Source organism: Salminus brasiliensis, chromosome 16 (assembly GCF_030463535.1).
Source record: "Salminus brasiliensis chromosome 16, fSalBra1.hap2, whole genome shotgun sequence".
In the NCBI taxonomy this organism is placed as follows: domain Eukaryota; kingdom Metazoa; phylum Chordata; class Actinopteri; order Characiformes; family Bryconidae; genus Salminus; species Salminus brasiliensis.
The window spans coordinates 8665549-8737637 of NC_132893.1; the positions used below are offsets into that span (position 1 = coordinate 8665549).

The 72089-nt window shown below is 41.1% G+C and overlaps 4 protein-coding genes across 7 annotated transcripts in view; 1 reads left to right on the forward strand and 3 right to left on the reverse strand.

The window, feature by feature from the left end:
- Nucleotides 1-13806: 13806 nt before the first annotated feature.
- Nucleotides 13807-28259, reverse strand: mn1a (meningioma 1a). The gene is made up of 3 exons (XM_072659323.1): nt 24276-28259; nt 17507-17568; nt 13807-16592 (listed from the first exon to the last, which is right to left on the reverse strand). The coding sequence occupies exons 1-2, from the start codon at nt 27397-27399 to the stop codon at nt 17558-17560; spliced, it is 3135 nt and encodes a 1044-aa protein (XP_072515424.1). The 5' UTR covers nt 27400-28259; the 3' UTR covers nt 13807-16592; nt 17507-17557.
- Nucleotides 28260-30904: 2645 nt separating this feature from the next.
- pitpnb (phosphatidylinositol transfer protein, beta) lies at nt 30905-45554 on the reverse strand. The gene is made up of 12 exons (XM_072659238.1): nt 45522-45554; nt 42101-42131; nt 40771-40916; nt 40199-40290; nt 39890-39897; nt 39637-39711; nt 39430-39513; nt 37381-37458; nt 36797-36907; nt 36263-36385; nt 34143-34229; nt 30905-32960 (listed from the first exon to the last, which is right to left on the reverse strand). The coding sequence occupies exons 1-11, from the start codon at nt 45539-45541 to the stop codon at nt 34182-34184; spliced, it is 816 nt and encodes a 271-aa protein (XP_072515339.1). The 5' UTR covers nt 45542-45554; the 3' UTR covers nt 30905-32960; nt 34143-34181.
- Nucleotides 45555-46471: 917 nt separating this feature from the next.
- On the forward strand, nt 46472-49155 carry LOC140536892 (uncharacterized). The gene is made up of 2 exons (XM_072658958.1): nt 46472-46785; nt 47382-49155. The coding sequence occupies exons 1-2, from the start codon at nt 46545-46547 to the stop codon at nt 48779-48781; spliced, it is 1641 nt and encodes a 546-aa protein (XP_072515059.1). The 5' UTR covers nt 46472-46544; the 3' UTR covers nt 48782-49155.
- Nucleotides 49156-49771: 616 nt separating this feature from the next.
- ttc28 (tetratricopeptide repeat domain 28) overlaps nt 49772-72089 on the reverse strand; it is a 229645-nt gene continuing 207327 nt past the window's right edge. For 3 of the 4 annotated variants that reach the window (XM_072658502.1, XM_072658504.1, XM_072658505.1), the window contains 13 exons: nt 69875-70055; nt 64683-64823; nt 58784-58928; nt 57755-57934; nt 56751-57259; nt 55716-55963; nt 55439-55563; nt 54732-54963; nt 54509-54585; nt 53461-53484; nt 53133-53262; nt 52541-52648; nt 49772-52062 (listed from right to left, as the gene is read on the reverse strand). In XM_072658502.1, the coding sequence (XP_072514603.1) occupies nt 50480-52062; nt 52541-52648; nt 53133-53262; nt 53461-53484; nt 54509-54585; nt 54732-54963; nt 55439-55563; nt 55716-55963; nt 56751-57259; nt 57755-57934; nt 58784-58928; nt 64683-64823; nt 69875-70055 (3683 nt within the window). In that variant the 3' untranslated portion in view covers nt 49772-50479. The remainder of the gene's footprint in view (nt 52063-52540; nt 52649-53132; nt 53263-53460; nt 53485-54508; nt 54586-54731; nt 54964-55438; nt 55564-55715; nt 55964-56750; nt 57260-57754; nt 57935-58783; nt 58929-64682; nt 64824-69874; nt 70056-72089) is intronic. The other variant, XM_072658503.1, reaches the window with a different exon arrangement.

Sequence of the window (72089 nt, forward strand, 5' to 3'; positions counted from 1 at the left end):
TGCTTAACCTGAGGTTGATGAACTAACTGGTCTATCAGAATATCAAGCTCTTGGTCAATTGACCAGTACTGGGGGACCAAGGTGGTCAGGCTGGTCATGCGGCTAACCAGTGAGATCATGCAGGTTGACCGATGTGGTTATTCTGGTCGTCCAGCCTGGATCATGATGGTCATGCTGTTCAGGCTGGTCGGGTCCTAGTGGCTGGCTGTTCAAATGTATTTTTAATACTTTAAGTTTGAAAACTTCATAGTTCCCACATGACCATGAATACAGGCTTCTCAACCAATAGGAGAGCTTGCTTGTCTGTGTCTACTTAGACACCATAGGAGACAAAATCCTAAGACAGTTTTCATTTGCTGGTAACCCTTTTGTTGCCAGTCAACACTTAACAATGAAATACAACTAGTACTGAGTTTAAAAACAAGCGTGATTCTATTGAATGAAGATGAACTGTAAAAAAAAAAAAAAAAAAAGAAAAATCACAGACATGTATTTTCTGTTTTCCAGGAATTATTAGGTTTTCTCTGAAGGCCTACAAGGCCCCGAGGGTTCCCCATTTAACACTGCCAAAGCTTAACTGGAAAGAACCTCTCTCTCTCTCTCTCTTTCTCTCTCTCTCTCTGTGAGAATGGTCCTTTGTCTTGTTTGAATTTCTCTGCAGTGCAAGGCTTTCAGTATTTTACATTCAGTGGTCTAAATTGGGAGGATATATCAAATTGTGTGCAAGGATTATCTGTGGCTCTCTGTATTGCCCCTTGCTATCACACCAGCTTGACAAGCAGCCTCTCCTAAATACTGAATAATCAAGTAGCATTGTGGTGATCCTTGTTAAGATTCAAGCATTTGCCACAGATCCTCCCCAGCACACACACACATCTTTAGGACTTGGCGATATGACATGTATCACAATACAATGGTTACAATTCAATTTCTTAAGGTATGTTGTGATTCTGTAAGCAAGGCTATTCTGTTTTGTTTTTTTTATTTTTTGTAGGAAATACAAAAAAAACACACTGTCATACACCATCATCAAGTTCACTTTTTATGCAATCACAACAGTGGGATCTGAAGCCAGAGCATACCGCTGCTCTCTGTGGGTCAGGATTTAAACATAACACTAAATAAACCACTGTCTGCCACCAATCTTTGCACGTAGGCTATTCATTAAAAATCAATACTCAAATCGATACAGTATCATAAAACATAATATTGCAATACTTTGATATATCAATCTTTTTTTACACTCCTACACAGCTAGTCACAGAGCCTTGCATACTCACAACCTCTCTCTCTCCCTCACTCACACACAGACACATGGACCTACTCTCATACAGCCCCTGGCTAAACTCTAAATTAAAGACCTAATGTACAATCCTCCTGTGACGCTCACAGCTAATGAAATGGAGACACTAAGCCCCTGAGCAGTGGACACAGGAGAGAAGGACACCTGACTCCCTTTGTGTGGGTTTTTCTGTCTGCCTCTCATAACTACACTCTATAGTTCTGCAGTAAATGTGATACTCACTGTGTCTTATCTGTTGGTTAATGTAAAGCCCTTTTATAAGGCTTGACACTGGACCTTGTTCTCCTGTAGTGGATCTTACATTATTATTGTCTATCTCATGATATTACAGTAACTACAAAGCTTGCTAACAAGCAACTGAATAATTCCAACAACATGGCGGTGATAATAAGCCAATCAGGACTATATTTAGCCTCTGTTCAGCACACTTGCATTGCCATCTCAATTCCTGTCTCTTGCACAGGGGGTTCTGCCAGCTCGCCCCATTATTTCCTTCGGAGAGGTTCCACAGGCCTGCCTATAAATAGTCCAATTAGAGCTGTTTTTCAGCCACCGGTGTGTAGTTTCCTCTACTGGTTCAATCATCCAGGAGAAGCACACTATTAGGAGGGTGGCCTGGACCAGTCACCATAAGCAGCTGAGGTCACAGATCAAGCTCTTGTGTAAAGGAAGCCATCTTGCATATTTAAAGCAACATTATGTAGCATCCTTAAAAAAGCAGCTTCAAAACCATGTTGATGCTCCAGTGACCTGTTGATGCACCAGAGAGAGTAACGCTTCTATCGTTCCTACTCCAGGCTAACTGCACTATGTACCTTTGTTGAAGCAGGCAGGACACTGCTCACGAGAACCGCATATCATTGCGTAACCCTAATCATATCTGTGTAAAATCTTGTATTATTACTCTATCGCCCCAGACCTCATGCTTCTTTTACTTTCAGTGACAGTTGTGTTTCTCTCAGCTTGTCTAGAAATGCATGTGAAAAGTGTGTCTTTTAGGGGTCGCCTAAATACCAATTCTTGCTGCAACCAAGTCTGCCAAGTCTGCAAGTTTTGCACATGGTGTTTCCTTATTGAACATTAAGTTCACTATTTGTCAACAAACAACAAACAAACAACTTTTGTAATCTGTTTAGTGCCCTATATAGAGAGTTGGGAGCCATTTGGGATCCAATCAAACACAGCTAGAGAAAGCTTTAGCTAGAGAAAGCTTTAGCTAGAGAAGCTCGCTAGAGAAGCATTTTACAACTGGTCCTAGCGCACTGCTCTGCACATTATGGTGTTCCCCCTGCTTCGAGCACACTTGGTCTTACTAATCAGGTCATTAATAACCATTTACTAAGCTGATAAGGGTATTTACACAGGAAACACACTAAAATGTGCAAGGCTCTAGGAACATAGATGGGAAAAGATGAGCTAACAGCAATCCTGAAAGGGCCAGTGTCTAACACAGTTTAGTGATTTTCAACTGCTAAACTTGGCTAACCACCAAAACATGCATTACTCCAGCCCTCCAAGACTGGAGATTGCAACACTGGAGCTAAAGTGTTGTCGCATTGTGGTCCTGGTATTGCAGCGATACGTCCATTAGCTGCATTGCTGAACTATCATCCAGAGAACTATATGGTCTTTCTCTTATAGATAAAGCTGCCTAAATGACATCAGGTCAGGTACTCTGAATATCAAAATCATTATATATATTATATAATTTTATTCGCCATGTACACTTTTGTAACACTAAATAATAACAGTAAGCTAAAATTGTAAAGTGCACCCGTGGCAAATTGAATTAACCTGAAAAACATAAGAAAACATTAAACATTTTGAGTCAGCACATGCACAGGGCCGTGAAGTAGCACATATACTATTAATTATATCAATTACATGCCTCTGGAAAAAAAAACCTGCACCAATATTCTTCTCCAATTCTCGCTAAACTCTTCACAGACTCTAATAAAATAGCCGCTAAACCCTAGGCAGGAAGTGAAGGTGTCTGTATAACCTAAAGTAGAAATACATCACAGCTTCTTCTGGAATCAAGTAGCATCCTTAGTGTGAGAACTGCATTGTGTCGGTAAGGGCATTTCAGTCCATTCTTTTGTCAGCCACGGTTTTCACATGTTCCATTTCCTAACACACCTGTGCCAGGTAATCAGCATTCTACACACTTCTGTTGCCCAGCTGAGGGACGTCAAATAGAAATAGAACACATACAGGCTGAAGGTCCCTTTTGGCTGCACATAGATTTCTGAGGTATGTCAGATGTGCATTGCTTCAACTTCTAAAGAGTTTATTTTCTGCAGACTGTTGTTTTACTTTGCTATGAACAGTGGAAGTATGCTAATGCAATACTCAATGTGGATTTTTTTGTTCCTGCCAGTTTCTGTGGATCTTAAAATAATGACTTACAAAAGCAAAATAACTACCCTGCTGATAAAACAGCATCTAAGCTGGCTTATGCAGTTGTGGTACTGGCATTGTGCTGGTTGACCAGCATCCCAGTGTTCAAAACTCTACAAATATTTTATTTTATTCAGGCCAGGCTTCGTATTGTGGAGTGGGGGAGTTAGGATGATTTTAAGGGCCTGTGATTGACAGGGAGTGTTTTGGCAGAATTGTTAGAATTGTGTGGCCCGGTGTAATATGTTTTAATGGGGCCCAAAATCCCTGGCCACGCCCCTGGGTCTGGTGCTGGTACAGTGCACCAGTTGACCAGCATACCCATGTTCAAAACACAGCAAATTCTGTTTTCATCAGTGTATCAACTTCCTTTTTTAGTCACCAGGATACCAGCATTTTAAACACATGCTGGTGGTTTTACTAGCTATGCTGGACTTGTAAGCTATGATATGTTACTAGAATTACTTGCTGTATATACAGACCTATAGAATGTTAAGAAAGTATTTTTTTTAAATATCCAGAAAATAAGCATATTTTTCATTAAGAACATTTTTATGACATAACTCATGATTTGTAGAAAATATTAATTATGTCAAGACATTATTTTGAGATACTATGTGAAGAAAATGTATAATGGTGGTAGAAACAGGAGTCCATAATATCCCCAGAAAAGCCTGTTTTCTGAGAAGAAAAAATTGGCCTGACAACCCCCTTGGCAACGAGAAAAACTTTCTCCGACTGTGGTGTTTGGTTTTGCTCCTCGTGAAGCCTATCAGGTAGACTATTGGCTGATTAAATCGTAAGGCTTTGGCCGTGTATTGTTTCCTTGTTGCCAGTCAGTGATGGGTCCAAAAATCCCCGCCCTGGTTTGGCTAGAAGTATATTGCTTCTGCACTCTCAGTGACTAGTTGAACCTCATATGATAGACTTGTTCACCTCATACGATAGACTTGGCTAGTAGTTCATTGCTTGGGCATGCTGGTATTATGAAGTTGCAGCCAATCAGAGGGTAAGAGGCATTTGTCGGAATATGGGTGGGTAAAAAATATCACCGAATGAAAGAGAGAAACAGCACGGCGAGCCGCAGAGCCCCAGTGTTGGCTGTCAGCCGGCTGGCCGTCTGGGATTACTCCAGATTGGAGCTCATTAGCGTCCCACTGAGAATCCCGCTAAATGGTATCAAGCTGCTATTTTGGAGGAAGTAATCTCAAGATGGTAATTGTACTGCTTGAATTATTTCAGAGAGGTTGGCAAGTTCAGGGAGATACCTGCTGCTTGGCGAGAACAAAAATACTGTGAGGGCAATTCTTAGTACAATTTGCTCAATATCGGCCTCTGTGAGCAGTCCAAATTCAAGAAAGCCGGGGTGGAGGCACTAGATTTACTGCTGTCGCTAAGGCCCGTTTAAGTAGATTGCTAAACGGTGGGACAACAGATATACAAAAGGTGTTTTCCAACCCTACGTCTGGCACAGATCCAGCTGTAGCCGAGCTCAAGAGGATGGGCTTGCTCTTCAGCTCTTCAGAAAGGCCCGACCCTGAAAGATGAGCACCGCTAATAGTCTAATTACATGAGCCTCCTCAAGAGTGCACACATTGCAAATGCCACCACTCTCATCAGAAGGGGGGTGTGTTTTAAGGGAGGAAAAAAGGAAACCCAACACTAATCCTACTGTATTTTCCCCACATGAGTACTTTAAACTTGATAGAACATTAAACTCTTTCCACACCCTTATGACCCAGTGAGCATTTAAACAAGTCCCCCGAGAAGATGTAGGAACCAAAGGCTTATCACTTCCAAAACAATAAAAAAGTCCACATCTCTACACTGTATTTTGTTCTGCTCCTAGAGGTACTATAATGGCCGTCTCTCATGCTGGCAGTTCATGCACCCTGTTGCGGATAGGCTTTCTCTTTCTGCAGCAGCTCCTGTTTCAACACCATATCTCAAGCTTCCTTATCAGGTGACTTAACTGTCTAATATTGTTTATGAGAACAGAGCACCCAGCGCCTGCATGTACTGTCTGCTACTTTTGATAAGCTGAATCCATGGTTTCTGCTGAATCTCTATAGAGGGTAGACTGAGACCTTTGCATAAAGAAGAATCAACACAAACTCTTGATTGCATTCCATTTGTTGAGGGAATTCTTCAAAAAAAAATGCTAATGTTGCTAGCACGAATCCAAAAGGGGATTGGTGTTTGTTCTGCTAATGAGTCATGCTAATTAGTTGTGGGTGATGTATCCTTTAAAGGAACAGTTTGGGGGGAAATCAAAAACACATAATTTTCCACTTTTCCCAGAGTAGCTTATCAGCCAAGACATGAGGCTAATGCAGCTAACAAACATGACAAATCAATAGCCATCCATAGCATGTCTGAAAAGATGTATTCACTTCACAAACTGCATCCAGGTCTTGAGGTTGAGGTTGTGCAGGTGTCCGAATATTGCTTCATAAGTTTGAATAGTCGGAATAGGGTCTTCATTAAGGTTGCAGAGACAATGACAAGTCTGTCTGTCCCTAATGAAGACCTATAAGTGATTTGACAAGGTTGGGATAAGTGCATGAGCGTATATTTATGAAAAGGATTTGGGTGACTATTGACTTACATGATTTGTAAGCTACTTAGCCTTGTAGCTCTAGCACTAACATGTATTGTTGGATGGACTACATCTGGGGTACGTGAGCAGTTTAAGTTTGTGTAAGTTTGACTTGTTTTGCCAAACCATTCCTTAAAAGTATAGATCACCCACATCTGAAAGGTAATGAGGAGTCGTTAGCATGACTCATTAGCACAACAAACACCTGTCCCCATTTGAATTCAACGTTAGCATGGTGGAGTGAAGCCTTCCCTCAACAAATGGAAGGATTAAGAGTTTGAGCAGATTCTTTTAGAAAGTGAGAAAGAAGACACTGTTTATTTTCCTCCCTCGCTTTGGCCATCTAAATGATAGAGAGCCCCAGATCAGGTAACCTTACAGAAGAGCTGAGGGCACAGTGTTGCAGCAGGAATCTAATATGGAGATGCAGAAATTACAGACAGGACTCAGGATGAATAATTCAGTCAAGACTGCCAGTTCACTAATTAATTAATCATCAAGCACCTCTCTGGTGGGGTTATGTGAGAGCCAGACAAATGAACTGTTTGCATTCGGCTGTCTCTCCGAGTGCTGCTCGCTGTAAGTTTTAATCAACTCAACAGTCTTGTGCCATACATAAGTTTGTAAAGATTTGGTAAAAATGTTTTGTTTCCTTTTCCATTGATTCTTGCCTGCGTTTTTGGCCTCCAGTCCATGTGAGCAAAGCATTTTAAGTGACAAAAATGTTTTTGTTCAAAAATGCATTGTGGACAGGCAAACTGCAAATCTTTGAGAAATTTCATCAGAATGTTAATATGCGCATGGTTGTTGCCAAATAAACAACTGGGTTTATTCTCATTACATTATTACATTACATATTGTGCTGCATTTGAAAAAAGGGGACAGCCTGATCTGGAATAAGTACAGTTGTTTTGTTCCTGGTATAAATCAGGTGTTAAGGTATTTATAAGGCCTGCTATTAGTATAACACACATTTTTCTAGTATGGACCATGCCATGTAAGGGTGTTATGGGAAGGTGAACTCGGAAGACTTTGGGCTAGAATTTGGAATGGCTTCAAGGAAGGAGCATTGGGCGAAGAAGAAGTTGTTTGTCACAAAGGTGGAGGGTATATTCAGGGTGGAGAAGGAGGAGCTCAGGGCATGGTCCTTTGCTCACAATTTCATTATGTCATAACCCCACTTAAAAATGTGCTTCATCTTTGCACTGTATTTAGGTCTATTTTGGCCATTATGCTGCTTCTTGAGGAACTGAACATCAAACTTTGTCAGGCATTAGTGCCCTCTGTTGGACTGCTATGATCACATGAGTATTTCAGATATAGTTTTTTTAAAGAAATTTGTGAGATAGAAGAACACACTTTTTCAAAATCCTTTATAAATGACTCTTTAACGTACTCTTGTACTTTTGTAGAAAAAGGCTGTTACTGGCATAAAAGTAAAGGTTCTTTAAACCTTTAAAAATATTAGAGATCTGAGATCAGAAAGTGTAAAAAAGTACAGATCCATACATTAAAAATAATGCTTATACATTAGCTTAAATTTAGGGCATTAGCTTTTATCCCATCCATGCAGTGAACACACACACACACACAGTGAGCACACGTGCCCAGTTCGGTGGACAGCCATTGCTGCTGTGCCTAGGGAGCAGAGAAGGTGAAGGGCCCAACAGTGGCAGCTTGCCGAGCCCGGGTATCGAATCCACAACCCTGTCATCAACAGCCCGTAGCTCTAACTGCTAAGCCACCACTGCCCCTTATGCTAGCATTAAGGTATTGCCATATTGGATATTTTCTGACACACCTAATGTTTTACTGTATCAAAAAGACACAATATGGACAAAAGTGAAAAAGAGTTTAACTGTCTCTACTGTCCAAGGAAGACTTTCTGCTAGATTTTGGAGCATTGCTGTGAGAATTTGATTGCATTTAGCAACATGAGCATTAATGAGGTCAGGATGTTGGATGATCACCACCCTACCTTATCCCGAAAGTATTGGATGGAGTACTATTGTTACAGTGAACACTGTTCCACTGCTCCACAGTTTAATGATGGGGGCTTGATACCCCACTGGCCTACGCCTGGCATTAATGGTGCCAATAGGTTTATGTTATCTGTTCCAGAGAGTCTTATTCTACTGGTAGTACTTCTCTACAGGGACTAGACAAGCTATATGTATTTTTGCATTTGCTGTGTCAGCAATGGGTGCACTCTAAAGTAGCTGAATGCATTCATTAGAAGGGGTGTCCACAAACAATTGGACACATTGTACATCTAATCTGTACATCAGTGTACATCTAATCAAGACTTCACTGTATTATTGTGAATCAAATGACCAATTTTGCAAATTGTTAAACCTCTACTTTCTGGCATCTTTTATTTTTTTTCAGACCATATATGTCATTTAAATATTGGACTTTACATTTTGGGTATCATTCGCTGTTATTGGTTATTTGGCGGAATTCCAAAGCGGGATTTGCACCAACACCCATGTAAAATGGACTTGAGATCCTAAAAAGATGCTTAATGCACTTTTCTCTGAATCAGACACAACTTCTCCCTCAATCCATGGTGGATACTTGCAGCACTTTAGATGACTACTTCGTTTTTTCCACTGCTAATCAAGGGTGGGAGAGCTATGGCTGGTGTCAGGTTACAGTGAGCTTGTCTGGGAATGGACTACGGCCTGAGGTGAGTGGGGAATGCTCACGGAGAGAGTGGGGTCTTTGGGTTCTGACTGCTGGAATGCTGCTGCTTCGCGTACTTCTTCATGGCCAGCTCCCCTGTTAATGACCTCATGAAGCCCTCTCAGGAAGACCTGGAGAGGCCAGCCAGCTTGCGGGGGGATGCTTGAAGAATTGGACAGGGAAGAAGGGAAATGGGAGTTAAAAAGAAAAAGAGGTTGGGGTTTCCAACTCCCCATCCATGTTGAATCATAGGCAGTACTGCAGACCAAGGGCAATATGGCTTGGCATACAGGTCTGCGTGAATCATTAAAGGCTGTTTTGCTGGTCACGGGTTAAGCCTAGCTGTTGGTTTAAGTTATACTGTCAACAAGAACCTAACATGAAAATGTTTATTATTTTAGTACCATCCTCAACAGCATTGCTACACTGACAAGCAGCATGACTATAATGGAATAAGCCCTCCCATCTGGTGAAGAGGGAGCTTGTGTCAAATGCAAGTTGGTCGTCTTCTTCTAGCGGATCAAATATCTACACACAGATGTGACAAGGCAGGATTTACTGCCTTCTTCCGACGCGTTGTTGTGGTGAACACTCGCAGTCAGACTCGCTCCACAGAGAAACAACATCACGTCCAAATTAACTGCAAAGGTCACAACAGCTGAGGCTGTTGAGTCTAGTCTCGGACAAGGCCTAATTTGTGTCTATAACAGCACCTTTAGCAGTATTTAGGACATTTATATGTAGTGTTTGCAATTTTGGACATCTACGTCCATTATTTTCTCCATTTGCTACATTTACATAAACTCGGAGGTCCTTCGGAGCAAAGTGGTATAACACCACTTCTCAATCAAGTCCTTGGGTCCATTTAGGTGGGCCTTAAGTACTGGTTTGAGAAACCCTCCTATAGAGATACAGAATGATAGAATTGTAGAGAAACATCTACAGGTAAAAAATTCTAGTATTATATAATTCTAAGATGGTGGTCATTAAAATCATTTTATTTTACTATCTAAAACCACCAGCAGAGAACCTATATCTGTCTTCTAAGCTTTTTATATTTATATAATGTTGATGATATGAAGAGTCTTCTTCAAATAGTGGATTGTAATACCTTCATAATCCACCTTGTGGAGGTTATTGGAGATTCATTGGTCGTTTGGTCGCTCTCACAATGTTTTTTGTCATTAACTGCCACTGTTTTCCTTGGCTGACTTGTTCAATGTCTGGTTGCTAGTTCACCAATGGGGTTTCTTTCTTTTTCAGGACATTCCAAACTATTTTGGCTCTACCCAATGATTGTGCAGTGGCTATCAATTTTTTTTATCTCTTGGCTTGCTTTAATCTCTCTCTAGTCTTCATGTTGGTTTATCGTTTTTAACACCAAATATTCGTGACCATGGTTGCCCACCTCTACTCTATACTGCTACTTATAATTTGGTGCAGTACTTATTCTTTCACTTGTACTTTTCCCCACCCCAGTTAGGAAGTTCATTCATTCCTTCAGCCTATACATAAGCCTATAAGCCACAACTACTCTAGCCCCCAGTGTGCACTCCTTTCAGTTCCACTGCTGAGGGCCAAGAACCATTCATATGGTAAAGCTTCCCAGTTTTATTTTAGATGCACAAGGGATAAAAGAATCATTAAATGTATCCCAACCTCCTGAACTGGCCCTCAGCGTTCGCTTACTTGCCCCATACAAGCTGCACAAAGAGAAGTATTCCACAAACCTAGGCAAGCATCCCTCCCCCTACACTGCTGAAAAAGATGCAGCAGGCTTTCCCAAGCACAAGACAACTTGGAGCCCCACCGCTCCCCCCTCCGCACACACACACATACACACACACACTCTGCTCTTCCTCATTCTTTCTTTTTAAGAAAAAAAAAAGAGTTCCCCGCTTTTCATTAGCTTCCTTTTGGATGAGCAGATTGAGCTCTATTTAAAAAGATACTAAAATCTTTGTTTTGTTGTGCGGAGGGTGAATTTTGTTTGGGACCCCCCCCCCCCAAGCTGATTTCCATCGGTGCGGCCCAGCCATTTAAGCCTGCATTGTGTGGGTTGACCTATGAAAAATTCAGGGGACACAAGGAAGGGTCCAGCTCTATCACAGGCTGCCGGGCTTTTGGGCAGCCGCTGGCATTTGCACACCAATTGCCCAATCCCATTCGGGAAGGTGAGGAGGGGCTGAATTGGCCGGCCCTCCCTTCCTCTCTGCACCCCTCCAGCCAGCCAGCCATCGCGGCTGTTGCTCGGCTGGGCGTGAATAGAAGAGCCCGCTTAGGGGGCCAAGTGAATAGGCAGACTGTCAGGGGCTCTCAAAGGCCCGTAATGTCCAAGCCACTCGGCCTGCATATTAACATGTATGTAAGGAGCAGACCATGCGGGGCCCCCACTCTGGCAGACGCACACGCGCGGAAGAATGGAAAAACGATCCCCCGCCTAAAACAAACACGCATGAATATTACAGGCTTAAAGGCAAAGGGAAGGTCCAGAACTCTTCCCTAGTATATTTGTGCTCCAACGAACCGGTTTGTCTAAATATTGGAGCTCAAACAGGCCCAGCAAAGACAAACAGAGCAGCTAAATGAGATGATGCTAAAACTGCAAATATGAACTTTTTTTTTTGGCATTAAAAATGAATGATGGGATTGGCTAGGATTATATATGAAAACATAAACACATTAATTCCTCATGTGTGTGTGTTTTTTTACATGATAAATAATACAGTGTGTACAGCATCATAAAAGGCAAAAAAGGGTGAGAATTTTCTCGGTTTTTGGGCACCACTGAGAGCAAACGGAATTACAGCGAGTCGAAAATTAGTCCCCTGATGACCATATGAAACCAGTGTGAAAAAAAAAGAAAAATTTGCAGCCATCTCCAAATGGGAAAAGTGTCTCGCTGCAGCCCGGCAAATTGGAAAAACAAGTGCAAGAATGTCTGGCGGCAGCCAAGGAAAATGCACCTTCGGCCTAGCTGTGCTAGAACATTTTTCAGACTGCTTTTCCTGTTAAAATATTCCGTCTCTTAGACTGTGCGTCACCCTTGGGAGCCAGAGGACACCACGGCGTTATCCCTTTCCGCAGTCCCGATGCAGCTTGGCCCTTAATAAAGGAAGATCATATGATTATACACTCTTAGCAAAAAGGGTTCTTTGACAGTGCTGCTATGATGAACTACTTTTAAAAGGTTCTTTAAAGCAACAGTTAGTAGCATTATACCTGAAAATAACAGCTTCAAAATCATGAGAATAGTGTCTCGATCATTGCTGCTCCAGGTTCAGCATGCTGCTAACTGCACTATGCGACTTTAGAGAAGCAGACAAAACAAGACTCGCAAGAACAGAGTAACGCTGCATAACCCAAATCATATTTGTGTAAAATCCTGTAACACTACTCTACTCCCTCAGTCCACATACGTCTCTCACTTCTAATGCCTGTGTCTCTCAAAAGTCCATAAATGCATGTGTACAGCATGACCTTCTTGTCAAAGGCTCAAAGCTCAAATTACACCCCCACACTGTAGGGGGAGCCCAGTAGCAAGAAATACTGATTCTCACACAACGCTGCTTAAAAAACAAAACAAATAAAAACATGTGTAAGAATGTATTTACCAGAATCACTTTGAGAACTATGGCTTTAAAGAAACCAGAAGTGTGTAGAGATTGTTTATTCAAGTTTTCATGACTCTATATAAAACTATCTTTTTTTTTTTACTATCTATGGTATTCTACAAAACGTCCTTACAGTTTTTAAAACTATTCTAAAAATGGTTAAAAGTCATTCAGAGGGCTGTAGCTTTTCCATAATTAGGTGTTTATCTATGCGCAGATACAAGCAAACCATTCGGAGCTGAATCCCTATATAGCAACCTCACATAATCTCAGGCATCTCGCAAAATATCCCTTGACTTCACAGAATAACACAAACACATTCTCTCTCTCAAACTATTTTCCCACTGTTTAAGATTGGTCCAGGATAAGCATGAAGCCAGTATTTCTCAGGCTATATCACAACCCCACAGACCTTCAATCTAAAAGACACTGAACCTAAATAAGCAGCTGTTTTTTAAGGGCAGCTCTATGTTTTACAAATTCAGAATAATTAACTGGATGAGAAATAAATATCTGGTATGAAATGCAGTGAAACTGTTCTAGAAAACGTACTGAATTTTTACAGAGGTGGTAAATGGAACCAAATGTTGGAAGTATGTATTGTCTTTAAACAATACATACTACAATACTTTTTTTTTTTTTTTTTTAACTGGTGAAAACTTAAAGCAAGTAAAGTATTTTTTAAAGAAATAGATCTCTGACCTGGATGCAAATGTACTTCTAAGTGTGCTTCTTTAGTTTAGAACAGGAAATGCTAGGCTAACATTGCTAATAATACCTGGACTTAGGCCGGTCACCAATCTTCTTTGTGTAAACTACTCTCAACCCTTGGGGCGCGAGTGGTCCAGTAGACTAAGGTGGTCCCACTATGATCCAAGGATCACTGGTTTGAATCCTGGATCATGCTGCTTACCATCAGCAGACATCGCCGCAGTGCACCAGAGCACAATCAGCCTTGCTCTCTCAGGGGTTGGTTGATTTTACTTCCTCCTCACATCACGTCTAGAGTGATCATATATTGGAGCTGGCAATCCGACGTCCTGGGACTGTGCTACGTAGTGATGCTGCATCAGCAACAGGTTGAAAAAGAGGCGGTGGCTAAATTCACTGTGCTAGTCTTCACCCTCCAAGCGTATGGGTCACTGAATAGGAATTTGGGTAGAAAATGGTTACAAATGATTTATTATTTGAAAAAATAACTCCTCTCAACCCACATATCGCACCTTTTCTTGCAGACAAATTGATGTGGTTTAGAACTTGGCTGACATAACCTGATACTATGACTTACCCTATAAAAACAAAACCAGAGTATTCATTTAAAAAGAGCACAAATACTAACCCTTAATGACTATATTTGGATAAATAATTAGTCTGTATTTTATAAATGAGCAAAGACAAATGCTTAATACACAACTCATTTATATGATGAGTATCAGGTGCAGAAAAAAACAATGATTTACAACATATTTCTCATTAATTCATTCATAATGTACAGTCTCTATACAGTTTATTTACAATACCAGCAAATTCTAGAAGAAAACCATCTTCAGCGGTGTAAATATTGCAGTGAAAGCTCTTGGCTTCCAATGTCCCCAGGTTTTTATTTTAAAAGCCACTTTCACGTGAACAAAGTCTATTTAAAAGAATTCACATGGTAAAAATTCATGGGCCGAGTTGAAGAGCGAATGATGTGTCCCGATGTCAAGTAAATTTTACAAAACCGCATCTTAAAATCATGACCAGGGCAAGCGAGGTAGAGCGTGGAAAGTGTCAAACACCAATAAACTGGTTAAAGAGCTTTTTAATCGTCCGAAGGAAGCCCATTTTCTTAGAAGGGAAAAGTCTTTTGTCAGTGGCTATTGTCCCCGATTGAATGGGCTGCCAATTCTGGCCAAACATATTCAGGACCAGTTAGTTTAAAAAGCAGGGAAAAGCTCAGTGTGTGTCAATGAAGGCAGAGTGAAGGGGAAAACCCAAATAGAGAAGAGTATCGGCTTGAAACAATGGCATTCCGATGCTGGCCAGGCAGGCCACAAAGGGATGAGCTCAGCCTACATATCAGATTTCCAAAAGCAGTAGGGAGAGGAGAGAACCCCCACTGGCCTTTCAAAGTCAAAAGGTTGACCCACCACAGTCGAAAAAGCAGAGCGCTGAGAACCAAAGTGACGGCCTAGAGTATTTAACACAATACTGAAAGTGGTTCTTCTGGTGTGAATGGTTGCTCTCTTTATTCTGAAACACCTCAATGTGGGACAAGACAGAGTTTGAGTATGGGATATGAGGGTCAAGATTTCATCTGTTATGGGTGGTTGTGGTCTTAGGCAGTCATGGTTTAATGGTTTAATCTATTTATCTCAGCAGTGTTTTGCCTGAAGAAACACAGTATAGCATTAGAATAAACACAAATAAACATAAATACATTCCTAAAAAAGGAATTCTTTTAGGGTTCTTTAGTAAAAGCAATGAAACCATTTGAACATATTCTGTCTGTCTTTGATATACAACAAAATGACTAGACTAAGGTTCTTTACATAACCTTAAAAATAGTTACAATGATTCTATTATTATCAGTACTATAAAGAAACCTTTTTTGCTAGTCAAAAATGTGCTGTTGGTCAGTAAAGTTACTGAGGGTGCTGATCTTCTCTGTGAAGCTGCTGTTTGGTTTAACCACACTCTAAGTAACAATGGTAGAAGCCTTTTAGGTTCAAGGTTCAATACAGACATGTCTTCTAATAGACACATTTGGCTACTTTAAGTTGCACCCATTGCTCACACAGCTTGTCTAGTCTCTGTACAGAAGTATCGCCAATAGAAAAGGACTCTCTGGAGCAAATAAACATGAATCTATAGGCACCATGCCAGGTTTTGCCAGGTTCTCCCAGCATTGAACTATGCTCTCTGGAATGATGGATGGTGCTCCATCCGATACTTTTTGTGATGATTGTGGGATGAGGTTAGATGGTGATCATCCAACGTCCTGACCTCACAGAACGCTCATATAGCTGAATGCTATGATGTCCACAATCTTGTAGAAAGCTTTCCCAGGACAGTAAAAACGTTACTCTAAGGAAAGCAGGATACACTCTTTTTTAGGAAACAATGAATTAGAGGGTGTCCCAATATTTCTGTCTATGTAGTTTGTTTTATATCTAGGAGTTATTTTAGCCTATACTAAAGAACCCTTGAAGAAGGTGTAGATATTGGATGGTAATTTAGCTTCCTTGTGGAGATTAAATTGTCAAGCTTACACACATACATCAAATTACAATGCATTGTATTTATTCTAGGGCTAAACATCGGCAAGACTCTGAACTGATCAAAAAACAAGGAAGAAGCTTTGCTGAACGGTCAATGAGGTGAACTATTTGAAACTGTACACCAACGGCTCTACATTAAAAATGATCTGAAACAAAAAAGATAACGCAAAAAATCTCAAAATATTCGGATGAGGTAAAACAAAACTAGAAAAGAGGACCAATGGTGAATAAAGGATAAAAGAAATATTTGCAAAAAGCAATTCAACCATGCCGTCCAACATTCCAATCTGGTGTGCCTGTGTGTCTGTGTATGTGTGTGTGAGTGTTTCCCAGATCGCCCAGTCTCCGGTCTCTCCTCTGGTGGAGCTTCCAGTAGAGGTTGCAAGTGTGTGGCCTCCTAGCAGCATTGAATACACACAGTGAGATGGTGGCCTCACTGTTCCTGATGAAGGTGGTATCCGATTACCAGTGGAAAAAATCTGCCTGGGTTCTAACCATCGCCCGTCAGGTGGGAGCAGGCAGAGGGAGCAGGGGGTGTTCTTTCCCCCACCTCCCTTTAAATGCTTTGAGCTGGTCTTGGGTGTCTCTGAGTTTGTGGTGCCCCAGGACAGGAGTGGACCTTTCAGGGGGCTCCTCCATCCCCCCCATTCCCTCTGGGCAGAGAGGAGGCAGGCACTGCGGGTGGCCTCCTTCAGGTCCTCCCCCACTGCCACATTGAGCTTGAGCAGCACCTGCAGAGAAGATGTGCCTGTCAGCCATTTCACAGTTCCCAGTAGAACATCTTAGTATCCTTCAGCACCCACAGTTTGGTACATCCTTATTAAAGGATTCTTCATGAGTTAAGTCATATGGACCATATGGAGAGCCAAGTATAATTGTATGGAATGAATATGTAATAAAAAAAAACAATTATATATATATATATATATGAACAAAAGTACTGGGACACCTGGTAATTCCCTGTTTCTCAAAAGTTTATCTTGCTTTTGCTGCAGTAACTGTCTCCATTGTCCAGGAAAGACTTTCTACATTTCTACATTTCTACATTTTGGAGCATTACTGTAAGGATTTGGTTGCATTTAGCGACAAGCGCATGAATACAGTCTGAATGTTGCATAAATCACCACCCCACCTCCTCCCAATTTTCAACTTGTCTCAAAAGTATTGGATAGAGTGCCGCCATTCCAGAGAACACAGTTCTTCCACTGCTCCACTGCTCAATGCTGGGGGGCTTTATACCCCTCTAGTCCACGCCTGCCATTAGGCATGGTGCCAAAAGGTTCATGTTTATCTGCTCCAGAGAGGCCTATTCTACAGTCAATACTTTTCTACAGGGACTAGACAAGCTGTGTGTGTGTGTGTGCATTTGCACATCTGTGTCAACAATGGGTACAACTTAGAGGTGTCCACAAACATTTGCACATACAGTGTGTGTGTGTGTGTGTATATACATATATACATATATATATATATATATATATATATATATATATATATATATACACACATATATATATATACACACACACACACACACACACTGATACTATATATATTCTTTTGACCCACACAGGCAGGCTGGGCGGCTTACATGGGCGGTCCTATTTTTAAACTAATTAAAATGAAGGCAGTTCTGATGTTTTACCTCTTCAGCGATACAGCGAGGAGCCACTAAGGGACGGCCAAGAAAGTGGTCCTAACCATGCCCTTTGGAAAGAGATGGAGAAAGGTATTAGGATTGTATCATTGAGTTTATCAGCAAACCTATTAGGATTAGAACATTCCTGCTATTTGAGCTCAATCTTGCAAATCATCGCAGCAGGCGCACATTTCATTACTCAGGCTTTGGAGCGTCTACTTGACATTGTTGGGTAGTTTTATTCCAAGCCTCTAAACACCTGCCAACAGAACTACGGAGGGGGGGCTTGGCGGACGCCTCCCTACACAAGAGCAAAGAGCACAGAAACAGTTTGGCACTTGTGCTTACTTTTTTTACATAAACGAATCCCTCTTGGAGCTGTTTTTATATGCTGTTATATGGTTCGAATTTCCATTGACAAATTCGAAAGAAATTACCCTAAAATATTCTACAGAGCGAGCGGAGAACGAGGCTGAGGGGTATGAAAGGGCTTTTCACAGTTTTTTCGGAGGCCCAAAAAGCACTGAGGGAATCTCACATCTGAGCCCTGGGGCCGTTTTAGCCCCCCAACCCCCAACCACTACCCCCACCCCACCCGCCGCTGCTGCAACGTACAGGGCCTGCCTTCATGAGCTCAGCGGCTGGAGCAGGACAGGATGGAGGGAGAGGGAAAGGGAGAAAGGGAGGGATGGAGGGAGAGGAAGGGTTCAGAACTCAGGCCAGCTGTGGGGCCCAGTGCCGATGGCTTGCTGCTGTCTGGATGCTTTAGTTGCTCTGCCTGGCTCTCGAACACACTCTCTTTGGCCAGCTCTCCACAGACACTAAAACCTCCACACATGGACGAATAACACCCTTCTGCTCCATATGCAGCTCGCAGGCAACTTTAGAGCCCATACTCTGACCCATGGCAATGAAAGGAGAAACCACAGCTACCCCGTAGATCAAGGGTGGGCAATTCCAGTCTTGGAGGGCCGGGTTCCTGCACAGTTTTGTGTTTGTCCTGCTCAAGCACACCTGATTCAGCTCACCTGTTAACTGGCAGGTTTAGTAGGTCTGTTAGAGCAGGAAAATCAGCAAACTGTGCTGGACTCCATATCCCATTGCTCACCCCTGCCCTTGATATAAGGTGTAGCCAGCTCCAGTGACCTTACAGACACATGCAATAAAGAGACTGGGAGTTCAAACGGAAAACAATCAAATAAGCGCAACACCTGGGACTAAGTTACAAATAAATTGCATGTAAAACTGCATAAAGCTCATTATTTGGTAACACCTCATAATAACACTAATCCAATAATAGTCTGTAAGTGGCAGGTTAAAATGATATCATTTCTATGCATGCAGTAATAAATGCTACTATTTAAAAACAGTATTTCATGTTTCAGCATTTCAGTAATATGCTGTAATTATTATGTATTATGAAATGACAATGTTTGTAAATACATTTTAATGTGGGAATGTGGGTCCAAGTAAAAAAACTATTTAGACAATAATTACTGAGATTACCTTTAAAATGCCTCAAAGTTTTGTAATCATTTAAAATGAGGTAGATAATTATAATGAAATCCGATATTTAATGGTATATGAATTATAAGTATCAATTAACTAATTAACAGTTAAGTGTGTTAAGCATATGTGGCTAATATATCATTCTAAACAGTCATCCAAACAGTAAAAACGATGATGCTAATGATAAAGCTGCTGTTCACTGGTAACAATTAGTGTATTTATGCATGATCAAAATTATTTTTACACAAACAATCTTTTTTCCAACATCTGCTGTTTACTAACAATTCATCGTGATAACGTTACAACTACCCTCTTCAGTGGGGTTCATTGTAATGGACTTGTAAAGGGCTTGTAGATGTAACAGCTTATATTAAATATCTTGTAAAATGATGCAAACACACACAGTAATTCCATACAGTTCTGTGCTGTTTGAACCAGACAAGCTTTCCAACCTAAACATATAAAAATAATTACCGTCATAATTCGCAGATGGCGTTGCTATGGGAACACAAGAAGATGACCAAAAGCATGTTCTACCTGAATGTGTTCATCTACTTAAAAATACCATGTCACATTTCCTCCTGCTTTAGTTTGCAGCTCATATCTGGCATATTTTTGTATTTTATTCTTTTCCCTGATGGTGACTGATGATATTGGTATGTTTTTATGCATCAAAAATGTGTCTTCTCTGGCTTCTTTACCTCTACTTCTTTACCTTTACATTGAAAAAGCATTGTGGTTTACCAAACACCAAATCATCCTAGGGCACTATTCTGACCCCTTTATTTACTCTGATCAGAGAAGTGACCTGAGCCCGGTTATACACTACAGCGCCACAGTTCTTACTGCATGAGTTTATAAGAAGGAGGTGCAGCAGGGAGGGAAGGCATATAAATCAAAGCAAAGAGCCCTGGATTCTCTGACGCGTTCTCTCACAGCACAGTCCTCCCTTTTGGCAAAAGCCATACGGGAACTGCAAAGACAAGATCATCATTTCTGCTTGTGTTCTAAATGGAAAAAGTACAGTGCACAGGAGGAGCTCTGGCAGACAACATCAGACACCTTAATTCACTCTGATAGACAAAGACTCCCATAGAAGGTATGCTCATGTAGATTACAGTGAAGTCCACCAAACATCCCTCTGGATGAAGGCGTGCATGTGCTCTCACCATCATGACGACGAAGATGAAAAAGCATTGATTTTGCCCAAACAGTAATTCTTTATTATACTCTGAAAAAGTCTTAGATAGTCTTAGAAGGGTACTATATTTATAAGCTCATTATATTGTACTAAACAATATTAATGCAAAAAGTAGTGATTTTATGCATGTCACTGTGTTTATCTATCCGTTTGTAAACCTCTCCTTAATCCTTTCAACCCAAGTTGAAAAAATTAAAAACATGCAATTTGACCAGGGGTGCCAAAACTTTTGCATAACACTATACTGTAAAATGAAGAAGATTCTGCTCATTTCTTGGCAATTGTAAGTAAATGTATTGCACTGACTTCAAGGCATTCACACTGTCAAGGTGCCACTCTTCTGATTGTATAAAACGTTAACTTCTCTTACTGAGATTTAATGCATTTAAAGGTGTGTTTTTTATACTATGACAGTTTATACTATAACGTCTATCGTCTTGCTTACAGTATCGCAATATATATCAAATTATAACCCCTGTATTTTTGTATGCATATCACATCGCCAGGTTTTTGCCAACGCACAGCACTAGCAGCAGGCAGATTGTGAAGATTAACAGCAAGCAGCAGTTTGTTCTTACATTGCGTCTGCCTGAATATACGCTAGTGTTTTCCGTCTGTGATGCAAGCTTGTGCTCCTCGGGGAGAGCTGGGAGTCTTCTGTGTGGTGTAGCCTCTATCTTGGACCTCAGTGTTTATTCTCTGAGCCTCAGTGCTGTCAGAATATACGGCAGCTCCTGCTGGAAGTATTGTACTTGACAACCTTCCCCATTGATTAGGCAAAACTTTGAAAGCGTGCATCGCATTAAAGCTGAGCATTTCTTGCTCACGCACACACAAACACAGCCGTACTGAGTGAGAATTACATTTGAGCTGGTGTAGTCTGCTTGGTTATGCAGACACCAACGATATCACATGATATCCTTAAATGATTTAAAGATGACACGTACTGTAGCAAGGTAAAGGGAGCGAACAAATCAGTATTTGCCAATACAGAGCATTATCAATACTAATTAAGCAAATGAGCACAAGTTAAAAGGCATACTTCAAACAGCAGAATATATATTATTACAATTTATATTTGACTTTATATTTTTACCAGGAAGTGCTTTGAGTCTTAGAATCAAGCATGCTGTTTTGCTGTTTTTGGTACTGTGCCTTTAAGTCTGCTATATGTAAATGACCTCTGTTCTGACTGGCTGCATCTTGTTAAAAAAAACAACCCAGGCCAAAACACTACTCACTTAACTTTAATTAAGCTAATGGGCAGGGCTAAACGTATGTCCACTAGATATGTGGATATATGCAAATACACAGATTTTTATGAAGCAGGCTGTTTATGCAGCCTATTCCCCTTATGCTGTCTGTATGACCTGGAAAGTGAATGGGACAGTCATTACATACTGCATCAAATTCTTTCATAACAAATACAGCAAGGAAAATGCCATTTGCCATGATATGGACACTTAAAATTGATTAAGGGTTTTTATTGACCACTTCATTGTGGTACAAAAGCCTGAAGACAACATGTAGCACAGTATGTAACCCAGTTATAATGTTATAATTAGCCTCCCTTTCAGCTGAGTATCCTTCCGTCCTATCTCATTTGTCTTCTACATCATTCTACAATATCATAGAATTAATCGAATTATCAATATTAATTCCAGAGTGGCATGCACATGCCAACCTACAAGTGTCTGAGAAAATGATATGAAAAGTTATTTACTTCAGCAGTACTGTTTGTTTGTTAATGCCCACCAACATCTGTAAGGAAAAATGAACAAACTATTTAAAGAATCATTATTTATTACATAAACTGTGATCATTTCAGCTATATTATTTAACTTATCAATCAATACTTTGGCTCCATTTGCACAATAGCCAACTAGACAATGTTCACCTAAACTCCCATGTACTTACAAAACTGTTCGGAACCTTTTTAATCCAAATAAACACGGTTCAGGTACAAACCAAAGATCTCCAACGCTAGCCACCCCCCAAAAAAAAACACTGCCTCTTAATAACACAATACCTGTATGACTGCAGATGCATAGAAAGGTGTGAGAAAAGTACGAAAGTGCTCCAAAACCGCCTCGAAAACAACAGAAACTCCAACAGGCCTCGCTCGCCATCATCACCCCGAAAGCGCTCTAAGCTGTCAATCAAAAGATGGAACATGCTGCAAAATACTGACCTGTAAAAAATACTTAATACTGACCTGCATAACAAAACTACTACTTTTACTGAAGTGTTTAATTAGTTGGGAGGACTATTCAGAGTTCCAGTTAATAACCCTGCTTATTATTACTGGTTGCTCGGAAGTTTGTGTTGGATATTAATATCAATCATTATAATCATTATTATTTTAACTTTAACTTTGACAGTAATAAAAACATACCTTGTACTCAATGTTACGTGTAGTTCAGATAAGTGGCAACACTTCTGCACAGTTTTATTGTGGTGCTGTTTTAAAGAGTATTAAACTGCATCACTGCATTTTATACAGCACCGCAATAAATCCCTCTCACTGTCCAGGGCTGCAACCGAACGCACAAAGGCTACTCCGCTATATTACGCTATACTATACTATACTGTATACACACTACTAATGAATGCACTTCTAATACTAGTGCACTATTTTTCACTCGGTTTGGACGCAGCCCGAGTTCAGCACTCAGCACAGATGTGGGGGCTCTAAGTGGGCCACGCGTTAAACGCCGTAAATCTCGTGGGGTTTGATAATGAGACGAAGGGGCGAAATGGGTCTCAACAACGGCCTACTGGACTGACTATCGTCTCAGGAGATTTATGGATGAAACTAATCAAACAATTAATTAAACCGAGAAACCTCCTATATTAAAGCCCTCTCACAGCACGGACAAATTAGCCGCCTGTAGGGCGCGTTCACAGAGCCCGGCTAAAACAGCGGCTCATATCTAGAACACAAACACAGGCTGATCCGTTACGGCCGAGTTTCCTCTCTGCTGGTTTATATAAATTAACATAACAGTTTTACACAAAGGCCGCAAACAGGGGATTCGGTACGTTCATCAAATTCATTCAACTATATTAATAAAGAAGTAAATATTGATAAAGTATCTTTTTTATGAACCGGTTTTATATTTTTCATTCAGGTAGACTAAGTCTGTATTTGGCTCACCTAAAATAGTATATTAAAATAATGCCTTACCGTCTGTAATGAACAATAACAGCCACTTATAGTTATTATTGTTATTATTATTATTACTATCTTTAATAATAATAATAATAATAATAATAATAGTAGTAATAATTATATCAGTTTATATTATGTTAATTATACTATAAAATTAATATAGTTATTTATATTAAAATTACTATACAATCTCTTATATTGTATTATTTCCTAGAACGTATCTTAATATATACTATAATAATATTACATACATTACTGAAAAGTAATACTGAAAAGAACAGTAATCAGTATTATGAAAATTAATTGTTAATACTAAACGGAAAAGCAACGTTTTGCTGCCACAGTTATTGCACAGGTTTAAGAAGTTTCTTGTAACTGATTTATCTTTTTTTTATATATATTTATTTAAATGTATTTAAGCATGACAGTAAAGTATGTGTAATTTAAAAAATATTTGAATAGTTTATGACCCTTTAGCATTTTGTCATTTCATAATATAAAACAGAAAGACAGGCAGTCTCAAAGATCTTGTAAACTACACTGACCTTGTAATTTAGCCTATGGCTAGTTTGTAAAGCCAGCTTGTAAAGTTTTAGTGGCCGTGGACTTTATTCAGAATTTTAAACTCAACCGCTTCATTGTACACCACTGCAGTCCAGCAAATGAAGCGCCATATCTCTGCCTATACACACTGTGTCTGTCAGCTCCAGACAGAGTGTAGAAAAGTGTGCTAATTAAAGCTCTTTTTCTCTGAGAAAGATTAGCCACAAAGCCCCCAGAGGTTAAGCTACCTAACGTTGTTCATTATCTAGCCATTAAGTCATCACAGTAAACTCAACAGTCCATAAAACCACCAATTCATCATGCTCCCGCTGTGAGTCGATTGCGTTTACCTTCTTTGTTGTCACTCTGGCCTCTTGCTCTGTCCCAGAATCCCATGCACTTGCCATTCCTGGGGTCTTCCATCAGAGCCTTGCTGCTAGGGCCATACCAGGTGGCATGTTGCTCTGTCATGAGAGAGTCAAGGTCAATGGTATTCACAGAGCCCTTGCCTGACTCTGGGCTGCAGCCTGCCAGAGCACAATCTCCGTTGAGTCCAGTTTGGCAGTCGGGCTTTTTGCCAGCCTTTCCTCCGAGAGGCTGGTCCTCAGAGATGCTGAACTGCTGCCTCTGCAGCTGGATTTGAGCCTGAAGAATCTCTAGAGGATGCACCTCGTCTTGACCCGAGCTACCCAGCGGCGTCCTTACCTGCTCCATGCAAGGCGTGTCGGGATAGCCAGTCCTGGTGTCTGAATTACACTTCATGCCGCTTCTGTTGGTTCTGGTGTCCTCATTGCTATAGTTAGGGCTGGCATCGTCTAGGTAATCCATGCAGGGTGAAACACCATCAGATTTTCCCACACTTTGAATACCGCTATCCATGGAGGTCGCAAGATCAGGTTTTCCAAAAGAAGGGGAGACGAGGGAGCTTTCAGGTGTCCTGCCTCGACCTTCTAGGCCTATGCTCAAAGAAGATGCTTGCTGGCCAGGGCTGACCATAGGGTTGCTATTGCATGAGGGTGAGAAGTTCCCTGGACTTATGTGCCCACTGTCCCGTCTTCTTTTCCCCCTCATTCTGCCGTTGCCTGTTGCTGTTTTCGCCTCATTCCCGGAATCCACGTTGTTGTTCGGGGTGCTAGTTTCCCTTTTCCCTATCTGGCCTGGAGCACTTTGACCTGCTGCTGCATTGTTGTTATTCCCAGAGCAAGGCGTTTGACTATTCTGAGAAGCATTGCTCTGGAAATACTCTGCCCCTGGGCCACAAGCCCCGCCACCTCCGTTGCTATTTACGTCCTGCTCCACCTGACCTGGTTTGCGTTTGGCCTCATTTTGGCTCTTCTTATTAAAAGTCACATTGAGGTTTGGGGCCCCTAGACTGGCAATCATATTCTGGCAGGCAGTGGAGAGTGCTGCCAGACAGCTTTGGCCAAACATGCTATCTTTTGCGCTGGCTTTGTTTAAATTCCCCAAAGAGAGGGCCCCAAGCTTATTGACTGACAGGTGTTGGCTGGAGAGATACTCAGGATGGGACTGATAGTTTCCTGGTGGGGAGCTGAAGCCAGGAGGATTGCTTTGGGGGGTTCCTTGCTGATTTGGCCCCCCAGGAGGGAAGCTGTGCTGTTGCCTCACAGCAGCTCCTCCAAATTCGCTTTGCCTCCTGTCCAGAGGTGCAGTTGGCTGCATCGTTCTATCATCGGACGGTGGTCCTTGCAGAGGATTGTTAATGCCATTTTCAAACTGACTGTGTGTCCTGGGGGAGTTTAAAGACTGCATGTCCCCAGTGGTGACCCCTGGTCTAAACATAACATTGTGTCCATTTTGTGTCTGCTCCATTGCACGAAGGCTGGTGTCTCTACACTGCTGATGCGAGTCAGGAAACCAGGAGCTTTCATGAGGTAGGTGAGGGCTCTGAGCCTCGAAGTTGCCGTGAAAATGATGCTGCTTGTCAAAGTTCAACTGCGACACACTACCCAGCGGCCCTCTGTGAACCATGCCATTGGGGGTAATGTTCCCATGGTGACTTAGCGGCTGCAGGTCAGCTTGCCTCATTCTCTGCTGCTGATTCCTAGATGCCATTTGTTTGATCATCATGGCTGCGTTTTGCCGGCGAGGCAGCGGCTGCTGTTGGTGCGGGCCACAGCTCAACGGCAGGGGGCCTGACGGAAAACCATCCATCACGTGAGCTGTGAAGTCCCCCAGGGGACCGGGGAAGGCAGAGGGGGAGAGGTGGTTCTCAAGGCCCGGGCGATTATGTAAGCCTCCTCTCAGGGGGCTGCAGCTCTCCCCAGCAGAGCCATTTGGGAGATCAAACCGTGGCCTCTTGGCCATATTTAAATAGGGGAAAGAGTTGAGGTGCTGCTGGTGGGGCGCTTGAGGTCCAGGCTGGGGAACGTTAAACACTGGCTCTGCAAACGGATGCATGTTGTGGTTATTCAGTCTGTGGATAGGATGATCCATCTGACCATGTTGAGCGTGGATCGCAGTCCCGCCGTTTTGCATGTCTGGACTATTCGGAACAAACTCTGGGGGGTGGTACAAGCGAGGAAGGACAGGAGAGCCAGGGTTCTGTCTAGCCATGGTTCCTCTCTGCTGGGACAGGAGATGGTGTCTAGCAGAGACTCCAGGTTCTAGTTTCCCTCGGTTCCCAAATCTTTCTGAATACATGTTTTGCTGAGGTAGTTGTTGATCGACTTTAGAGCTGCCAATCATCGCTCGGGAGCCACCGTGATTGAAAATGGGGAAATTACCGCCAGCCATCTGGCCCCCTGTCTCACAATAGGAGAATTTGGGTTCGCTGGAGTCAGGGGTGGAGAACCCTGCCATATCAAAATGGCCAGACACAGGGTCACATGGGAAACTGTACTGCGACCCACCCACCCTTCCCTGTGGGAAAAGCCTATAGTGTTCCAGTCTGTTGCTTTCTGGAGAGGAGGACGGGAGGCCGTGGAAGGATGCGGCCCGGTTGGGCGACTGATCCAGAGGCAGACAAGGAGCCGGCACGGCATGGTTGCTGTTAGGATGGCCGTGGAGATGGTACTCGGGCATGCTGGCCAGCCGCTGCTGCTGCTGCTGTTGTTGTAGCTGCTGCTGCGAGAGGCATTCTCGTGTCTGAGCTTCCGTGAGCTGCCCGAATTCTGTCTCGAACATGTGCTGGTGGCCTGTGCTGTTGCTAAAGCCAATGTGTCGGTCCCCATGCAAGCATGAGGTGACCCCGTCCTGGTAGGGGTGTGAAGGCTGCTCAGGATTAAGCTGCTGGCTGTTGAAAGGCGGCTGCGGCGGCATATGAAGCTGATGTTGCTGCTGCAGTCCTGTAGTGAGCATATCCCCGTGGCTGTGAGGCTGGAATCCATACTGCTCTCTGCCCGGCATGAAGTTAAGACTCTGCATGGGGGGTTCACTTAAGGGGCCCAAGGCTGGCTCTACAGATATCGATGGTGCTTTCATGTGAAATCCAGAAGGGTTATAGTTAGCGTTCATTGTTACGCTGCACAGGGCTTGTGCAAGTAGGCTTGTTTAATCCCACAGTCAAAAAAAGAAGAAAAAAGTCAGAGTACACAATCCGAAGTGACGGGCAATTCCATTTTCTGTAATCCCAAATATTTTCTGTTTCCAACCAGGATCTGGTCCATACTGTTTACAGCAATAATAAGTGGCTAGCCAAATATCTGACTAGCAGGTAATGAACTGCTTCAAATTTTAATAGGGCTGCCCTGTTTATCATCAATCAGTCAATCAACCAATGATTAATTTATTACAATTCTGCATCATTATTATTATTATGTTACTTTAAAAAAAACTAGCACATATCATTAACTGCCAGTACCTCCTGAAACCCAGCATGAGGGCAGCAGCTGCTGTAATCTTCACGTAGTGTGGAAAACTTTAGTCCGTTTGCAGATGAAAAGTAAATAATCTTTAAGGGCAGATATTGGAAAACGCACCGCATCTTCATCAACACTCCATTAACATTCATTCTGCAAAGAGAGCCGTTCCTGGAAGCCGCAAGCGATGTAGAGAACCCGGAATACGTCCCATTTTGGAGAACCCGAACACCACCGTGTCAAACTCTCTTACTCCACTGAAGCAGCGACCCTCCGAACGGCAGGACAGGAGAAGCGTGTCCTCCTAAGTCGAGGACAGTCTGTGGATCCCTCGCCTGTGAACCGAGCGTCAAAAGAACGACACACACAGGGTTTAATGTTCCCAGCCGGCGGCGTGCTGTTCGACTGGCCATTCGCGGCGTTTAAAGGAAAAACAGGGAGCTCCTCTGCATCTTCACCCTTGTCTTTATCCTCCCGCTAGACGTGTTTACCTCGCCACTCGGCAACAAGTTTGACATTCCCTCATCTCCACCAGCGCCCTGTGCTCACCAATACGGGCACGGAGTGTGGGGGCGGGGCATGGCTTAAGGACACGCCCTCTGTTGGAGGGGGAATGACGAGCAGGAGCTTAAAACCCAAACTAGATTAAATCAATATATCATTAATATCACGCTCAAAACTTGTCTCCTTTTTTTCTTCAATTTTGATGTTTTTGAAATAATGTAAACGTCAGTTTTTAATACTGTGTCTGTATAAATGGCATGAAGACCAATAGAAATACCCTAAAAACAATAATGTCTTTTTTTTGTTTGTTTACATTATAAGTTTTTTTTCTACTTTGTCTTATTCAGGAGATACACGTTTTATTTTTTTTTATAACAGTGATATATGTACCTGCTTTGCTTTCCTAAGCAGTTCTAATAAATGATGAGATATTTTTCTTTTCAAGTGTCTTTATGTAGGCTAAATCCAATAGCAATGTAAACATTTGTATATTTTCTTGGCTTATATATTAATAATTGACACTTTAATATCGTAATATCTTAAACCACACCTGTGTTAATGTGACGTGACGAAATTTCTGTATCATATGTTTTGATGTATATTACTCTGATAGTAAAGTAAAGTAATCTTAAAAACGTGACTGTAAAAAGTTAAAAAAAAAAAAAAAAAAAAGGTGCAGTAGAAGTGTTTTGTATCGTAATAACTACGTGTGAAGCCCTAAGATCCCCGCAAGAAATCTATCCAGTCTGTTGGACAAGGCCACATACTGCCACCTAGTGGTACCTGGCAACACACGCAGGGGTACACTGGTTTACACACACATACACATACATTATCAGCCATAACATTAACATCTCACCTCACTCATTGTCCAGCTTCACTTACCATATAGGAGCACTTTGCAGTTCTATAATTACACAGTGTAGACCATCTTTTTCCCTTTTGGCCTCCTTTCACCCTGCTCTTCAATGGTTAGGACCCCACAGGACCACCACAGAGCAGGTATTATTTGGGTGGTGGGTAATTCTCAGCACTGCAGTGACACTGATGTGGTGATGGTGGTAGTGTGGTAGTAGATCAGAGACGGTTTTTGAACACCTCAACATCACACCACAGTCCACCAACCAAAAATATCCAGCCAACAGCATCCTGTGACAACAGATGAAGGACTAGAGGATGACCAATACAAACTGTGCAGCAACAAATGAGCTTCTGTCTCTGCCACTTTACATCGACAATGGAATGTCCAATAGAGTGGACAGTGAGACTGACGTGCTGAAAATGACCTACCACCCAAATAATACCTGCTCTGTGGCGGTCCTGTTGGGTCCTGACCACTGGCAAACAGGATGAAAGGAGGCTAACAAAGTATGCAGAGAAACAGGTGGACTACAGTCTAATTATAGAACTATAAAGTGCTCTTATCTGTTAAGTGGAGCTGACAAAATGGACGAGTGTAGAAACAAGAATGGTTCATGTTGATCAGTGTAGTGATTTTTCCTACCATATATACATACAGCTGTTTTGCTAAATTTTATGAAGTGTATATCTGACTGATGACGACCTGCTTACGGTCTAGCCAAATTCTTAAGATGCACCTGTATAACAAATATATTAAGATAAGAATAAGAATATTCAATTCAGTTAAAGTGATGCTAGTGTGTAAAAAAAGGTCACTCAACTAAAGAATGCAGTTTGTATAAGAGTTCATTCCCTGTGCTGTGTGTCCAAAGCATTGCACAAAGGAGGACACAACAGAGCCAGTTGGCTCACAACTAAACTCAGTCTGGGAACCAATAAAAACTTTCAACAAATACAATGCCAACAGTGAAGCATGGGGTTGGCAGCATCATGTCATGGGAGTGCTTTACTGCAGTGGGGACTGAGCAAGAATGACTGGATGGTGCAAAATACAGGATGATGGAAGACAAGCTGCTTCCGTCTGTGAGAAAGCTTGGGGGAAACTTTAGCTTTTAGCAGGGCAATGATCCCAAACACAGGCAAACAGCACAGGAGTGGCTGAAAATGCCACAAAGGCAACATGTTCATCAGTGGCAAAATTGCAAGTCCAATTTCAATCCAATCAAAAATCTGACACCATAAGTTGACCACTTATCAACCAATATGTACAACTTGTCAGGAAGGAGGAGTAAAAAAAAAACAAACAAAAAAAACAGTATGCCAAACTAATTTTTATATATTTAAAAAACAAAACCAAAAAGCCCAAAAACCAAGAATCAGAAAAAAACATTTCCCATTCATTCAGTCATTTGCAATCCGGATAAAGCTGATGATTTAAAGGAAAGAAAAACCTGAACATTTTCATGATGAACTGAACAACAGAAATTGTACAACGTAAAAGCACTGCTGGATTTGCTTTCAATTCTGCAAGACAAGTAAAGACAACGAGAACTTAAAACCTTTTGTGTCGAAATTTATTAAATATTCTGTTAAGTTCCATTGTCTAGAGCCAATTCAAAAGCTGTAAAAACAGAAGAGAACAAACAAAAGATCATTGTACATTCACTATTTCCCCTGAATTTCAAGTGCTGAAAATAAAAAATACAGAAAGCAGTTTGTCAAAAACAGTAGCTCCTGCAAACGTGTCTTTATGGTTAGGTTATTACAGTATTTCGGATAATATACATCGTTTCGGACACCTGCCCCTGCCCTCCCTCCCCTTATAATCAAAGAGCAACTTCTGTGTACAAAAGTAATCCAAATAATCTATTTATTTAGATACCATTTTAGCATTCTTCAGCCATGTGTGGTGCAGCATTTCAGTATAACAAGACATTCAAGCTTGATTTAGACGACTTGCGTACAGAAAGGTTCAACTTAAAGCTCAGTCTGTCTTTATGCTTCCTACCTAAGTACCTAAAACAATGGGGCAACACAAGCAGATCAGTGGGGGTCACAACATGATGAACTTGATGAAACTGCACTGAAGCTGGCACTCAGCGAGTGACTGAACCTGAATGGATGCTGCCAGCTACAGCGACTGCCCTGCAACATTCACAAAAAGGTTGAAATGTGAAAGGACACTAAATTCTACAACAATTGTAAAAATCTACACATTGCTAAAAAAATAATGCACCGATTTTGCTTTGACATTCTTAAAAGAGTCACTTCAAAAACAAACATCTCATTCCTACCAGGACGAGTGAGGGTGTTACACAACATCAGGCTTTCCACAAAAACAAGCCTTCAGCTGTCTGAGAAATCCTATAGCCTACTACAGTGTCCAAAATGTAAAAAGGCTGTCCGCAGTTCCAAATCACTCACCTGTCTAAGAAAGCAGTGGTGGGTGTTTAACAGGGAATCATACACACGCTACACTGCTTTACCGTTAACTACAAACTCAAACATGATTCTCAGCCCTTTTGAGTTTAGTCTCTCGTATGACCAGTGCAAATGAGCATGACGCTGTTTTTTTTTTTTTTTTTTTTGCTAGGCTGGTTGATGGGCGGCTGGTGCAAATAGATAGAGATGAGGAACTCCTGACTGTTGAATTGGGAGAGCAAAGCCCTCTTTCAGGCCGTGACCTGCACCTGCCCACTAATCCGTAGCATCCTCAAGTACCTCTGGAGTCTGGAGTATTAACGTATGATCTTAAAGATTGGTATAATGGGGAAGAAAAGAGATGTTTTTAGATGTTTTCCATTCTAGGAGTCTGTAATCTGACTGGCCCGCTGTTCATGCATTTCATATATGTGTGTAGGTACATTCGAGATCTAGCAGCACAGAACTGGCCCTAAGAGTGCTACAACAGCAGCAGCAATTGCATTGCAAGCTAGTCTGAATCAGAAGGGATCAGTGTTCCAGACATTGGGCACTGCCTGAGTCTACACCCAGCCTAGTGCTGAGCGAGGAGAGCCCCCTGAGAACGTAGGGACCTCGATTTATTCAAAAATATTTATTTAAAAACAAAAACAAAACAGATTTAAATAAAAGCAAAAGCTCATGCAAAACCATTCTCCAAAAAGGGTCTGTGGTTCACCTGATCTGACATTTTAACTGCATGATCAATGTCACATGAGGTGGTCATTTGTGTGCTTGTTTTTTTGCAGCTGAAAGTATTGCCTCCATGCAACAGCGTAACATTTTCTAATTCAGACAAGACGAGAAAGGCAAAACTACTGCAATTAAATGAAAAAACTAAAGAATAACCATGATCATTACAATAACAAAAACCCAACAAACAAGACAATATAAGTCAACTGACAAAAGTGCTTAAATCAGGGATTTTGGGGGTGAGAATACCTAGTAAAAGAAAACAGCAAAAGTTTTGAAATGACTATACCAGATAGACAATCACAATTGGTCCAGCACCTTCCACCAAAATGAAACAAATCTCATCACAAAGCTTGATTTTTTTTTTTCTTAAAGATCGCAAATGTCCTACTCAAAGCACAGTTTCCTATCGTTCTTGACTAATGCCACTGCAGGCAAATTCTGTATAGTGGTGAGAGCCAGTGTGAGGCTGTTGTCTGTGTTGAGAAAGGTGACTGGGAGTAACGCTGAGCTGGGTACACAACTATCAATTGTGGGGACATTCCCTCAGGCTGGTGGAGGACAGAACCACACTGTACGCTGCTGGCCAGCTTCGTCACCCCCCCCACCCCATGTCAGAATATTACAGTAGGATCCTTTTGTCTTGTCTCATTGCTCGTGAGCGGCACTGGTACCTCGAACCTGACCAGTCTTACGAAGCTGAAAAAGAGGAGAAGAGAGGGAGAACAAAGTGAAAGGGAAGTCACAAGAGAACAAAAAGTGGAGCCCTCAATGTGAAGTAGGCATCATTGTTATTTGGCACTGCTGTATTCTTTTAGAGCTATTAGCTTAAACACATTCACTATGCATTTTCATTTGCCAAAGATGCAGAAGTTAGTCAAGCAAGGCAAGGTAACTGGGTCTAATCCCACTCTTACAATCTTCAGCATTCCAGGTCCAACACTTCACAATAACATAACAGAAATACATTGATACACATCCAGCACCTCAAGAAAAAAGCATTAGATCTCATGCACAAAATCAGACATTTCAAATCAAGAAAAGAGAGGCAAGGGGAGAAATGTAATGGTTAGCACAAGGAGAACAAAGAGAAACAAGGATTTTGGAGAAGTCTGGAAAAAGTTTACTGTACAGCCAAACAGGCGAGGAGGAATAATAGGTCAAATATGGAACCTTGTAGTCTAGCCAAACATTCTACTCTTTTCTGAGAAAAAGGGTTTCTGTCAGGAGAACAGAGAAAGCCTGTAGTCAGTCTTAGAAAAAGTGGGCAGCTTTAGAGCGGAGCATAATCTGTCCATATTGGAAGAGGAAGAAAACGGAAAACAGAAGAAAATAAGCAATGAAACTCAATGGAATTACTAACTATGAGGTGAGGAAAAGTGAAAGGCAGAAGATGAAATGGTTGTTAGTTTACATGCTTGACATCATGCATCGGCAGCACCTGTGGTGTACAGGACAGACTGCCTCCATTTGGTCCACATGCCTGATGCAAGAACTCATGCAAGATCGGTTCCTGATCTGGCCAATAAGATTTTTTATGTTTCTCATTTGTGTGTTTTAAGACATGAGCAACAGTAGTGGCCAACATTGTGTTTCTTATTTATCATGATGGGTGGTACAGATTCTCTTGGCTTGTGAACATGCCATCAAGCCTGGGCAGCAAGGCCTTTTTGACTAATCTAATACTGATCGGCTTTTTCACAAGACCCTATTGCGAGTCTGTCACCCGATCTATTCTTATCATTTGCTGGCTGTGAACCTAAATGGATACAGTGCTGGGAAGCGACTGGAAAATGTTTAGGAATGAATATGAGGCATGAGGAACAAGCGCCACCAGTTCCTCCCGGCAGGGCTTCGCCCTCCGACTCCTGCAGAACTTACGGATTGCACTTCACCTGTTGCACTACTAGATAGCCACAGCTACTCTTCTGCTGCTGTTGTGCCTCTTACTGTGCCTTTGCAACGCATCTAAACACAAAACAGCAACACGTTAACACACGCACTACAGACTAAACGTTAATCCCTGTAGGAAGAAACAGCAAAGGGTTAACACTTTGAAAGAGTAATCCTGAAAATGAATGATTCCAATCAGGGCTTAACAGAGAGAACTGCTTAGCACTTGCATCAAGAACCATGATCAACATCATTCTCAAACTGGCTGTAAAAAAGAAGAGCTTGGAATGATCTGAGTGAAGAGGCCAAAATAAACCATCAAATCAAATATTAGGCAAAAAAGCAGCGGTAAAGCTTGGCACTAGCAGACCAAATGTAGTACTCACTAAATATATTGGCTTAATTTCCATCACACTTGCTGCATTCACAGAAGGAAAAACCTGTCCAACTTTGAAAACCAAGATAACCAAATTGGGCAAATGAAAAGACAAATTACAGGGGCCAGACCATTAGTTGTAATGAGACTGAAAGTTGATGATATAAGAATCAATAGACTATTCATTTTGGCAAACTACAGCTTAAAGTTAAAATAATACCAGGCTAAACCCCGGGCATATGGAAGAGTAAGTATCGATCAATATTTCCCAGCGAATGGAAAGTCTGTGGTTTTCCTTGGCTGAGGGCTGAAAATGATCACAGAGCGCGTCAGGCTTTGGAGGGGCCGCGCGGTTGGATTGCATTTCTAACAGGCTAAGAGGAAGAAGTTGAGCCAACTACCAGCCCTTATTGAGTTGGGCCATGTTCAACACAAACACACACTGAAAATAGAGAATATTACAGAGTAGCCAGTAGCAACCAGAAGAGAAAAACAATACTGAGCATATAAGTCCTTTATTGCACAAAAACACATCTTTCTTTAAGGCTCTTTTCACCACAGAACTTCCTAGGTCAAAAAGTTAGAAAACAGAGGTGTTGATTAACACTATAGCATAACAATACAGACAACCTCAATCTTGTTTTAAATCCTAAGACTTGGAAATAAGATTCTGATCAAATGTTTTTCTGTAGTGGAAAACAAAATTCCAAAATATTTTCCATTAAACAATGCGGTGGCCATTTTTGTTTAGTTTGAGTAGAACGTCCGATGTGACAGCAGATCTTTTGTATAGATTAGAACCACAGCAATAATAAACACACAAAATGAGTATTATAAAATGCTCAGTTAGAGGGTGGCACAGTAAGCAGAAGACATAGCACCATATAACTTTTATTCACATCCATACCTCTGCTGTTTTTTTGTGAAGGGGAAACCAACACCAACGTACTCGCCCAGAGAAAGGGACACGTCTGGGGCTTGTGAAGCTCTTAGGTAGGTTAGCGCTTACCTGACACAAACACCTGACGTGTCCGTTAGACTGGAGCGTCATAACAGAGTCATTTCTCTGGGTAAGGATGTTCTGATGCTGGTTTCCCAACTATAGATGCAGGTCCTTTTCTTTGGATCTGGATCTTTGCACTGTAGCCCTACAATATTTATGTTGTTAGCTACACTCTAAACAGCATTAAATAGCATGTTGGATTAACACAGTGAGCTACTTTATGATCAGTGTCCATAGCAGTAGCCTACTTCAGACTGCATTCACTTCAAATAATATGACCACAGACCTTTTGACCAAAAATTCTAACACAAAAACTGAAAGTGGGTGTTGCAAAAGAGGATAGGCCCACACAGGTCTGATGCTAGAACTTGCAAGAATACCACCAATCATTACCAGTGCTGGGAGGATTAAAGCTAGCATGGCTTCCTTCAACACACAAATCCAGAACTCCACTGGACAGCTGAATGCATGTGAAGGTGAAAGCTGTCAATTCTGTACGCAGCATTGCGCTGAGCGAAGGTGGCAGAAGGAGGGTCATCCCACACACCCAGAGAGAATGAGGCCAATTATGTTCTATGCCACTAGAATCACCAGGGACTGACCCGGAGATTTCCCAACGATAAGAAAACACACTTAGACAGCCACAGTAGCTGCAGTCAACAGCTAGAGTTACTCAACACCGGGAATAATCTTACGCATGCAATGCTGTGGTTTTATGTAGCACCTTACCTCTTCTAGCTCCTTCTGTGTCTCAGCCTCCATCCGCCGGATGTCCTCCATGGTGAGCTCAACCCAGTTGTCAATCCAGCAAAAGAGCTGGCGATGAAAGTTGGTAAAGATTCTCTTCTCTTGCTGCAGACAGAGGAAAAGTGGAAGAACAAGGATTGATTTTTGCATAAAGCACCATATGAGAACAAAATTAACATTTGTTAATTGAAACATTGAACATTTAGCTATTTTTTATATATATATTTATGCTCTACTTATTATGCTACCTATGTTTGTGCAGTTTTATGTACTAAACAGTATTGTTTACACAAGAGCATTTCCCTACGTCTCTGTGTGCCTTAATTAAACACTGTTTTGTTTGTTACTGTGCCTTTAAGACTGTTAAATACACCAATCAGCCAAAACATTAAATAACTTAATAATAGTGTGCCCCTCATGCAGGCAAAAGCAAACATTTCCTTGGGCTGAAACACCAACTTTAAAAGGCTTTTAGAAATTGCAAATTTAGAAATAGCAGTCAGTGATCATACTTACTTTGTGGATGAAATGCTCTATTTTGCTTTGAAGGCCCCACCATTTGAACTTCACCGTAACGAGTTTGTATGCGCACATTCGGGGAGCATTTTCATTTGCAGCAAGCTCTGACTGTTAGAAAACAAAAAAATATATGTATAAAAAAAAGAGAGTAGAGATAGACTGATCAGCGGCCTCGAGTGCCGGTACCGATCGAGGGCAGGGCTGGATGCCACATTAACCTTAAACTCCAATCAAACTAAACGAATCGTCGTGCAGGGCTCATATAATGTTATGTGCACTGCCTCTCAAGGTGAAATGTACCTTGCTTAATGGAATCAACTTGTCTCTGAGGTTCCATGTAGAACTGCACTGTGGAGCTCAAAGTGTCGTTACTTACTGATAGTAATGTAGTGGTGTAAAAAGTATTCACTCCGCTTTCCCCATGAGGCGTGTTAGGTTTACATTCTATTTGAGTCAGGATCAGTTAAAAATAAATACAATCTAAATTACAAAAATAAACAGATCCAGATGGATAATGAACCTGTTATAATGATTTCTGCTTAAGATATGTGACACATTTATACACAGAGCATGACTTTTACCTTCCATTCTGGGCCTAGAGGACCTCTGCCTGTTTTCTCAGAGTGAAAGAGGGCAGGGTCTTCTTCTGGCTTATAGTCCTGCACAGAACAGAAAAGAAACGAAAAGTTCAGACAATCGCTAAACTCCAAGCCAGATCTGTGACAAACGTTATTGCCGCTCAAAAGCAATTAAATCATGAGGGACACAAAGAAATTCAGAGATACATTTATACTCTTAGCAGCATAATGTAAAAATTAAGCTCTAGGTGAAAAATGAAATTCACACTTAGACACACCCCTAAAGAACCCCCTTTCATGCATTTCTGGACAAGCTGAGAGATACACAAAGTGAAAGAAGCATGTGGACTGTGGTGGTAGAGCAATATTACAGGATGTTACACAACTATGAATCAGGCAAGTTCTCATAAGTGTTATCCTGCCTGCCTCACCAGAGTTAAACAGTGCAGTTAAATTCAGAGTTCTGGCCCAGAGTAGCAACAACAGAGACACTATCCTCCTCATTGCAGTGAGTGGAGCATCACAATGAGTTTAAGGGAAAAATGCTACAGAAGTGCTTTTTAAAATTGTGTAAATGTCAATTGAGGTGTTGTCTTGACTTATTTGACACTCCCCCCCCCCCCTAATTTATTTATGCGCCTCCTCTCTTATCACCCACCCTCTCCCCGACATATGCATAACACACTACACTTTTAAACTCCAAGACCTACACACTGAACACCTTGGGCAGATGGTAACTAGGATTAACTCTGCCCCAAGACTGATCCACTTAAGTCATTAAAGGTACAAAGCACGAAGATATTGCAGTGCTCAGAGTATTAAGTTCTTGCTCCATTTCAACAAAAAGCAGTGTCAAAGGGGATGGGTTGGAGGTTAACAAAGGGGGAAAGTTACTACTGACTGGTTAGGTTAAATTTAACCAGTCTATCTTTTTAACAGAATCAGTTCACAATGTGATGTCTATAGGATGGATTACATGTACAGAGCAGGAAAGGAGCCATTTGGATTCTTTTTTGCTTATAATTTTTTTTGGCCTGCACATTGTATTTTGCATGTGCCTACCATCCAAATGGTAAATAGGGCTGCAAATAGCAGTTATTTCTATAATCAACTGAGCCACATTTCATTGTTAGTGATCAATAAATCAAACCAAGTCTCTAATGGTGCAAAAAATAACATAGATACAACCATTGATAATAATAAAAAAAAAATACTGCTCTGAAAATGTCCGAGTGTTGCTTTTTTTTAAGACATAACATAGCATTCGTAGCATTTTTGTATATGGTCTCTAAACCTTTACTTTCTTCAAAAAGAAAGCCAGTAGAGATCCTGCTCTTCCGCTGACGGGAGACGTGTGGAGTCTCACCTCAAGCAGGGCTTGGCTGTATGCCGATGGCTTAAGGATTACAGACGTCCCAAGTAAAGTGGTGCCTGAGGTGGGAGGGCATGAAATGGTCTGTGCACGCCACACATATACTCTAATCCACCATTACATCATAGAGGAAGACCTTCAGCAGTGGCAATCAAGGAGCAAGCTCAAGCAGGCATAGCTTGTGACAGGACATGGTCATGTGATCTGAAAAACTCTCTCTTAAATCCCTTTTGTTGCCAATAAGCCAGAATCACAATTTTGTACCAGCTTCTTAAAGCATACAGGTCAGCAACTACTGTGAACCATACATTGCAAAAATCTCCTTACATATGCACTTATCTGAAATATGCAAATGAAATGAAATTCCGAATATAAATCCAGTAACTACTGTGTGGTAATTTGTGTGGTAACTATTGTGTGGTGAAACTACTGTGAACCATACATTGCAAAAATCCCCTTTACATATGCACCTATCTGAAATATGCAAATGAAATGAAATTCTGAATATAAATCCAGTAGTTATTGTGTGGTAATTTGCTAAACAAACATTAGCAGTACAGATGCACCAGTGATGCTGGAAAGATACCTTGCGGTTCCTATCAAGCATATTGCTATAGAAATTTAAGGGAAGACAAGTGAAATCAGAGCCATTTTGCTTGCATCTCACAGAATATACTCACTCCTGGCTCCACTTGTGATCTGTCTGCTACATCAATAGGTACCACCTCGACAGTCTTCCATGTCTCTGGGTCCAAGTCATGCACCTACAACAACAAAAAAGAAGATACATTCAGTTAAAGGCACATAAAAAAACAAAAACACAATACCAGTGCCAGAAGAACAGAGATGAAGTAAAATAATAACACCAGAAATGTGTCACCGCTCACATTTTCCATAGAGCCCATGTCCGGTTTGTGCCACGTTTCAATTTTGATCATGAAGTCGTCTTTCATGTATTCATTCTGCAAAACCAAAGGCAAAGAAAATATATACAGTGCTTACACAGTGGAAAGTATTATGCCACTCAATGTGTAAGCCAATAATGACAACAACTACATAATATAGTATTCAGGCTTTCTCAAGCGACCAGTGTGGCTCTAAAACCACTGATTAAGGATGGACCATAAAATATCTACTTACCGTCACAACTGAAGAAAATGGAGCAGCAAATATTAAGGGATGAGGGTGTTGAGACAAAAACAAATCAAGAATTTTGTTATATTAAACATTCACATATTTTATCCAATAAAAACAAATCAACCAGTAATTAAAACCTCATTTAGAAAACACACCATTTCGAATCTGTAAGTTTGCATTCATTACTAAGCAGTTTGAACAGAGCTGTCCTGATTAACTCATGTCAAACTCTCAGACAAAATGTTTGAATGAACAAATGTAACAGCAAATAACTGATTCAATATATGTGTCCTAAATCATAAGACAACCTACTTGTACGACAGTATGGATAGGCATTCCAGGCTTTTTCGTGGAATACTAGAGCCCCCTCCGGTGCAATCATCTTCACAAAGCCGGGCACTTTACTGTGCAAAGACAAAAAAAAAAGACATAAGACGGCATTATTCCCTACTTATGGCAGTTCCTCATTTTGTTCTACATATAACAGTCCAGCATCTGGTGATCAAACACCACAGAAGTGACTTGTGGTAAACAGAAGAAAGCAGACCTTGATTCATAGAAAATAAAGTGCAGTGCTCTTTAAGAAAGGGGGTAGGGTTGTTTCTTCAGTGGTTTAAGCAAAATAGACACAAATCTACACAAACCTGTGGTGTATATTTGAGGGTGTGGCACTCTCTGTGCAGCACCCTTGGCTCACTCACCTACCAAAATTAAACACCCTAATGTTTCAAAAAAAGGATTCTTCTCATTAAGAGTAACAAGAACACACAAAGATGAACTGAGTGTGAATTTAATGCCACAAACAGTGACCCAGATTTTAACCCTGACAAGGAAGACAACTGATTACATTGTAATGTATTCGAATTTAATTTAGGTTTACTCACCTTTTTAAGTGATAGATTTTGTGTGTGTATTGTCCTTTCTCCCCCTCTTTTTCATACGGTTCATTAGTCAGCACTTCGATCCCTTCTCCGCCACCCGTTTCATTCTTGCTGGCCTCAGCCACAGAGAAAAGCTGCCCAACTTGGTACTGCAAGGAAGAGGAAAAATAGCTTATTAGCACCGTATTCTCATGTGTGTTCATCCAATCATTCATCCATTAATCCGTTAAGTAAAACAGAGGCTTCAGTGGAATATCAACTATAACTGTTGTCTCTCATATGCATGATGAAGCCAAGCAGTGATTTTCTCACAGAACAGTGTAATAATTATTGCAATGTCTTTAGTGGTAACAGACAATAAAAAGACAGTGTGTTGTTTAGAAGAGACTGGCACTAGATAACACAACTACAGTAATTCACTCATTATTAATTACATCAGCCAATTAAGGTAAGATAATCCTTTATTAGTCCTGCAGTGGGGAAATTCTCTTAATTTACCAAATATGTTGTCAATTTTTTTTGTAATGTGTTTAAGGCCAAACAATAACAGGCTTTTTGTTAAAACGCATATAAATGGGTGTATAAATCAGACTCACTGTAAAAAAACAACAACAAAAAAACCTTGTTTAAATCATGTATTATATGGGCATCTGTCCATCTCAGCACATTCAAACATCTAGTTTTAATACCACTTTAACTTAATTTCAAGAAATCTGTAATTCCGCTTTGAGCCAGTGATTCCTGAAGCCTGTTTGATAATCTGTCCTGTTTATCAGTGAAATTGCAAACAACGAGGCAATTCCCTAAAAACATTTTTTAATCAACTTAAAATGAATAACAATTGCAGTCCCACAACACTGTAAATATTAGTTTAACTTAACAGCCATTCCACTTAAAAGCAATACATCCTGGCCAGCGCAAATCAATATTATGAGTTTTATTTATCTTTCATATAATGAAAGTTCCATAGGAATGTTGATTAAAACAGTCAACTCTGAATATGGTATTCATTTTAATTGTCTTCTTGCAACCATATCATATGTAACAGATATTATAAGATTATTTCTTCTGTGAAGTAAATACATAATTTACAAAAAATTATCTTCTATCAAACAATATCTTTCCAGTGGATAGTAAAAGATAGGTGAATGTAAAAACAAATTCTTGAATTAGTTAGCCCATTATCACAATCTGAGTCTGCATGAAAACACTCAGTTATTCACCAATCAGGACGGTGAAACAAGGTTCTGTTTTAGCTGAGACATTATATCATATCTTTCTAAGGTTACAGAAGTGCAGCTGGTGAAACATCAAGGGAAAAAGAAGCACTCACCTCTTCTACCGAGCATGGCAAGACCACACGGCTACACCAGAGAGATTGAGGAAAGGAGAAGAGAAAGAAACAAAATAAATTAGTTTCAGCATCAGGGCAAACAATGTGACAGAAGCTAGACTTTCTCAATTTTTTAATAGATAGTTAATAGTCTTAATGCAAACTTAAAATATGAAAATTACAAAAAAATTGCATAAAAGTTAGTATACTTGCGTTAGGCTAGTTGAGGCATTGAATATCTACTTTAAATGCTAATAAAAATGCTACATTGTTGATGTAGGTGATGGTGTTTGTTGTTACAGCTGATCTACAAAACAAGACAGAACACATCTCTTGTACTGCTAAAATTAAAACACATCTAAGGAAAAATAAACAGTAAAAAGACAGAAGTTGCAGCATCGGATTTATGAGCATTTCCTAAGCCGACATGTTTGCCAGCGTGTTTTTTGTCTCTTTGCTTTTATGATGTAAAACAGCCATAAAATCAAACGAAACCGGAACAAGCAGCTGCTCAACATTTATCTGATTCTTCTGTAAACGCACTCCATGTTTCCCAGAAACATTTTTATGAACACAATGTAAACAGCTTAATTTTCTTATACAGATCTAATGTCTTATTTGCATATTTTCATGCAACTTTTCAGTGATGTGACTCAATTTAATTCAGGAGCTGGATGGAAACAGGAAACGTTCACTGAGCTAAGTTTGTTAATGACTTTACATTACAAGTACATGTTAAAAGAAGAAATGCACATATTCAGCAGCCAAAAATTTAGACCAAAAAAGGCTTGGCTTATTGTACTGAGACCACTGTAAAGTCTCATCAATCCCACCTTTAATCCCTATCAATCCTGTAGAATGGCAGCACTGAGTAGTTCCCTCAGACAGCCTTTCTGATTATACCAGCTTGATGCTGCCTACTTTGCAGGGGCTCAGTCTTAAAAATAAACCACACACCACTTTCTAGGACTGTGTATTAGCAAGAACCTTTACAATACAGGGGTTACACTCTGATACCACAATCAACACATTGTCTTTATTTTTTTGGTCACCGTACAAAAAACAAACAAACAAAAAAAATAATTGCATAAACTTTGTGTTAAAGTTTATATTTAAAGCAATCATAAAAGTGGGACACAAAGAAACAAAAACAACTGTGTCACCAATCTTTACAGCATTGCAAAAACATAATATTGTGATAATTAAATTCATATTTTCTCCTCTACTACTTTGACAGTTGCCAAAGCAAGGTCAAACGACTCAGATATTTGCGAAAAAGGCTGTGCTCTTCAAGAAGAGCCCGATGTAAAGCGACAGATGTGAGCAGTGAGGAAATACACAAGCTTATGGATAAGTGATTAAAGTAAAGACCAGTGATTCCCAACCCTGGTCTTGGTGGACACCCTGCACATTTAATGGGTTCTTAAATTCAAAAATTACTTGGTAACCACCTAACTGGCTGGAGAACCACTGAGTCTTAGAGTCTAAGTCTTAAACTATGGCAAACTACCAGTCACTAATGATGACAACAGATAGAGTGTGTAAAAACTATATGGTTACTCAAAGGGGTCTTTTATTACATGAAAACCATTTAAATTATTCAGTGGTTAAGAGTGGTTTGATGTTCACAGTGGTGGTAATGAGAACCAGACGTCTGTAACGTCTGTGAAAAAGTTATCTAAAATGTATACAACTTTATGTAATTTCCCCCTTTAGGTAACACTTTTAAACTTTCAAGAGGCCATTAGGGCTATAATGCTTACACTACTGTCTAATACTGTGAACAAAAGCCGTAACCTAAAGCGGGTCTTGAAAGAACAGGAGGTACTGCACAACAACAGCTGATCCAGAAACTTAATTCCCAGTACACCGTGCCTGACAACAGCAGGTAGGCCATAATCACGCCAGACAACGCTAAACTCGATCATGCTACAAAAGAAAGGACATGAAGCAATGTCTAAAAATAACTGACTACCTAAAGAGACTGTAGTGAATATAATTAGCTTAAGTGTTCATGGTTAGCTAGTGGACGCAGCACATAAACCTAAGAGGGGGGAAACAAGACCACATTAACCCAGTAACCAAAAGCACCAACCTAGTCGTAATGCTTCTTACCACCTTAGTCCTGCCCTACTGACCTCAAATAAGTCAGAAATACTGTAATAAATATATAGAGAAAACCCTTAGCAGTGTACAGTTACCAGCCTCACATACATGAGACCAAACAAAACAAATTGGCTTTCTAACAACGTTGTCAAAAGGTGGTGCTGTTTAAGTTGTCACTACATTGTCACAACTTCCAAGGCTGTGGTCACAACCTACAGAAATTACATTTCAACAATGAAACAAAGTATAAAGCACAACATAAACAAAACCAAAACTATAGACGTTGTCAAAACAGAACAGTGTTGGCTGGGCATTGTACATATAACTGAAGAAATACTCCGCTGTGTAAAGTTACCAGTGGCACAAACCTTTATAGTTATATATTATAGAAATTATATTTTATCATGTGATATTAATACTTTTAACCTTATTTTACTTTTAATAGTTATATGAGTTTAACAATCTCACACCCTAAAAAAAAAAAGAGATGGTTTTACTTTTCAGGGGCACCACTCTGCTGTGTCCTACTCTACTGACTCCAATTCATTTTCATGTGTGTCTAATGATATTGACATAACATTTAAGTACAAAATCCAAATCCAAAATCCATTACAATAGAAAAATTGAGAACTATTATATATAGGGACAACTCTGAAAGGTATGATGTTTGCAATGTCCTTTTTAAATACTAAACAAAAGGTATATACATATATAGAGGAAATATCAGCTGTGTAAAGTTAGCTACCAGCGCCACAAATATGAGAAGCGTTTTTCTATAATGCACCAAAAAGCTGGTGAAAGTACAGTGACCGTTTCTTTCTCCAACAGTGAAATCAGGCGCGCCTTCCCTGCGTCGCTCACTAAGCCGTTACTCTGGCTAATGTTAGCGGGGTAGTTTCGTTTCCGCCGTTGGAAGCTTTGAGCGACTTTCCAGCAGCTGGACCTACTCGCCTCACTTCGCTAAAGTTTTAACATCTCCGTTTTCCACTGAAAGTGAAGTACAGCGACGTTCCTATCTGTTCCGAACCGCAGTCTGCAGTTCATTGCAGCGGAGTGTACAACCGAGTTAATCTTCTCCTCAGCGCTCAAAGCGGCGAAGTGAAGTGAAGTTAGCTAGCTAGCTCCCTAGCTAACGTTGCTAAGCCGGGCCCGAACCAAGCCGGTCTCCGCTTTACCTCACCCCCCTACCCGCTCACAAAACGAGCGATACGAACACTGAACGACAGTTCGCAAGAAATAACATGGCTGTGAAACACAGCAATACCGTCTCCCAGCACAGAGGAACCGGAGTTAGATCTGAGAAAGTCGGACTCACTACTCCTTGATGATCACCATCTTCTCTCCGCCCGGCTGCGGCTGCGCGGCAGCGCTGACGTCACCTCGCTTTTCGACGGAGGCGCGGGTCCCGCCCACGGAGGCCTGTGATTGGGTGGATCCAACCCAGTTTTTAAAATATAAGGTTACTGTAAATAAATCATAGCAATACAATGTATACAACAAAGGTCAGATTCACATTATGTCAAAAAGTGAAAAAAGTGTAATTATTCATATTACAACATCTCTGGTTGTAATTTAGTTGGAGGAGGTGGAAGGTGGAAGAGGACCTGAACTTTTAGAATAACAATAATAATTGAATGTTTAATTATTTTACAATGTGGTAAGGCTACTTTCTGTTACAGGTCAGAAGTACATTGTAGACATCTGGAATTACAGCTTGTATTAGTAAAAAAAAATCATTGCATATATCTTAAATTGCCTTTTTTTTTACTAGTAAAATGTAATTATACATAAAACACAATGATATTCCATTAATAGTAACATATGACTAGTCCGAATTAGATTAAGGATATGTAGTTCTGGCAATCTGACTCTTTAGAATGTTTTTAGAGCGGTAGATTTGATAGTATTACTAGAAATTGTCATTTTTGATATGTTGAATTTCTATTAGTAAAATTACTTGACAGAGATGAATTTGAGTTAAAAAAAAAAAAGCTGAGATATGGCTTAAATCGCTGGTGGCTTTTTAGGCACTGTCTATGTTGCACCATGGTCCTGGAGGAACGTTGTTTCGTTTCACTGTGTACTCTGTATGTAGTTGAAATGACAATAAACCCACTTGACTTGACTAAAACGACTCGCTATACAGAGTGTCTAGACTACACAACCCCTCCGTTCGGCACCATTCGGCTCAACTCGGCTCGGACAGTTCGCGCATGCTCAACGGGTGTATTTATGTTATCGGATGACGTAAAACCGAAGTGCACGCTAGTGTGGTCGAGGCTGTTATGAAGTGAGCTCTGAACACTTTCATTTCCTTTGGTTTCGTTGTAAAGCTGAAATGGTGCGGTCGTGTTGTGTACAAGGCTGCAACAATAAGTCACACGATGGAAAGGGTAGAAGGGTTAACCACGGGGCCAGGTTTTTTAAGTTTCCCACCTGGAAAAAAACCCACGGGCCCCAAGTAGAAGAGATCACGAAGAGGCGTCGGATGGCCTGGGTTTCAGCCGTGAGACGCAAAAACATCACTTTCAACAAGATCTCTCCGTTCATGTATGTTTGCTCTCGACATTTTCACAAAGGTAGGTGAGAGACTTTATATGTAAGTAACGTTGCTGAATGTGCTGGTTTTCAGTCTTCTAGTGGATGACGACTTTATAAATCCGTGCGTTGTTTTGGATTATGCGAGCTAGTCAACAAACCTAGACAGGGCAGCAGAAACCTACAGAGCCCCTAAAGTGTCAATATATATATTTATATATATATATATATATATATATATATATATATGTGTGTGTGTATATATGTATATATATATATGTGTGTGTGTATATGTGTGTATATATATATATATATATATATATATATATATATGTGTGTGTGTATGTATGTGTGTGTATATATATATATATATATATATATATATATATATATATATATATATTTAGAAATTCCTTAATTTTAATTAATGTCCCTTTGATGCAAGTTTTAAATTAATTAAAAATAATTAAAAATCAGAGAAACTATTTATTAAATTGAGAGAACTTTTTGATACTTTAGAGGACTCTGTAGATACAGGTTAATCTGGTCTAGTTCTGATTGTAAAATGTCATGCAATCATCCAGCATTATTTAGCTAACTACAAAAAAAACAAAACAACACTTTCATGTCATTGCAGGCCAACCCGCATATGAGATGATGGAGACTGACCCAGACTGGGCACCATCTCTACATCTGGGACACACGGACATTAAACCAACAGACACTGAACGCTCTGCAAGACTAAGTAAACGCCAGAAACAACAGAAAAGCACACTACAACCAGCTGAGACGAGATCCCACCAGGGTGGAGTCAGTGATCACCTTGAGGAGCCGAAACATGAGGCTAGAGAAAGTGGCCAGCTGGACATTATGGTGATTAAACATGAAGCTGAGGAAGACACTAAGGACTGGAAATATGAAGCTGAAGAAAGTTACCAGGGAGACATTAAGGAGTGGAAATGTTATACTGGAGGAAGTGACCACCTAGACATCAAAGTTATTAAACATGAGGATGAAGAAAGGGACCAGGTAGACACTAGTCATGAGTTGGCAACTGAATGTAATATGTGCATGCTCAGGTGTGCAGAAGTAAAACGCCTGTTGGAAGAAAACCGAGCACTGCGATGTGAACTCAATGAGTACAAGTTGTCCGATGGTTTCTTTAGAGACGACGATGATGATAAAGTACAGTACTATACAGGTTTGCCAAACCTGGGAACCTTTATGGTCTTGTTTAATTTTTTGGTGCCTCTCATGTCAGACAAGAAAGTGCTTACTCCATTCCAATTGCTCCTGTTAACTTTAATGCGCCTTAGATTGGACCTGCCCATACAACACCTTGCCCATCTCTTTCGCGTCTCCCCAAAGACAGTGTCTAGATCGTTCAGTAAAATGGTGTCATTTCTAAGTGCAAACCTGAGGCCTTCAATCTTCTGGGCAGATAGAGACACCTTCCACAAAATGATGCCTGACCAGTTTGTGGAGGCTTTTGGACACAGAGTAGCAGTAATTATTGACCGTTTTGAAATCTCCACAGAGAAACCACCCAACCTGAAGGCGCATGCCCAAATGTCCAGCTACAAGCATGGTCACACTATGAAGTATTTGATGGGTATCGCACCCAACGGATCCATTTGTTTCCTGTCAAAAGGGTGGGGTGGCTGTACAAGTGACAAACATATAATAGAGAACAGTGGTTTTCTGGACAACTTATTTCCTGGCGACGTTGTCTTGGCTGCTCAAGGTTTTGACCTTCAGGAAGGTGAAGGAATGTTTTGTGCAGAGTTCAAACACCCAGAGCTTACGAAAGGCTGTGGTCAGCTAGCTGTACGAGATGTCGAGGAGACCAGAAGAATAGAACATCTTAGAATCACAGTTAAAAGGCTAATCAGAAATGTTTGTCAGAAGTATAAAATCTTAACAGGAACTATACCCATTCACATGACACTTCCATGTGAAGGCGAGGAAGCCACATTTTTGGATAAGATTGTCACTGTCTGCTGTGCGCTGATAAACCAATGTCCAACCATGGTTTAGAAATGTGTTGTGCTGATGTTTCTGATATATAAAAATTAATATATATATATAACTGTTTAAAATATTAAAATATATATTTTTAATTTTGTGTCCTTATGCATCTACTTTATGCTTTCACTTGTTAAAACAAGCTCAACTGTAAACAGCTGTGACAGTAAAATGCAATGCAATGTAATTCAGCTGTAATATTAATCCAACAATTTAGGTACTCACAGTTACAGTTGTTTCCATAGACACTTTTCATAAACTTTTCTTGACTGTTTTCGTCTGTCAACTGCCAAATGAAGTATGGAAACCTTATGGTACAGGGTAAGGTTTAGCAATAGTGGTGTGAATCTGACGTTGAAAAATATCTACAGTAGTGCAAATCAGTGTGTGTGTGTGTATATATATATATATATATATATATATATATATATATATATATATATATATATATATCACACATACTCACAATTCAATAATAAGACTGTAGTCCATCTGTTATAGGTGGTGTCATTCTCAGTACTACAAGGTCGTGTGTTCGTATGTGTTGCGCTGGTACGAGTGGATCAGACACAGCAGTGCTGCTGGAGTTTTTAAACACTGTAAGCACTCACTGTCCTTTCTATTAGACACCCCTACCTTGCTGGTCCACCTAGTAGATGTAAAGTCAGAGACAGAAGATTATCTGTTGCCATCTGTTGGTCATCCTCTAGTCCTTCATCAGTGGTCACAGGATGCTGCCCACAGGACACTGCTGGCTAGATATTTTTGGTTGGTGGACAGTTCTCAGTCCAGCAGCACTGCTGTGTCTGATCCATTCGTACCAGTGTAACACATTCTAACACGCTGCTAACGTAGTCTTATATACTCAAATGGACATTCTACGAAGCCAACATTTAGTTTGGCCACATCTGGCTCTGATAGTCAGATGCTGCTCCTGACAGATAGACAAGCTGCAAACATAATAAGATAAGAAGAGAATAAAAATCGAGAAGTACAAGGGAGTAAATTAAATCCTTTTATTGAGACATTTTACTGAGAAATGACTGAGATATTTCTGGATGAGAACATATGCAAAATCTCTGTTAAAAAGACATTGAATCACTGAATAGCAAGAGAACCCATGCTGTTATACTGACACTCAGTTCACACAGAAGTCGGGTCAGATGCATTTTTCACCATTTCAATAAAAATATGAAAATGTTTGTTCAATGTTTTTTTTGTGCATGGTCTGCCTCTTTAATATTATAAAAATGTATAATACTGATTGCAAAACACTTGATTTAATTTACAAAACAAATAACTGTAATAACAATTACAATCCATAATTATAACAATAACAATAATTATATTAAAAATGGAAACCAAAATCAAAACAAACCAGACAAAGCCATGTGGTCTTCACTAACACAAACAGCGAGCGTCTTTTGTAGGAATACCATTTTGGTATAATTTTTTTTCCCTGACATGGGTCAGTTCTCAAGGTCAGTCTGCATATATCAATGTTTCTTTACAGTGTAGGTGGAAGCATAAGGATCATATGCTCTCTGGTCAGTCTGAAACAGCGGACAGAGTCAGGCTCTGGTAACTATGGCACAACCTAGCCTGTCCGAGCCACCGCCTCCAGAGGATTGGCCAACACCCGAATATTCCACCTTCGCCATTTCAAGAAAAAAAATCAGAGGAACGTAGGAGCGCAGGAGGGGAGACTTTTCAGCATTTAGATGAGGGAAAGAACCTCCCAGGGGACAGGAACTTATACCCATTCCCTGTGGGCAGTCTGATGGGGTGGGAGCCAGGGCTTCTCCCTGTGGAGGCGGTGGGCGATGGGACGACTCTTTTCGGATCGATTTTCCGATGGCCATTGGGTGGGTTTCTGCGCTCTAGAGACTGAAGCCCCATGTCTTGCAGTTCATGGCCAGGTAGGTCTGGACCAGTGCCATGGCGAGGGGAGAGGTTGAGAAGGCCTAGGACGTCCCTTTGCGCCGGACTCATTTTGGCCCCGCCCCGGAGGGCCCTCATTGGGCCGGAGTGATGCTGCTGAGCAGCGCTCGCCCAGAAGGTTTTTAGGTTGTGGATGGCTTGTACTTTCTCATCAATGGCAGCCAGCCTGAGGCGGTCGAGGTCCGGGGCATCGGCTGGACTGGAGCGTGTAGAGCCAGTGGAGGAGTAGGACAGAGCGGGCGAGGGGGCACTGCCAGCCGGCGATTGATGGCCCGAGCTGGGAGAGATGTTACTGGGGGATCGTGAAATGTGACCGCTGTAGGGCGAGCTGGGGTATTTGAGCTTGAACTGGCTGTGGCCATCAGAGGTGGGCGAGGGCTGGCTGCCATCCTTTAGCGACGTCTCAGAGGTAGCCGGGCTGTTGTAACCAGAACTGACCTTCTGGAGCGATGAGGTGCGGGAGGGTGGCTTGGGGCGACTCGTGAGAGGAGAGGATTGGGCTTTAATGCTGGCTCTGCTATTGGGCCTGCTGAAAGCGCTGGTTTCCGATGAGCGGAAAGCGGAACCTCCGGTTGGAGTCGGGGCCTCTCCGGCCCTTATCCCGTCACTGGCGGCTGCGTGCCTGGCGCTCCTCTGCAGGGTCTCCACAGCCCGCATGTGGCTTTGGGTCTCCTCCAGGATCTTCTGTGCCAGCTCCTGCGGGTCCAGAGGGGCACCAGGTGGCCGCTCCTCCTGCGATTTCACAGTGCTGTCCGTTTCGGTGCTGGACTGGTCCGACTCACCCGTATCCGAGCTGCTCACCTTACCCACCTTCTGAAAGGGTGAATTTGGGCTGGGCACCAGGCTAGCTTTTACTGGTGATGTAGGGGTGCTGACACTGCCCCTGGAGGACACTGACGCCCCGTAACCCCTGCCCACCCCTCCACGGGTTGCACCCCGGTGGTGCCTGGCCCCAGCCGGCCGGGGAAGTGTGTCGCAATGGCTGCCCAGAGGCTCGCTGCTGATAATGCTGTAGCCTTCATACTCTTCATCATCATGGTTGCCAGCAGCAGCACTGTGTGGGGAAGACCGGCTGCGGGGCACAGCCGCATGGCGCTGAGGGGCAAAAAGGCCACGATGGCGGTCAATATCTGAGGCACCATCGGGTCGCGACAGGAAGCTCATGGAGGAAGCGATGGAGCTCAGGCTGTAGACGGAGATGGCGTCCGAGGCCAGACTGTCAGGGCAGGGAGGGGAGAAGGGAGGGTTGGGGTAGCCCAGGGGCAACTGGTGGGATACGGACTGAGCTGAAGCCAGAGACTCCAGGGAAGAGGAGCTGTCTAGACTCAGGCGCTTGGGCAGCTCTGTGGAGTCTAAAATGAAAGGCATCAAATCAATGTTATTAATCCACTATTTATGATATGCAGTCTGCTATCAGATGACGTATTTTCATTATTTATTAAATGGCAACAGCCAGCTTTTTAAACTGTTGAACCTCTTAAGCTCTGCAGATCAGTGGTTCAGACTTGAATCCCTCACTCCAATTACAGTTTAATTTGCCATATGTAACTATATTAGTTTGGAAAATACAGTTATTACTGACAAGAAACTACTCTTAATACCAATGAAGGCACCTAGATGAACACAAAGCTGGATGCATTAAAGCAAAATAACAAATTTAGGTTACATTTCTCAGGTATTAATTTTTACATTGAATAGGCACAGTCATTTTTTCAACAAAATGCAAAGTAAGGGGCAGCACGTTTTTAAAGGCAGCACATCTTTCATGCACATATCCTCCATTAAGACCCTGTGATGGGTAAAAACACAATAAATGACAGATGGTCTTACCAAACAGTGCCAACAGGGACTGCAGAGCAAAGTGCATGGTGCGCCGGTTTGCCTGCTTGCCAGTCTTTAGCACCACTTCCTCCTGGCCAACCTCACACAGGTCGAAACCTGAGAAAGAGATTTTTAACCTTTTAAAGCCTGAATGATCAAATTATAATTCTTTAAAAAGTGTTTCATTGACCTTCTGACCAAGTACTTAAAGCCTCTTATACTCAAACTCTCATTTCAAATGCAGTGCATGGATAATCCACCAGGGGTAAAAAACATGAGGTCTCAAATAATAATATGTATAGAATATGATACATTTGAATTTAAAGGGTTAATTACTTATACTTTAACATATTTTCTTTGCCTTTGGGACTAAAGCCTTGGCCATATGTATGTAGATATTTAAAAAATAAATACATTTTTAGAAGTTTTAAAAATGTATTTGCCCACTTTGTTGAGTGGGCCACTTACTTGGGAGCCTACAAATGTTGCACAGTACTTGACTGCACATACTTGGTCATACGTACACGAGAATGCACACATGATACACTACAAGACATAAATCTGCATCCAGTAGATTTAGCCCACCTGCTGCAGCACTTACCCAGAGCAGCCAGGAACTCGTGGCAGCCTGGCAGCCTCCAAAGCTGCACGCTGATAGACACCTGGATGGGCGCCAGCGAGAAGTCCTGCTCCTTCTCTCCAGACTGCAGCTGGACCAGCACCTGGTGAAGCTGCAGAGCGAGATGGATTAGAATGCATATAAATAGCCTTTTACATGCTTTTCTTAGCATTTCCAACAGTGACCAGAAAAATGAGAGAAGGTGTATTTACTGCAGGACAAGCCTTTTTTTTATCAATATTATCTTATTATTAGGATTAGCTATGTTTAGCAAAGCATGTTAGTTGAGTGCAGTTGCTGAAGCACTTACCATTCCCACTACATTTTTAACAGCCTTCAAACAGCAGGTTAAGGAAAAAAAGAATAAGAGAGGATTTAGCGGCACAATATGCAAGCATTAGTAACAGCACAGTGTGCATGCAGCCTGATGAAAATACTGAGGCATATCATCTCTTTTATTATAAAAAAAAAAAAAAAAAAAACAAAACAACTTTTTCAACTACTCCACTGTTCAAAGGTCTGAAACTACTTTCAATCAATGTTTTAAATATAATAAATCTGCTTTGAAATAAAAATAATTCTAATATCCTTATTCTGAGTTTTAATCTGATGAGAAAGTAAATGTTAGATTTGTACAGAATGATGAATGAAATGAGCTGTATATGGTTTGAACTGTGAAAGCTTAAGAACATCTAATAACTAAAAATAAAAATCTATTCTCCCCACTTTCGACCCACTAGCTAGACCTTTTTTCTATTACAATGATGGCTAGCATGTGCTTAGCATTAGCTCACATAACAGAATTGGTGGTGAGTGTTCTGTTATGTGAGCTAATGGATGCCGCCATTGATTACCTTGATGCTAAGTGATGGGGGGAGAGGGAGAGCTGTTCTCTGACGCATCACCTGGGATCAAACTTAAAACTTCCCTAATGCGCTACCACTATGGCTTATGGGTTGCAAGTTCAAATCCCTAGCCATGCCACTTTGCCATCAGTGGCTGTCGGAGGAGACAGGTGTTAAGTACCTATCCTCCTAGTGTCCCAATGATAGAGCCAGCTGTTGTAAGTTTAGTAAATAATGTACTTTCTAATATCTAGATCTAAACTGTATTATTAATTATTGAATATATAATAACAAAACAATTGTCAATTTATATGACAAATAATGGCAAATTAAACAGTGGTGTAAGTTGTAATTAAATCTTATTTTTAAGTTTGGGTCACTTCAGTTCATCTGTCATCTACAATGTAAAGAATAGCTGCCATGCATTCTGAAATGAAAATACTGATAATGGCATTCTGATATGACAGGACTATATGAAGCATGAGGACTAGTATGAGTTCCATGGTTCCTCACCCTGCTAATAAGCTGTTCTCCAGTCTCTGAAGCAGTTATAAGTTTACACAGGGCCTGAAGAGCAGGAGGGGGCAGACCTTGGGGCAGAGAAAAAAAGAATAACAGTGATTTCAGTCTCTGCAGATGTTAAACATCCTACAAAATAACAGCGGTAAAATCTATCCAGCTACGAGAACACACTTCCGTTAAACATGTGTACGGCCTAGTACGTGCCAGTAGATACCTAGCAGAGACTGCAGTGTGGTGCTGCACTGCTGGAGCCGATCTCCAGGGTCTGCTGTAGGAAAGAAGACAGCTGCAGGAAGGCCGGTACCAGCCGAGTCCAATCTGAAGCCCACAGCAGTCAGAAGAGCCTGCCAGCCCGGAACACCGCCCACCTTGTTCTCCACACTCTGCTGAGATGTGTACATGGAGTTGCGCTGGCCGTTTTGAATGCGCTGAAGAGATTTCTCCACCTGGAGGAGAGGAGAGGAGAGGAGAGGTGCTTAATGGAATGCATGTGTGTGAGGAGAGGGGTGTTGGGTTGCACAGATCACAATACATGCAAGCCAATTATTTAATTAGGGGTGTAAAACGCCAGTCCTAGCTGTTGAATATTGGTTCTCTGTGGTAAAGAGCCTTAATCCGTGAGCAAGACTAGTAAAAGGAAAAGTGCCTTAGTTCTTTAAAAAGTAGATACACCCGTGATATCAGCATGATTGAAAAACGCATATTAGTGACCAGTGGAAGTGTTAACATCACACCCACAGTTACATAATAAATTATAAATTCCATCATCAAACACAGGAGTTTGACACCTGTGCACTTCGCATCTTTGAGGTGTGACCCAGTGAAGCTCTGACACTACACAAAGAACAGCTTTATGACAGTCCCGTGACAGGCCAGTGTAAACTGATTATTTCCTAACGTGAGAATCTAAATCTGACTTACCAGGTGCAGTAGAACTCTCAGAGCGTCTCTGGCTTTTTCTGGATACTGCAGGATCTCAGCCAGTGCCTGGCCAATCAGGGATGAGGGGCTGTTCAGTTTCACGTCGCTGCCAATGAGCATAAACCCTATGATGACATATTCAAATAGAAAAGAACAGAGGGCTGTTAATATTATTAATAATGGTAACTACATTGGTACATTTACCAGTTCCATCAGTTTCTGTTTCTCACCACAGGACACACCAGTTCCCGCTACTGCAGTAAAAACACACACTGACCTGCCCAGTTGGACGGGTGAGAGAACTGCTTGCTGCTTTGAACAGTCTTCATGGCGTCAGCGAGGGCAGCGCTGGCCTTAGTGCCGTTGAGCAGGGCTGTGTAAAAGGCATGGACAAACATCTTGGAGGCAGCCACAGGCACGGGCCAGAGAGAAACCAGCACACACTGAGCCCCTGCAGCTAGGAAAGCCCTGGTGAGTCCCACAACCCCGTCTGCAGTCACCTTACTGTCCGACTCCTGGTAGGACCTGGACAGCCATCAAAACACACACATTAGCACTAAACCTCTGAGTCAGGTAATTAGCCAAAACAGCTGAAGGCAATTACTGTAAATAGAGTGTAACTCCGCTGAGAACATAGCAGTGCTCGCAGCATGGCCCGTTAAATTCAAGTTGTGTATGACAATGCTGATGTATTTATTAGGAGTTAAAGGGCTAGCAGTGCTCGGCTCACTCCTGTTCACTGTCAGCCACTAGGGATGTTTCAATACGATCTGAGAGACCTCATCAAGACTATTTTAATGTCTGTGATCCAGTTCTAATCCATCCTATGACTATTTTGCCCCTAATTATACATTCATAGGGGATAAACATTTTAGGACAACCTACCTTTCGTCAAAATACGGTTAAACTAGCTGCATGTAAAATATGAATGTTTGGCTATTGCATACTTAACGAGTAGGCTACTTTTGCTTGTGTTAGAAAAACTAAAAAATAAAAGCAAAGTGCAAAAAGCTAAACTTTACAGTGTCTACCATCCATCAAACCTGTCCCTTTTCCAGCTACAGTGTTGTTTATTGTTTTTGTAGTTTTCATCAAACAAAATCTATGCTGTAAACCACAATGACATATCTAAGCAACCTATGAAGACCTGAATGCACATCTACATATCCTGTACATTTAATTTCTTTAATATATGTGCTTTCAGATGATCTCAGATGAGCATTTGTTGTCAGTAAATATTCATCACTGAATGACCTGCTTTAGGATAGCATCAGCCACATTAGCACCAAAATATTTCTTTAAAACCACTGACCCCAGCACCACTAGTTTGACGGGTAGTCTGAGATCCAGGATGTCAGCAGCCGTGAGCAGGAACTCCTGCAGAGGTGGGCTGTCGCAGATGCTTTCGGCATCACTGGCATCGTCAGGCATACGCAAGCTCTCTGGAATGGTGTAGCTGGACTTCCCTGCACCCTCAGCGCTCCCAGACGCCCCACCGGAAGTGGCAGCCCCAGACCCGGGGCCCACGTCCTGGCACGGGGTCAGCACCAGAGCGGCCAGTTTCCAGGAGATGTGTGTGGCAAAGTGGGCACACTCTGCCTGGCTCAGGGCACTCATTACTCGCTCTTTGGTTGCGGCTGGACCGGCCAGGGGCTGGCAGCCCAGGAGCTCGGCCACCATGTTGGCCTCCTCTTCAGCCGAGGGCATCGGACCCCATAGCCAGCGGTCCATCACCGAGGATGGGAGGCGAGGGTTACCTACTACTGCCGCCATAGAGCTGCCCCCACTGCACAGAGCTGGGCCGGCACGCCGAGGATGAACCTAGGCAGAGACAGATGGAAAGAGAGATACAGAATTACTACTTTTATATGGAATATTAATGTAGAAAATATTTATATGGATAATTAAAAGTAGGTCTAGGTTGCTAGGCAACTTAACTGTCAAGATTATTATTTAATGAACAGCACAATGCTTTTACTAAAGAATTTAGAGTTCAGAATATGTGTGTGTGCGTGTGTATGTGTGTGTGTATGTGTGAGCTGTAAACATGGCTCAGCCATTTATGTGTTTGCGACTGGTGCTGCCGCATGATGATGAGGAAGTGTCCAAATTCACTTCTACCACTATTAAGGGACTATTTAGTAAACTAAATAGACTCTCACTGTATAGTTCAATACTAATGTGTTATCAATGTGCTGGCAATGCTGCTCACTAAATGTGCTAATAAAGCAGTTCTTTGCTTCTCCATTCAATAATGTTATTGAGTTTATGGCTTTATGTCACGTAGTCTTCTAGCTACATTAAGAGCATGCTGACCTTGGCAGTGGCCCCCAGGCTGCCGATTGAAGGCACAGCTATGAGGCTGAAGCGCTCGTACAGATACTCGTTGGAGGAGCTGCCCTTCAGCAGGGCGAAGGGGATCAGATAGAGCTCACCCTCCAGAACAAGCACCAGCTGCCTGTGCCTGCCCACTGGCCCACTGGAGTGCATCAGGCCCTGGAGGAGAGCAGAGGGACACAGAGAAAACAAAGAATATTTGAGAAATACTGGCTTTGCCAAATAATATATATATATATATATATATATATATATATATATATATATATATATATATACAAAAACAATGTAAATATAGCTATGCTTCTTCTTTTCTAAACTAAAAAATGTAAGACAAATCTTATTGTTTAGCTATTTATTTCTATTTTGTTGTGTATTTAGTCTATGATTTATGATTATGCTTTGTTGGTGTTGAATAGCCAACAAAGCCTTTCCAGTAGCAGACTGGTTTGATTGGGCAAATATATCACACTACACCAACAAAAGTCCTTGTTATTATACACAACCCCCCTTCAGTTCATCACCCTCATAACTGCAATTCTCTCATAATTAACATCTTAACGTCTTATATACCCTAAAATAGAACCCTGTGTGACGCTACAATATATGTTATACTGCTGCCAATAATACATTGTAGTTTCTGAATCATGATTCATAACAGAATATTAAACACAGGGTTTAAAAGGTTACTGAATGATTGGATGGGAACTGCAAATACTGAACTTCAGGAATAGCTTTGAAAAAGGTTACTGTAATATGCTCACGCACATATCTAAATGAAAATGTACTAAATTTGTATTTATTCAATTTTGGTGTTAAATAAATACCACATTACTCTCGAATACACTGTGTTTACCTTCTACAGTAATTTTTCACTTCAATTATACTAATAATTATTTATAATAATAATAATAATAATAATAATAGCAGAATGAAAATACTGATTTGAAACCAGAATGGTAATGTATGTATAAAGTGTTTCTCCACAATAAAACAATTTTGGCTCACCCCTTCCATAGGAGCAATGAGGAGGTCGTAGAGAGCGCGGAGAGGAGGCTTGCTGAGAGTGCTGGAGCGGCGGGACAGAGACGAGCTTCCTTCTTTTACTGGAGACACCGTGTTACTGAACAGACTGGTCATACTTTGACAGCTCCTGCAGAACAGAACACACATACAGCACAATTAATGGTGAGCAAAGCGGGCTAGAACACATTACTGTCCACTAGTAGTGGGTCAGTGGGTCTGGAGTACCCTTTTTATCAGTTACTGGTACTTGAACCCCACCAAATACATAAAAACAAATTCCCACAATAGAAGCCAGGTAGAAACCATGAGGTTTGTTGTTGTTTTCAGAATTACAGAAGCATCTATTTACCACTGAGAGAAGAATTACTTAAATTGAGAAAAATGCTTATTGTCTGTGCAATAAACAATTTTGTTGTGGTCCAAGTTCAATTACAAAGTACCACATTTGCCCTAAACTATTGCTTGCCTTTTCCCTGAAGGTAGTATAATTACCATATAATTACTAGGCTGGCTTCTAAGATTACTGAATAATTTATCGTTCATACATTCATAATGATTCTTTATATTGGTTTGGTTAAAAAAACTCAAATATCGCTAACTGGCATGTTGGCATTCTTCGTCTGGACACGTTCATTCATCTTGTGCTCTACTAGAGAGCTGATCTCTCTAAAATCTGTTAAACTTTTTTCAAGTAGCATCTGAATGTATGTGTGTAGGTGATGTTCTGTTTGTATAGCCATCAATGAATTCTTTGTCTAAGCTTGGTCTACAAATGATGTCAGAGAATGTTACCATGTAAACCATGGTAATATATGTTTATGAGGACCATCTGAACACACCATTACACAGGAATGGAAGGGCTTGTTGATTAGCTGATTAGTTGTCGCAGGTGTGGTAGAGCAGGGACTGGGACCAGGATCAGGAACCTCTGCACCAGATGATTAGATGTGTCACACTTTACAGAAAAGCCACTAGGTGGCACTGTGTATGCATGTGAGCATCTATGGATGGCCCATAATTTTACATCAGTGTCACTTTCAATTATAAGCTTTGAACAGAGAGAGGAGGCCACAATGCCAGGTCAAAGCAAAATGAACGTTATTTTCTATCATCCAGAGCAGATAATATGCTTGGAGTGACTCAGTGGCCACGGACAGCCGATGCAAGAGCCAGTTCTATTAGACCTGTTTTTTCCTCACAACTGTGGTGGGAAATGTCAGCCACATCAGGCAGAAACAACCCAGCCACATATAGAGCAGCTATGGCTCCTGGCGGTGGGGGGAAAAAACACCCTGTGATTCTGTCATTAATATGTCGAGAACCAGAGTGGCTCGCAGGCACAAGGTGAAATCACTATGGTAACCGAGCGGCAGTGAGAAGCTCTCGCGTTCAACAGGCATTCCATCAGATGGATAAGAAGAGCAAAGCTACAGAGAACTGGCCCAACCCTTCTGTAGTCTTAACATTCTGTATACTCCCCTTGATGACCCGGAGATAATTTATTTAGCCTGGTGAGAAACAGCTTTCATGGAAAAATGAAGGTGATGTTTCACTTTCTCTAATGTTGAGGTCAAACAGTCACAACTTTACACTGTACACATCTGCTACTTATTTCAACCTGAAAATCTAATAACCTGCAGATCCCCTTTAGCAGCAATCATCTCCACCAAATGTTTCCTGTAGCTGCGAATCAGATTTCAATTGCGCAGAGGTTTTTTTGTTGTTGTTCACTGATATTACAGGAATGCCTTGCATGCACAGCTTTCTTTAGGCCATTCCACAGTATCTCTGTACCTTAACATACAGGGCTCTGACTTGGCCACTCAAAACACAACTCTTTTTCAACCATTCTTCAGTTGATTTAGTTGATTCATTCATTGAATTGTCTTGTTGAACCCCCTTCAGCTTGAGTTCATGGACAGCTGCCATTGTGTGTTCCATCAATAATCGCAAAGGAAATTCAAACCATGATGCACCCTCCACCATGCTTCACAGAGGTTTTGATGTTGATGGGTGATGTTTTTACCCCCAAACATAAAAGCATAGTGCATTAAAGTCACCAATGCTCTGCTGACTCAATAACTGTAGAGCTCCAAACCTCCTCTGGCATTAACATCAGCGCAAAAACTGTGCGCCAGGAGCTTCATGGCATAGGTTTTCATGGCTGAGCAGCTGCATGCAAGCCTTGCATCATCAAGCACATTGCTAAGCATCAGATGGAGTGGTGTAAAGCACCACCACTGGATTCTGGAGAGATGGAAACACAGTGTTGTGAAGCATCACTCTTCTCTATTAGCCAGTCTGATAGACAAGCCTAGGTTTGGCAAATGACAGGAGAACGTCACCTGCCTGACTGCACTTAGCCAGCTGTAAGGTTTGGTGGGGGAGGGATAATGCTATGGGGACTGGCCATACTAAGACATTTTGGACAATTGAATGCTTCCAACTTTGTGGAAAAGAGTGAGGAAGAATTTGACTGGGCTGTACAGAGCCCTGACCTCAACCCAATCATCGAACACCTTTGGGATGAACTAAAACAGAGACTGCGAGCCATGCCTTCCTGTTGAACATCGGTATGACATTACAAACGCTCTCCAGAAGAGTGGAAGCTGTTCAGGCTGAGAAGGGGGTACAAACTCCATATCAAAGCATACAGAGTTGGAATGTGATGTAATAAAAGCTGCTTTAGGTGTAATGTGTAGGTGTCTCAATACTTTTGTCCTTATAGTGTATATTAATAACACAAAGACAGTGAAAACAGGGAGTTTTAGGGCACATTTCTGATACTTGTGTAACATGAAGGAATTTTTGAACCTATAGCCGCTGGGTGAATGACGTTTATTACACTCTCAATTGTGCTTCTAAAACATTTTAAATGGGTTATAATTAGCACGTCTTTCTCAAAACACTGCACAGTCAAATCTAAGTGGTTTCTAGAGAATCCTATTTCAAAGTTTCAGCAGCTGATTGACGAGAAAAATGGACCTCTTTGTACCGTGGCAGAAACAAGAGAGAGGATTGTTGAGCTGTGACCTGTTAACAGTCGTTATCAGAACGTACGTAGCTGTGGATGGATTACGTGCGATCGCTGGCGTGTTTCTCTGGGTGAGAGAGAGGCATTGATTGTGAATAGAGTGGTTTTGCATGTGAAGAGGCACCCAGTGCTAATGAAGCCGGAGAGTTGGGAGCTCCTCTGAGCTCGTAATGAGCAGCACAGACCTGATTACGTCTGGAGTGATTCTCTCATTAAAGGACGTTATAGGCAGTGTCTCGTAGCACGTACTCACATTCTCTCTCTCTCTGTCTCTCTCTCTACCTCTCTCTGCCATGCTGATGAGACCTTTAACCATGTTTTTCTGTCTCTCTCCCACTCTAAATTATTCAGCAACTCCAGGACCCAGCTGAATGCCAAACTTTACCTCGACATTGACTCCCTAATGATGACCACCATTCCCCGCCAAGGATTCATCAGTAGACTGCTCTACGTCTAGCGCAAATGTTTACTAATTGTTTAGTGATTTAGCGATCGATCGCTTCTCTGTTTTCTCATCTTGTGATTTTCTACAAAGCATTCTTTGTTCTCGATGGCCGCAGCCACTGAAAGATGAAAACACTTTCTGTACAGTGTCTGAAAATAATGATAATTATAGCCTATTTAAAAATTGAAAAGCCTTCGCACAACAAGTAAGAGTGTGGTATTTGAGAGTCCATTAGCACAGCTCAGAAATGAAAAAAAGAAAAAAAAGAAAATTTTTCTTCGTTCTCTGGGCACAACCAATATTTTAATATTTCTGTTCCAACCTCAATAAAATGTTAGTAAAATGAAGCTCTGGTTAATTCTGTTCCTTTTAATAGAAAATAGTAGGCTTAGGAAAGATATTACAGCTGGCAGTTGTTTTGGTATTGATGAGGATGTGTCTTTAGTGTACTGCACCAACTTATAGAAAAGAATCATCCTATATTTATTTAGCCATGGATGTTGTAATCAGAATAAGTCTAAATTCAATGTTGGACACTGAATTTAAAAATGTGTGTGGAGTAGAATCCACTAAATTAATTCATGTGAGATGCTGATACAAAAACATCCAGGTGTTTGGAGACAGGACACACAATACTGTGCAAAGGTTTTAGGATCCTGTGAAATTTGGAATGAAAAAGTTCCTAATCTGGGCAGTAAGTGTGTATTTCCTCAGTAAAACACTATTAACAATCATACAGAAAGTAGAGGTGTTACATTTCGGTGATTACTGTAACATCTCCAAAGCTTTCCTCATGGTAATGGGATATTATTTATAGTAAACATGGTTTGGTAAATCAGTGCTTAAAGATCTTAAATCAGATGAGCCAATTGGTTAAGGACAAATCCAGATCTTTGTTGTAAAAACTAGCTCACAAGATATGGACTCATTTTTTTCTCAAAATACAAAGTTGTTACTTTTTAGCCTAGTAGGATACTGCATTCTGTTTTGTTTCCAAAAGATATTTATTAATTTCTGATCTTCAAACTAGTTCAGAGATCATTAGCCAACAGTTATAGGTTCAAATCGCTTCAAGTTAATAAAAGAAATATCAAAAACTGTTTTTTTACACTCTTGTCCTTGCCTTCTGTTTCTGTAACTTTAAAAGAAAGTTTAAATATTACAAAATATTTTTGGTTCTTGTCGGCTAGTCCTACACTTACACGTTTTTCGTTGTGCTCCCTGCAAAATGTACAATCTTAAGACCTCCAGGCAGGCTCTATGCCCTTTTGTTTAGAGCTTTTAAATGTGTGTCATTAATGTGTTTTTTGTAGCATGTTTTTTTGGCTACAAAATGTGATTACATTTTTTTTTCTCCATTTCCCGTAGTATAAATAAGCACATTTAGATATGCACTATTTATTGTAAAATGCATGTGCTTTAATCATATTGTTAGACCTGATTCAGTGTATTTTATTTTGTTTAGATTAGTACAAACTCACTTGTGTAGTGTCTACTCTTGCAACATGGTCCTGCTCTGTAGCACCACATTTTATGCTGGAAACTCAATGTTATGTGGTGACTCTAAACAAACACTGTGGGGGTTTATTGTGAATATTTTGCTCAAGATAAACAAAACTGAGAATTGTATGACGAGGCCAGTATCAAACTGTTCATGTGTGTACAGTGGGGTTCAACATTCTGAGACCACCAATGTAAGTCCTTCAATTCTGCATTACTTTCATTCCAAATCATACGAGCATACTAGCAAATCAGCCTAGCAATTTAAATCAACAGCAGAATCTTTGAAATTGCAACAAGTATTTCAGATGTTTTTAATATTTAGTGGTGTGTCACCCATTTACTTCAAAAACAGTCTGCTCTCAAGCTGCATGAACAGGTTTGTGCAAAAGATTCTGATGAAGTGATCAGAGCTTTAGAGTTACATAAACATAAGCTTTAACAGGAGAGACAGGATAATTCCAATAACCTTGTGCATCACCCATATTTTATTTTGCTATGCTTTTGTGGGCAAAACATGGATAGGTTGACTTAAGTGTGGCCTAGAAGAAGATCCCAGTGACACGCTTTACAGCTACTGCACAGACATACAACGGTATTCATTCCATTCGTCTGCATTTAATCCATCCGTGGCAGGGAACACTCATAGGAATAGGGTCAGTAAGAACACACCAGAGCAGTGGGCAGCCACCTCAGCACCCAGGGAGCAATTGGGGAGCAATAAGGGCATCTCAGCAGTGAATGCTAAGCTTGGCAAAAACACTGTTTCTTAACCCCTCTCCCCGAATGTCCTGCTGGTCAAGGGGATTGAACTGGCGACCTTCTGGTCCCAAGCCAACCCAACCATTAGGCCATTGCTACCGACTACTGAAAACCTCTACAGTTTCCATGTGCTCTCTGACCTGTTGAAGAGGTTGTTCCTGGACACCATCCTGAGGAAGCCAGTGGGGTCGGTGACCGAGTTGAGCTTGTTGTTGAGCTCCTCAAACTGCTGGTCCAGGAGATCGCCTGCCTCACTCTCGGTCTCACTGCTGGAGCACACCCTGCCACAAAGAAAAACACATCACATTACTTCATCACACTCGTGACCAAAACACAGCTCTTTTTTCAGCTTTGGGATTATGCTACTATACTGTTAGCATGAAGAGCTTATTTGATTGCAGATTCTTTGCAAAAGCCCTTGATCCTCTGCCATAATGGCTGAAGAAGGGCCCTAATGTCCCAGGCCGCATTTGGAACGACTGCAAGTCAATTAGACAGCTGGCTGCAGCCTGGAGAGAATAGATCTTAGTATGACGGCAGAGAGACAGAGACAGAGAGAGAGAGAGAGAGAGAGAGAGAGAGAGAGAGAGAGAGAGAGAGAGAGACCGATCATATCACTGCAGTCTGCAGAGCTGTGTAACTGCTGCATTATCCCACTCTCCTTTTAGCATCAAACACAGCCATTTAGCAACTTCATTAGAAACTGCTGCAGTACAGGGTCAAAGCTAGTGATGGGAATGCCATGTTCTTCTAGCCTCTTCTTGACAAAAAATGTTTAATTTCAAAGAATAGAGAATTCATAAACAAAATGTTTGTTTTTGGTACATAACTGTATAGTACTGTTACTAATGGAAGTGCAGGAAACGGTACTTCACTAACATTCTCTTTATTTTCCATTAAACAGTGTGTGTGTGGGTGGGGGGGATCTCTGTTCGAACTTTCTGTTCGAACGTTCGGTGCAACAACGGATCCATTGATGCAGATTAAAATCACAGGGATAATAAACATACACAATGAGTATGCTCAGTTATAGGGAGTCACAGTAATTGAAAGAAGAGGAGAACTTCATCTGAACAACAGTGTTATGAACACAACATAAAATAGTCAGAGTGGTGTAAGGCACAATATTACTTATGTTCCCGACCATCTGAGTCTAAGGTTAATGGCGCTAACAAGCACCTGACTCGAGAGCCTCACAAGCACCTGACTTGTCTGAAGCTTCAGCAGAGCTTCACCACTAAGCTTTCCCTCCACAAAATGGTAAGAGCAGACATATGGATGTTTTAAATATAGCGCCTTCGACCACAGACACAGATCCTCTTCTTCTTTATATATGGTGCACCACAACACTTGATATTTTTTTGCTTATGTTCCAAAGCTAGTTAGCTAAGCTCTAAAAAATGTTAAATAGCCTGATGAAATATTGCGTTAGCACGGTGAGCCACTTTATAATCAGCGTCCACAGCAGTAGCCTACTTTAGACTGCATTCACTTCACATACGATGCGACCATAAACCATCTGATCCAAAATGAGAAAGAAAAAGCAGAAGAAAAAGGAAAACAAAATAATATTTCTTTGTATTCTGTGCCATGTTTGGTTTTGTAAGGCTAAGGTGGAAGATTACCTATAATTATTATCAGGGGAGAAATATTATAACATCAATTGGTGTCTATACTGCCTACCTACTACCCACAACTGTGAGATATAAACCATCTCATAAACACAGTACCTGCACCGCAGCCTTCATATTTATGTAATATACTTCCAGGCTAGCAGTAATGAGTTAGTAGTAATGTGTCTGCTAGTAGTTACCCGCTAATGTGCTAATCTCTCTAATGGCTCAGTAGGGAACCTGAGGGAGTGAAATGTAGCCACCTCTGGCTAATGGCTGTGAGTGGAGGGGGGGACGGGACAGTGTGCTGACAGTGCATATGGTGGTTGCTCCTAAAGTACCCAGGCGCCAACATAAGCTAGGAAGAGGGAACCAAGGAGTCAGGAAAAGATGACTGTACTGGAGAGAAATTCATGCGGCTCCTGTTTCTCTGCGAGTGTGTGTGGTTGCAGCGTGCCTCAAAGAGAAAAACATCCTTCTTTAGGCCTGTGGGATCAGCCGCAACACCACTGTGCATTCCGACTGATCCCTGTGTACTTACACACACACACACACGCAGATATGATCCGTGACACAAACATATACAAGCAGACACAAGAGCACCAAATATCAATCCTCACGATTTTGTACGCGCAAACACACAGGCTCTCTGCAACACACCGGAAGCATCTGGGAAATACAGCTAGCTGCTGAATATGCCATCTTGTTATGCACAGTGTCCATTAACATGCAGCGAGGAAATACAGAAACAATTTCACAAATGATCAAACTACGACTTACGCTATCGCAGATAATTACAAACGAATCGTTCCGTGGCGGGGGAACGCCGCAACAAATTTGCCTGATTGGCTGTAATGAAAAAAGGAAAAGACTTTGATTCCTGATTAAACCAAATCTTTTGAGTATTCTGTGTGTTGTACTGGCTTAACTGGGTCTTATCTGCCTCAATTATGAACGCAAAAGCCACTTCATTTGCACCTAATAAACGTCAATAACAATCGCAGATGTCTGCGGATTGCTGAGTTGGAATTACCTGCTTGATTTGCATCTCAATGTCTGCGACAGCGGAGGGGATGTAACTTATTCATGCATTAAATATGCAATTATTCAGAATGGATGCAATGTTTTGAGTACGTTTTCCGAGGTTGAATGCATTTGCTTACAAATAAAGCGTGTCACTTGTCTGCTGATGATAAAAATAAAATGCAGAGGAGAGAGATGGTGTGTGTGTTTCCTCTGCTGCCATGTTTTCCTTTCATTAAAGGAATGCTTTGATCATTAATACTAATGCGGCTAAACCTAATGAAAGCTAAAGTGATAAGTGTTCTCATTTGCATAATAGAATAAACTAGCCTCAGTTCACTTTCATTACAAGAGACATTAGCATTTTAGCATTTATTTAAAATTGATACATGGCTATATAATTATTACTACTTATTAATTATTTATAAATTATATGCTAATTTATTATAAAATATGTATTAGAATTTAATAACCTATAACATCAATCACTGTAATGGACATAATGCATACTGAAAACTAGTAACTAAGCTGTTTTTGCCACTGTGTGTTTTGTCCAATGAGACACGGTTTAAAGAAGCTGTCAACCTAATTGCAAATGACCTCAAAGACATGCGATTATCATAGATAATAATTACCCAAAGTCAGCCAAAGCTAGATCTCTGCTCAGACCCCCACATAGCCCCACTTGTTTTTCTGAAATGATGGAGGTAGGTTCAACCAGAGGGTATGGTTGGTGTGGCGCAACAGATAACACCACTACCTGCCACTGAGCTACAACACCATGTGGGAGACTGGGGTTCGATTCCCGGTCTGGGTGACTACGCTGTGCTACACCAATAAGAGTCCTTGGGCAAGATTTACACTGAAAAAAAATCACAATGATTTTGAAGTTGTTTTAAGGAATCATTTAAATGCTAGAGGTGACTCCTTCTGAATTCTAAGAGGTCAGACAAAACTGTGCTAGTCAGTGTAGCCTAATCATGTTCATGATGTGAACAAACAAAAAGTAGAGCATTGGCACTGGGCCAGCTCAGATCTGCCAGCTTTCCAGACCCAGATTAGGCTTGCTCTTGTAAAATTGTCCATTCAAATAATTTCAATTCCATTGTAGGCCAAATTCTTTGTGCTATTCTTTGGTTGTGGCATCACCATGACATGACGCTTAGATAGTTGCACCACTCGGGACACCCCCTGTTCATTTATTTCTTGCCCTGAGCGTGTCCTTTAGACGTTAGGCTTTAAGCCACCACTAAGCTGACATACAGAACCAGCAATGAAAGTGAAAGACAAGTGGACTTTTGAAACTGATATTTTACCAGAAAAATGCTTCATAAATGTTGCTTTAACATGGAATTATAAAACTGTAATTGGAGCTTTCATGCTGCTAAATTGTTTTTTAGTACTCCAGTAAAAACGAGTTATTTCTTTGAAATGTATAAACAGCTTAGTGAAACAGTAAGCTCTTTCATATGTGGGCGCAGGTACCGTAGCACACAGGCACACTTTCCTCCAGCTCCTTGTTCTCTGGAGAATGGCTCGGCTATTCAAAGGCGTTTTGCACCCAGTCAAGTGGAAATGATTGCTCAAAGCCCCTCACTCGAGCACTAAACTATGCTTTAATAGGTCGTGAGGAGAGTGCTGCTCGACGGGAGGATCCTGCGTGCCTCTCCTCGCTAATGCACTTGCAACGGTGCAGTCCCCAGCTTCAGACACTTACACAATGAAGAGCCTTTGTTTTAAGCTGGAAGTGAATTTACTGTTTCAGCTTTTTATGATCCCAGTTGTTCTCTTATCCACCTGTGATTGCAGCGTTTGCAAGTGATAACAAGCAGCAATGAACACTGTGACTCAAAAGCACGCTACCCTGCATTTTTAAACTGTGAACTTAGGTTAACTGCAACTTTTTGTGCTGAGCGCCCATGAGAAATGGGGGGGGGGGGGGGTATTTCTAGTATATATAGTTTTTAACACTGTTTGATATTCTGTTGTCTGCAAAAAAAGAACAAAATGAATGTGTCATCTGGGATAAGAAATTTTTTTTTTTTTTTTTTTACTTTATTTTCTCACCCAATTTTAGCCAATTACCCAACTGACTTATTAGAGAGAGGGTGAGGACTGACACATGCGCAACCAGTGTTGTGGGGGGAGAGTGAGCCATCTACCCCTCCATAGATCAAGGCCAATTGTGCTCTCTTGGGCATGACCCGGGAACTCGGGACTTGAACCAGCGATCCTTAGGTCATGGTGGCAGCGCCTTAGTCCGTACATTATATAATTTCGATTATATGGTTTTATTGAAAGAACAGGGCTTTGCCCCAAATTAGCTGCCTCAGACTGGAGCTTTGTTAGATCTTAAAAAGATTAGCATAAACTGAGCCAAAATGCCATTTGCTTTACGCCATAGTGACAAACATGAGCCTGAGTTTTGACATTGTCTTTTCTGACTGTGGAAAAAAGGCCTACATATCCTAGTGTAAATAAACAGAGAAATTACATTATGCACTTAAGAATCCAATGCAGTAATGCAGTAAGCAGTCTTTCCTCCTTTGACCCACATTATATCCTCGGCTACATTACACAATCAACGTCACCCTTCTCTCTTAATCTGTTTCTGGGAAATCCTCCCTCCACTGCCAGCATTGGCTCTAAGACACTCTGTTGTGCAGGATGGAAGCCGACCAGAGCTGTGCGGTTACCTGCTGTAGTAGGAGTCCACGCCCAGGGCCTCACGGGCATTAGCGATGTGCTGCTCCAGTGAAGATCCGCCACCACCCCCGCTGCCCGCCTGCAGAGAGCCGCCTCCGGCCTCCTGGAAGTCAGAAGCCCCGCTCTCAGAAGCTCCCTCGCCCAGATACACTTCATGGAACTTCAGGATACCTGCAACGCAGGGCAGACTGGTTTATTTATGAAGATTGTTCAGCCAAAAATGTGACATTAAGACATGCTTGCCCTTAGTCATGACCATATGAGGAACTCTGGGTATTAGCTGAATATATGTACATTTCTTTGACAGCAGCAGTGTGCGTTTTACAAACAGTTGGTGCTGTTATATAAAAGTGAGTAGTTTAGTAGTGAAACCTCATTTAAACAAGCCTGCTTGTAGCATGGATGTGGCCACATTCCAATGTAGCCTTATTAATGACCTTAATTCAAGGGCTTCACTGGTGCTCAGGAGAAAAATTTATATCAAGCAGGAATTTCATGTTTTATACAGCACCCTATTTTAATAAATTGCTATTTTAATTTGAAGAAAAAAAGACCTTTTCTTTAAAGAGTATAGCCCCTCTTAATATTAGCAGCACATCTGAAAAACTCTTGTTTGGAAATGCGAGTTAGGGGGTCCATAACAAGGATAAGCGGGCATGGCTTATTGAGAAGCGGGTATGTTAGAACGGAGCCAATCATGTTGCTGCAGTCATCCAAAGGAGTGTCAACATTTAGAAGCCATGTAATCGAAGATGTCATTATCAGCTGAAGCGTTGAGAGTTAAGGACACAGCAGAACTGAATCTCTGCACCACTTATAGGCACACTAGCCAGGTACTGAACAGCAAAAACGTAATTTATCAGCATAAAATAGCTTTTGTTAGACAAATCACATTAGATTATTTGGTTTTATTTCAAGAACAAAAACTCTCTTTCATCAACTGCGCTATTGAGCTTTACGGACTGAATTTCACTAGCCATGAACAGCAAAATGATAATTTAACACTATAAAAAAGCTTTTCGTTGGATAAATTACTTGTTTAAGAAAAAAAGACTACAATAATATATACACACATATTGAGCACCTTAACCAAGGAAGATGCAAGACGTACAAAGCTATTTATGATGCTGCACCTCCAGCACAAGCCAGCTATCCACCTACATTTATTTTCTGCAAAAAAAGGAAAATAAAAAAAAAATCAACAGCCTGCCAATAGTAATGTCTCTATTGTTAATTAAAACTGAATTAGTATATTAATGAAGGACAAATATCCACAAATATCACTCCTGGTGCTGCATCAAAAAATGCACAACTGTATCCTGTCAAATCTAATTCTGTCCAGTTTGTGAACTGAAACACGGACACAGTAATTTGACTAAACATGCATTTAAGTATTAAATGTAAATAAACATCATTAAAATCCTATCAGGTTATAATCCATATACAGTACAAGTCGCATGACACAATTAGGTGAGAAGGTGTGAATGGTGTCTCAGAAATCGCATTAGCAAGCTTCTATTTTTACCTACACTGGCCTCTTAGCTCTGTTGCAAAACTAAATAAACTTAAAAATGCTTTTTTATTCGTTTAAGCATAAAGGCTAATAAATCAAGAGTAAGGCTGTAATAAAATGTGTGCATGTTCTTGAGTACTGTAAAGGTTGTGTACAATATAAAAGCCCTAAAGAGGATGGATAGAGGTTTCAGAGCAGCAATCGATTAGCAATGTATTGTATTTCTGCAGATAAAGTACTGAACATTAAGCACATTAAGGGTCACATATAGCATCTACAACTATACATAGCACTACTCTACTGAACTGAGCTTGGTCAATAGCTTACACTGCAAGGACACTGCACATCCTTTAAGAAGCTGTTAGAATGCATGTAGAATGAGGTCAGGGTAAATAAATAATCCAATACAGCTGTGTGTCTGGAGTTGCCACGTTTACATGCAGCCTGATCATTTGTTAATAATCCAACTAACAGCTCAGTCGGAATACAAAACGTCCATGTATACACCTCAGTCAGAATACACTATTCCGTTCCAGGCTCTTCCGAATATGAGGCGAGGTAATCATTCAAAAATAATTTTTTAGATAGAAGAATAATAGTCATTCCCAATTGGAAAGTTTAAGTACATTCTACGAGTCTACACTGTACAAGGCAACAGCAACACACATTCTTACTGGAGTAGATGCTCTCAT

Bases quoted from the DNA above. Each gene is read 5' to 3' on its own strand.
- mn1a (XM_072659323.1), bottom strand. From the start codon at position 27,399: ATGAACGCTAACTATAACCCTTCTGGATTTCACATGAAAGCACCATCG.
- pitpnb (XM_072659238.1), bottom strand. From the start codon at position 45,541: ATGGTGATCATCAAGGAGTA. The intron at 37,459-39,429 runs GTGAGTATATTC...TGTTCTGTGCAG, and splicing joins GATCACAAGTGGAGCCAGGA to GACTATAAGCCAGAAGAAGA. The intron at 34,230-36,262 runs GTAAGGTGCTAC...TTTTGTGTTTAG, and splicing joins CACAGAAGGAGCTAGAAGAG to ATGCGTTGCAAAGGCACAGT.
- LOC140536892 (XM_072658958.1), top strand. From the start codon at position 46,545: ATGGTGCGGTCGTGTTGTGTACAAGGCTGCAACAATAAGTCACACGAT. The intron at 46,786-47,381 runs GTAGGTGAGAGA...ATGTCATTGCAG, and splicing joins CTCTCGACATTTTCACAAAG to GCCAACCCGCATATGAGATG.